Below are 72,089 nucleotides of genomic sequence, written 5' to 3'. Positions count from 1 at the left end.
TTTGACACTTAACTGTATTTTGTACGGTACCTGTCATATCTGCCTCCAGGATCATCTGTAACTCAAAATATTCTACAGTTGACTGACCTGTACCTGTCTCTTGGGACATTTTCATTTCTGTGGAGGTATGAACAGTATGTTGGTTATCACGTAATGATAAATTGTCACTTGTTTCGCTCTTTCTATTTATTACTGCTGATATAGCCAGTGTACCATGAGCCCTGCAATGATTCATTTTGTCACAAACCATCATTTGCTTGACGGCATTTGTGTTTCATTTTCATGTTACACATTATTTTTAAATTGCCAACTATCATGTTGCTCTTTGGGTTTTTCATTTTCATTTCATTTTTTTCTGTTCCTCTTTATCACACAACTAAATGGTCTGGTTCATATCTAAGTTAAACCAGACTCCCTTTTTGTGTGTGCTACAGTTCCCTACCTCACCTTCATTTGTTTGTTTGCTTGGTTTTAAATCGCTAAGCAACTCAGTGTTTTAATTCAAAGCTAATTCATGGTCATCTGTGTTCTCATCATGGTAAAAATGACTAACTAGTCAATTGTCAGTGCGTGCAAGATCGTTCCTGTGAGATTCTGCACTTTCATTTGGCTGTTTTTCTTTGCACTGCACACAATTTCCCTATTTGCTCAGAGAACATTTTAACCTGAACATCCAAATACTGGAATCTCTCCATGTCCCTAAACTCATCCCTCTATGCCCTCGACGGAAATAGTTGAATTCATCCTGATTAGGCCTGTTCTGGTACCTCTCAAGAGATTTTTTTCTGTTTGTGTTTCCCCTGAATTCCCATGACACAGGAGGTGGGCACTGTAACGCTCACCTGACTCCCACGGAGGCGCTGGTCTGGTCTGGGTTGCTGTGGCCTCTTCGAGCGTGATGCGCAGAACTCGGAACACCGACTGAACAGGACCCTCTAATCTTGCTTGTCTGGCCCGTAGGAATATCCTTCTGCAGATGAGAAAGGGGATTAACAGTCTGCAGAATAGTGTGCTTACTCCCCCGTTCCCCCCTTCGTTCTTCTCTAACTTCCTCCGAAATCCCCGGTTGAAGCTCACCTTATGGTTTGAAAGGATGAACTCTCCATCCTGCTTCTGGTGCAGGGGCGCGTGTTTGTCCAGTTACTTCACTGGTTTTCAGAATGGAGCTGGCAAAATCCACTTGACTTTTCCGAGCGGAACGCCGTAAGTATGAAGATTACAAAAGTTCAAGTGTTGAGCCTCCTTTTCTGTTGCCTTCCTAACCTGTGATCTGTCCTTTATTTCAGGTGCAGAATGAAGGCGATGCGTTGAGGGATTGACTTGCCGATGGTAAACTCAGGTGAGTTAGCGATGGGGGCGATCCCTCTTAATGTCTTTATATCCCTCCAATAATGTCTTTTGTCCTTTCCCCATAGGGGCCGGGGTGCGATACCTGCCAATGAAGCGGCGCCGACCCGAAATGAGGAATGATCCACCAACAGAAGACTGGTAAGTGTTATGGCGGAAAATTAGGCTTTCCTCATATGTTCCTCCTGCTCACCTTTTGTCTCTTCTTCTCTCCCATAGGTGCAGAGATGTGGCGACCGGTGCAGACAGTCGCGGTGGAGCCAGAAGAACTCCCGAGGACAGGTGAGTGAAGCGCGGCGCTGCAGCGAGCAACGCAGTGCTTTTAAATGAAAGTCTTTTCTCAGGATCGCTGGCGTGAAGGTTCCGGATGCAGGTAAGAAGTTTGATAAAATCCTTGGTTTTCACCCTTCTCTTCTCTTCTTTCCTTACAGGTTTTCCAGGATCGAGGCGGGCGTGGCTGGAGACCAGATGCAGGAGCAGACACGGTGAGCGTTCAGCTGCTTGGATGCAGAACAACGCGAAGCGTGAGCTACTGTCTGGGCGTGGCTCAAATAGCCCCCAAAGTAGTTCCAGGTAAGTATCCTTCCCTGGCCACGCCCGAGTGGCAAAATAGTCCCAATGAAAAAATAGTCCCTTTCAGGTCTCAGGGAGGCCTGAATCTTGCAGCATGGTCTGCATCAGGTAAGTGCACCAGAACACCTTCCTTTATGAGCCTGGCGCCTATGGCGCCAGGACTGATGTCCAACATGAGCCTGGCGCAAAAGGCGCCAGGACAGAGTCCAAAGAGCCCCTATAAGGGGCAGCTGGGCTTTTACCCGGGGGCATGATGCCTGCTCCTGGGGGTGCTGGGCCTGGCCTGGTGCTCCGGGGGTAGGCATCATGACAGGCAGCATGGGGTGACCATCCTTTGACAATGGTCAACCCGTGGTGGGGACTGACTTTACTGGCGAGGTGTATAGTTCATGCTCTGTCTTTCATGTGGTGAGAATTGATCCCTGTGCTGATTTCCATTTTCAATTAACCTATCCACATACATTGGTCTTTTCTGATGGCCGTAAACCATTGTCTTAGGGTCAAATCTACTCTGGATCCCCAATGTCTCTTATGGACCACTATACATCTGATTCTGGTTATTCTTTGGCCCTGGCATATCATAGCGAAATCCTGCCTTGGAAGCAATACCAAGATACAGAGGACTAATGTATGTATTTCTGTCAATGGGGTCAATGGACTGGATCAGAGGAGTTTGGGACAGTCTTCTCTGTGGTGCCACACCCCTTTGATTGTCTGGTGTGCCATTCTTTGCCTGATTTTGTGCTGTTTCTAGTGGCATCTTTACAGACTTTCCCTCTAGAACTGCCGGGATGGATTCTTTCGCTTTTGGTGTAGATTATCTACTCTTAGCTGTCTCTTCCTTCTCATTAGATCTTACCTCATAGACTTTAGTTGCCTGATCAATTATCCATTCTAGTGGTTTTTCCCTGTCAAATTCATGGAGTAGCTGTGCCACAATATCTTGCTAGAGCCCATAAAAGTATGCAGTCTTGAATTCTATTGAATGAGGGTTAAAGGTCACATCAAAACATGAGAATGTCCTTTTTAAGTTGTGAAAAAAATGGCAATGCAAATCATTTGGCTGGGCTGTCCGGCTATATATATATATATATATATATATATATATATATATATATATATATATATATATATATATATATATATAATCAGCTTTCTTGGCTTGCTGTATCGAATGATATGGAGAAAATTTGCATCTAATCTCTTTCTCAAAATTCTCCCAAGACAAATGTTGTTGCTCATTTAGGCCACGAATAACACTTGCAGATGCCGAATCTAACGTAAGATGAAAATAGCAGCCATTTTGGGCCCTAGGAATATGGAGCATCTGGAAAATCTCGGTCACGATTTCCAGCTGATCTTTGATACAGCTATCTGATCCCTTTTTGAATGGTTTGATCAAAGCCTTGATAGACTTCATTATCTTTAATGTACTGCATGGTGCATTGTGAGATGTGTCATCCCCCCTTGTTCTCCTGTGGGAGAGCTTATGGGTGAGCAGTCATGGGTGTTTCAGCCTCAAACGCTGGACCATTGCCAGGCCTTGTCAAGTGTACAGATGCTGGCAGGTTTCCCTGACTAGAGCTGCGATTAAGGTCAGCTTCAGTGAACTTGGTGCATTGTCACTTTTCTTAGGAATCAAAATCTGAGATTTGTCCCCCATTTCTTTGCACTGACCATGAAGTTGCTTTGTTTCATGATAAAGTGCAAAATTCTCACCCCACACTTTAGTGATTACCCCTTGCAATTCATGAATTTGTGTCTGGTAATGAGCAACTGTTTTGTTTTTTCCCTTCATTTCCATCTAACACCCTAAATATTTAATTTTCCTTTGCACGCAATTCCTTAGCTTTCTCACTACCATCCTTCCTATGTATCTGAACTTCTGAAATTGTCATGTCTCTATCATTTCAGAATCTGTCTAACACAGTTGTCAAATGTACTAATTCTTCCTCAGTTTCTGAAAACTATTTGTCTTTCTGAATCATCTGTGTACTGAGATTGTTATATTTAGTTTGAAGCTGCGTGTCCAGCTCTCTATATTTTAAATCTACGTTGATCTGTATCAACCATTCACGTTCTGCATATAAACTACAATGCAACTCAGCAATGATATTAGAATCTTTTCCTTGCCGCCTAATAAGCTCATGCCAGGAAAGTCACAACTTGGCACACAACTTAATAATGAAGTAAATCTCTTGTGCATTTTGTTTTGTTTGAAATAGTCGAAGAAGACAGGTTTGTACAATCCCTAATTTTGAAAAATCTCTCCAGGTGTTTCTTTGTCTACTTCAGTGGTAATCCTGTCTTGCCAAGTTAACACATTTTCAGATGATCATTTGCAAAAGCAAAAGTTTTCATCTCAAGGTAATAATACAGATCCGAAAACTCAGCTTCTATTTCTGACATTGCAGGACCCAGCGCCAAAAACACAATAAAAAGAAATTCAGCATGTATACTGCACGCTCACTTCCACAGGTCAGGGGTAGAGCACACAACATGACTATGCTATACTATGCAAAATCACGCCAAGTAATTGCTTTACCGCTTCCAAGCCAAGACACCATAAATATGTTGGGGTATTTTGTGAGCCCGTAGCAGGGCTACCTCGTGAAATTCTTATATTGGGATCATGAGTGGCAAGCCCAAAACCAGACATGGTGCACACTATGGCAGATTTTCTCGATCTTAGTGGTATTGCATTGGGGATATTTTAGTGGTGGTATTTCATCAGTGGTAGGGGCTCAGAATAGACTTACCAGGTCACCTGGAAAATGTAACATGGGGAATCATCTCTTTATGACTTGCTCCAGTTCAGAGTGTTTGGTGTACCGTGCTGTTTACCATCAGCAGTAGTACAATACCTCCTTAGCTTTGTACCTGTCTATATGCCATGAGGAGTAACTGGAACACACAATAAAAAAATAAAGCTGATCTAATTCTTTTGAGATGCTTTATAACCAACTAGAGTTTATGAATAATACAAAATAACATGTGCAATGCAATGAGTTAATTATGGTATTTTATGCAATACAGAAATGAAAGTATGCATCACTATTTCAAATGTTCCCTTTTTCATTGATAGCAGACTCCACACTTCAGGCCAAAACATAGTTGTGGGCACACTTCACTGTTACTGCCTCCCGCACAATGAAACCTGTTCTCCCACAATGGATTTCAATTACACTTCTAGCGCAGCCATCCAAGACACTGCTATCGAATGCCCTTGAAAAGTATTGTTAACTTTATCAGAGACTTGAGCTTGGATGGTGAAGAAAAACACATGAAAATAGCTGTCTAGTTTTGTAATTATAAAAAGTTACACACACCTCACTTGTACATATGCTCACCTAAAGAATGCTTGAAAGATTCACACCAGCAGACTCAGCAAGGAATAATTTCATTGTGCTCTCGGTCTCAGCATGGCTGCCTCCCCCTCAGCGCAGCTTCCTTCCTCTGCAGCGGGACAAACCCAGAAACACTCTCACCAGATCCTCAGTCAGCAAAAGCAGCAGGTCAACCGAGAGACATCCCTCTGACTCTCTCTGCACTTCCATTTTTAAGGCCTCTCTCTGTGACATGCCCCTTGATGTATGTTTTCCTACAGAAGGTGTGAGAATAGCCTGCCACTGACTGCCATGTCACATGCAAATCAGACAGCACCTCTTCTGACCAAACCTCTTCCAAAGAACACATGCTTTGCCTGTCACCTTTCCATACAGATTCAGGGTAGCAATCAGATGCCAGAGAGTTACGTTTCTCTAAGCTGGCTTCCTGCAGCAGAACACCAACAATGGAGCTACTTTGAACAACGTGGCTTCTCACATTCCACATCTTAATTGCAGAAGCAGCTTTACTTCTTGCATTTTTCAAGCAACGCCACACAGCTTGTGTTTGCGAACTCATGAATTGGCCAGTTTGTCCCAATGATCTGCACCAATGTTCTGCACCATGGAGCTATGGACTGAGCTGTAAATATTAGCAAGGGATTAGATTTTAGTATGTTGGGGTTAAACATTGTTAATCTTATTTTTCATTGCTCTGTCCATGCTATACCATGCTGTGGCACACTATGCTATGGTATGGCCACCATGCAAAGCTAGGTTCAAAACCCATTTTTCGTATTGTCTTATATGATGAAATTCAGAGTACTGGCTCTTCTGTCCCTTACATGGAACTGAAACTGCCCTTATTGACTTGAAATCCCAAATTGACGAGCTACGAGACAAAGGGAGAACAGTACTTCTGCTACTCCTTGACCTCTCAGCCGCCTTTAATTTGGTGGATCACAAAGTCCTCTGTAGTCACCTGGATTCCGCTGCCCATTTCTCCCTGGAAGCTATCAGATGGATTGAGTCATTTCTGAGTGAAAGAACGATGAGAGTCTTCTCCCCCTCGGCAGCGGCAGATCCCACCCCTATCTTATGCAGTGTCCCCCAGAGCTCCTGCGTCTCCCCAACTCTATATAACATCTTCACCAAGCCCTTGTTTGATGATTTGGACCATCTCGGTATCACCTACACTAATTATGCAGATGATACACAGATCCTCCTCCCACTTTCTGGGGATCATGCGAAAGACACGGAATTGGTGAACAGGGTATATCTTATCATCCAGGCTTGGATGGCCACTCATGGCCTCTGTCTGAACGATGATAAGACAGAGTTGATTATCCTGGGCACTCAAACTTATATCAAAAAATTAGATCAGGAATTCTCCTCATTTAACATAGATGGGAATATAATCCAAGTGTCCAAGGACGTTAAAAACCCTGGGATTCTATCTTGATTCCACCCTATCTCTTGACAAACAGCTAAAATCCCTTGTCTCCTCCACGGCTTACACGTGCAAATTGATAAGAACCGGTAAACCGTTCCTTTCCAACAAGAGCTGCTTAATCCTGGCGAGAGCCTTAATACCCTCTAGGATTGACTACTGCAATGCTCTCTACTCCGGAGCGAATAAAACTATAACGCAAAGACTACAAATATTACAAAATAATGCCCTGAGAGCAGCACTAGGCATAAACAAAAGATCCCACATCTCTGCCGCCAGACGCCATCACAACTGGCTGATCACTGAGAACAAAATAACACTTAAGATGTTATCCCTGACCCATAAAGCCCTCAATAACTCTGCCCCCAAATACCTGATTGACAAATTCCACAGGAGAACATCACTCAGACTGACTAGAGCTGTCAATTCCAATTGCCTGACAATACCGAACTTTAGACTTAAGACGATCGGTGGTAATAGCTTTCAGGTAAAGGCTGCAAAGACCTGGAACTCACTACCACAAGACTTGAGAGTGGACTTACCCTACCCTCGCTTTAGAAAAAATGTCATCCAACTCCTCACCTCGACTAACCTCAGCTGATCTCACATGACCTATGTCACCTTCAACCTGATTGCCCGCATTCGAACCTTGTATTTTTTGTATTATCTGTGTCCCATGTATATTTTGTAAGTATCTGTGTCCCATGACCTCACGGTATTTTCTACTGTACATTCTGCCAGGATGTAACCTGTAACTGGATTGACCTTTCTCGAATTTTGTATACTTTGTAATCACTGTATTTTATATTGTACGCTATGCTTTGATGTAACCTGTAAGCTTTGCATTTTCTTGCCACCGCGCCCTGCTACCCCTGGGTTTGGCGCACATAAAAAGTCAATAAAACAAACAAACAAAACAGGGTGTTCCAGGCTCAATGTGCCACTTGGGTGAAAACGTATAATTGTTTTTTTCTAAGGTGCTTAATACCAAAGAGGTTTCTAAGGGTGGACCAGGGAATCAAATCTGCGACATCTTGCTTTCAAGGCAAGCATGTTGCCACTGAGCTATACTACCCATGGTTTTGTGGGCATGCTAGCTCCCAGAGTGGAATCTGTGAGATATTTTGGTTGGCTTGTGTTTGTGTCAGTGATGGTTTTTAGTTTTTTGTGAAGATAGAATGGGATTCTGAGGGGGATGGCCTTGTATAGGATGCAGAGTCCATTGAAAGCAATTATCTTTGGTATTGGGTATATTATATTGTTTATGAAGAAGATTATCTGGTGTAGTACATTATAATAAGTCCAGAGTTCTCATCTTCTATTGCACTCAATGTTCTGCTTTACGAGGGTCTGAACAACATAAATCATTAGACAAACCCCTTCTGTGTTGCAAATGATGAAAAATCCATGACATCAGATAAAGCTTAAAGGAGCTCACAGTGAAGATTGGTATCTTCAAGAATTTCTTAGTAGTTCCTAGAATTGCAGAGACTAACAACAGTGGTTTTAGGCAGACCAAATAAACAAAATGTCCTAATCACTGTTAGAAATATAGAGACATTAATCTACATATATGTTTTCTTTCTAAATTTGAAATTTGCACCTTTGTTGGAAAAATGTTGGGCAAGCACACACATAATTCAAAACTAGTTGTTCTGTAATAGATAGTTTAACATCTGTGATGTGTTTCAATAACAAGGTGCATTTGGAATTGCTTTATAGCTTTATATTATGTTAGCTTAGGTAAAAACACAACAGGAATACCTTTTCCTTTAAAGAAATGGGATAATAACTGCTGGTTTGCAACCTTGTTTCACGAAGAACATACAGATGTACCCACAATATATTTCAGTATTCTGCAAGGAGATGATAGATAAAAAATACATTATGAATTATAAAGATTAAGATACATTTGTTAATATGCCCACACCTTATTTTATTGTCATTGCCAGTCTAAATTACACAAAGCATTGTTCCTGTTTATCTGTAATGTCAAAAAGTCAACTTAGTGGTACCTTGGTGTAACCTAAAATGTGTGCTTCTGTAGACTCAGCTCCCAAGTCAGAGTAGAAATTAGAAGAGCAAAATATTCCAAATAATAATACCCAAGGATAAAATAAAATGGGAAAACAGTAGGACAGATATGCCAAGACATAAAGGAGCTGCTTTTCTATTACAGGAAAATATCCCTGAGTTTGATGAAAAATTGGTAATGGCCAATATTGACCCATCTTCATTCCTTAAGATAAAATCATGGAAAAGCAAGGAGAATAAGTATGGTGACGAAAGAATGTGACAATTGCATTCATGAAAGACAAGAACTCTGTGCAGCTAGAACCAAGAGTTTTCTCTTTCAAGAATGGTTGTCTACTCCAAAGGAACAGTGAATCAAACTCAAAGTAAGTATAACAAATAGTTAAAACTAAAAGAATGAAACTAGTCAAGAAAGCCCTAGATGTGAGACCCAACAAGAAGATATTAAAATAACTGTGACTGAGAGTCCAAAAAAAGGGGGTATTCCTTCATCTCCAGGCCTTTTTATAGATTGTGCTCTAAGCCGAGGCAGAAAATCTGGAACATTCTCTGTTCCAGTTGTGAATCAACTAAACCTCGAGCTTGATGATTTGCACATATTGTGGTGGCCCAAGCTCAAGTTTATGAAACACTAAATATGGGAAAGATAGATTTAGAATTATCCACTAATTCACACTTTCTCTGTAAGCAAGTTGGCGATGAAAGATGAGAGGTTTTTCACTCATCTAAGTTCAGGGAGAGTGTGACTTATTGGCTCTAGTAGATACAGTTTCTCAGGTCACCTTGATATCTCAAAAGGTTCTCAGCACTTTCAACCAAGGAAGAAGAGAACATCATTGCATTACCTTCAAAACACTCCTTAGAGAACTATACAAACTAGATGGATAGGAAATTCCTGTAGGAGGAGTTACCAACGTAGAAATCAAACTAGGGTGATTTCGACTCACCCATTCAGTGATATCCATGGCTTCTCAGAGCACACCTTTCTTGTTAGAGAATTAATTACTTCAAAGCCTTCTACTTTTGATAGATTGCATGAACCAGGCCCTCTGGACCCAAACTTGCCACCTGATTAAGTTAAAAGAAAGTGCCAATTATGTCATTGTAAATGGTATTGGTCACCGGATTAAAAAGCATCCAGATCCAATGGAAATTAATTTCCAAAACACTCCTGTCCTTCACATCACTATATTATCGGTAAAGAACATGATGATAGTGTAGGGACATTCACTGACCCTTTACACATATATCTTCCACCAAATAATGTGCAGTCTCAACTCTGGATGGAAATACATAATTGTTCTACCCATGGCAGACTACAACGTGGGGCTTGGTCAACCGGTAGATAACCAAGGAACTAAAATATGCAGTCTAGATACTATCTGGGCGTGGCCTAGAGGATAGCTCAGGGGCAACACATTTGTCGTGGAAGCAAGACAATGCAGAGCATCACAGGTTCGGATTCCAGTCCCATGCTTAGAGACTGGGCTCTGGTATGATGTGCGATATAAAAGATACACTACATTTTTTAACCCAAAAGGAAGGGAAACTCACATTCTTCCTCATCCGAATTAATGGAGGTAAGGATCTGATTTTATCAGAAGTTTAGTTAACTCATGAAATCAGTGAGAAACTACTTAGACAGTTACAGAAAGATGATAATATTCCACATTTAATCTACTAGATCAATTGATACCGTTGATACCCTACCAATTTAGAAAAAAATAACTAACTCAAAAGAAAAGCGTGGCTTGTTCAATAGCCTAGGTAATGACTTCTTTCTGGCCCAATTGTGGCCAACTTGTTCTCAGTCTCAAAGTTCTTGTAGATTGTCATCACAATTTTAGTACCAAATACTTCTTGAAAATCAAAAAATGTCCTCTGTAAGGGTTTCCCTCTCCCCCTGATAATGACACAGTTTCTTATTTTTAAATGTTCCAATCCCTCAATGATGACTGGAAAATGCCTGTCTTTCTTTCCCACCTTCGTAGCATTGGGACATCCCAAAATTCTCTTATCGATGTGGTAAAAAGTCTTATCTCACAGTATACAATTTAGCTTAGGGTTCTTACCCAGTTGAATAACACCGATCCCATGATTTATGCACTATGCTGTCTGTTTTGTAGAATATTCTGGGTCCTTGTACTCTATGTCAACACGGGACCACTGTCTCTGCTCCCTTGACATTCTTGGCAGTCACTTCAACTTTAATTGACAGTTTCTGTATCTTTTCCCACCCATATTTATTGAGGGCTGTGCACCTGTCTCATTCTCTTAACTTGGTGTACTTTGTTGGCTATTCCAGTCTTGTTTTACATTGTTCATACCTCTTTTCTCTATGGATCAGATGGGCCGGATTTCCGTTACGTTCTCTTAGCAGTTCATATTATTATTGACAGCTATTGCAGCCTTTCAGTACAATGTTCATATTGTTTGCTCTCTTGAAACCTGTAGTCGCATATCTCATTCACCTTCACAAGTCTGTGGCATCCCTCTCCCCGACGGTGCCTCTCGTGGGGAAAGAAACATGTCAATGTGAGCTTGGGATCTCTGCCTCCTCTTTCCTCTCAGAAATCTGCATTTTTTCTGGGAGCCAGGCTTAGCACTGGCTTTCAGTGGTCACAACACCCGGGAAGATGTCTTTCTGTCCCCTGTCTCTCCTAGACCAGATTCTCTTGCTCAGTTAAGGCACATGCCTTCCAGCCTCCTACTAGTGGGCTTCTCACTCTGTTCATCCGAGCTGGCTCTGTGGCTGCATGTAGCTCCGCCCCTCCAGGACATAGATGCTACAAGGGCACACTACTGCCTATCACTTGCTCTCCTCACACCGCGGGAGTTCCTCTCCATTCACAAAATGCTTGCATCTTATACACATCATTAGAATTAATGCAATGATGTCCGTCTTCCATGATTATGGAACTCAGGTGAGGTTCACCGTTACCTGAACCCAACAAGGTCAAAGAAGGATCTTTGTGATGTACAGTTGTAGCAGGGAATGCAACAGTGTTTCTGACATCCTTATATGCAGAAAGGCTAGTTTTGACTGGGAGCTCCGTGTTGGAATGGGAGTCCTTATCCCCAAGAGGGAAGTCACTCTCAGTGAGGTCCCACTTGCTCTAACCCCAGGGAGGGTCTTGCGTAGCAGGCTCACCTCCCAAGCCTCAAGGGAGGTGGCTCCCCTCTTAGAGAAGGAGCAAGATGTTCACCTGATTCAAATAAAAACATGATTTATTAAACATATTACTGATATTCAGCTAAAATGTTACAGCACTTCATTGTACAACCTCGTACAAAAAATACTAAATACATATATAACAATTTCCCATAGAATATTCTATTTAATATCAGAATTGCTCCTATAAAAAATACAAACATGAAACGTTTGCCTTACATTAGAATTTTGATCAGAACCTTCCTCCATTAGATGGCATTTGTAAAAAACAAGGCCATCACTAAAAAAATACATGGGTACCCCAGGTTCATCAAACAATTCATAGAAGCTTTAATGGTTCTTATGTTCCGTAATTTCCACAGCCTAATTTGTGTTGCTTTGCTAATCTTGTGCAAGCAACGGAAAAGCAGGAAGTGTGGCAAGGACTCTTTTCTGTTGTTACATGGACAAAGTAGTTGCTTATTTCCCTCCCGCCATCTTTCTATCTGCAAACCAATAGGTAATAATCCCAGCGTTAATCCTTGCAAGTTTGAATCTGTGATTTTCCCGAGAAACCCATTCCAAGTAATCTCCTGGAGCAGTATTGGGCGTAAACGGAATATGCATTCTCAGCATTCAGCGGCTGGTCATTTGTGATTCACTTTTTTCTGCTAGCTTGCTCAATAATGATTTTTAATTCTTGTAACAGATCTCTCAACAATATTACCTGAATTATTTCAACAACCAACTAAGCCAACTCCCAGCATACTCTCACAAATGCAACATACACCATGGTACTGTACTGGTATTGGAATTATCTAGTATAACTTTGACATTTTATTCAAATATTACAATCAAAATTAATTACACATTTCGACTGAAATAGACGAGACAAATATACAAATACTGTAAAATATGTCAAAACATTCATGACCTGATCCAATAAAAAAATGTATCTAGACTGTACCATGCCTGACACTTGCTATAGTGCCAATATCACAGTGAGTATTAGGGAGGTGGTTCCCATTGAGACAACCATATTGCCTGAAGGAATATAAGAAAGCACCAAGCAGGAAGACCAGTGATGTCATGAGAATATGTGATACAAAGAAGCATGGATATCACTGATGTTGAAACAAGATGATACGCTGAAGACGATGTATGAATATTGAAGAAGTGGCATTGAAACCAAAGAAAGAACGTAAAAATGAGTGCAAAGAGGAAGGAGTATATGCACATCGAAGATAAATGACAAGAAGCACAATTGATGTACAAATGCTGAACTGCAAGGTAGATAAAAGTTATCTTCGAGGCTTGCTCTAGTAGTAAATAGAACATAGGTGAAGCCACCATTATAGGGAAAATGGATGTCAGTATCATGAAAATAATAAGCAATGAATCATGAAGAGAAAAGCTGAGTATGCAGTAGTAAAATACAGCTCTATGGAAGAGACCAGGAGAGGCTGTCTGGGCTGAAGTCAAAACGGGCACAGTAAGGTCAGCTACCCCTGTAGCAAGAAGACGTGTGTGTAGGAAGCATTCTCTTAGATTAGGTGCAAGAAAGAACACTGTTGATGCCAAGTTGTGAACAATTAAAGACATGAACAAGCTTACAAATGGAAGATTGTTGAGAAAGAACGTGCCTCATGTCCCTTTTTTAGAGAATTGTTAATAAAACAATGATTTGCCATCTTATTGAGTCTGTTCAGTTATTTGGACTCAGAGTTATTCTATGGTAATCCCAACCACCACAGAAGCACGCTTCTGAGGGCTACTGCTCAAGGTAGTCCCCTAAAAAGTGCATGGGTCTCCCAGATTCATCAAACAATCCACAGCAGCTTTAATCATTCTTAAGCTATGCAATTTCTACAGCCTAATTTGTGTTGCCTTGCTATTATCATTGTGCAGTCTACAGAAAACCAGACAGTGTTGGAAGGACTCTGTTCTAATGTTACATGGACAACGTAGTTGCTTATTTGCCTTCTGCCATCTTTCTATCTGCAAACCAATTGGTAATAATCCTAGCCTCAAACTTGCAAGTATGAATATTTGATTCTCCCGAGAAAGCCATTCCAAGTGATTTGCTGGAAAAGTATTGGGTGGGCAAATGGAAGCTACACTCTCACCCTTCAGCTGCTGGCAATACACATTTCACTTTTTTTCTTCCAGATTGCTCAATAATGATTCTTTATTTCTTGTAACAGATCTCTCAACAATAATATCTGTATCCGTAAACCAACCAATGGAGCCAATTCTCTACATACTGTCACATATATAACATAACCATGGTATTATGCTGGTATTGAACATATCGACAAAATCCTTTATCAATAGTTTTGTCAGTGTTTTTTCTTTATTATGCCAAAGTATCACCGAAACAACTTTTGGTTCTATATTACCAACTCAGGGAACGCCCAGGGTTTATTCAAATATCATGTCAGACAGTGAATTCATATATACGTTAAATACAATCAGGCCAAGTACGTATTCATGCCTTAGACCTTTCTTAGTGCCTAATTCCTCTTTTAACTCACCTTTTGCCCCGTAGCTCACCCTAGCAACATTGCCACAATGTAATTCCTTAAGAATAGATAAGAGAGCATTAGGACTTCCAATTCTCTTCATAGTATCCCAAAGCTGTGCCGGTTAACATGGTCAGAACCTGCTGTGAGATCCATAATACCAACATAAATCCTTCTCTTCTGACCCAAAACATATGTTGATATAATAAGTCATCATTTTAAATGGTGTCAAGGATCCTATGGAACCCCAAATGTAAATTGACCATGTTTTACCAACCACTCCACCAGCCTTACATGGATGACTTTATCAAAATGTTTTGAGGATACCGGAAGAAGGGTCATTGGTCTATTGGACTCAGACAAACATGTGTGTCCCTTCTGACACAATGGTATTATGACCCCAGTTTCCCATAAACCTGGATGTTAAATGGCCTTAAACAAACATTAAAAACCTATGTCAAGAGAGGGACCCAAAAATCAGGACCCAAAAATCAGGTTCATGTTTGAAGAGATCAGATGCAGTACCATTGTTCCCTGGGGCATTACCCATCATTGGCTTTTTATAGTCTTATCAACCTCTTCCCATGTAATAACCAGACAACCCTCATGTTTTCCTTCTGTGAGTGTGAAAAACGTGATCCATTGGCCCCACTGTGCATTGCATAGAACATTAGACTTATTCTGCCCCCCTTTAGAATTATACATGGACACTACACAATTTAGAAGCATCCCCATACTTTACAGCCTCCAGAAAATCTGTGTACTTCTGCTCCACCTGCATTTATTTACTGATGTTTAACATCCTCTTATTGGCAGCCCTGGCTACATGTATGACAGCCACATCACCGGGCACTTTCTTAATTCAGGAAACATCTCTTCCCTCTTGACTTTACAATTTATAATCAATCCAATGTGCCTTGTGCTTATGTTCTTTACCAAGCTAGGACCTATCGTCTATCCTTCACATGGGGCCATTGTCTGTGGAATCCAGTAATGCACATTTCAATATGTACTTAATATGGTCGCTCACTTAATATGTTTCCCTTTGTTAGACTCCCCAACCTCATGTTGTATGTATGGCCTTTGATCACATATGTTACGCATTCTGCATTTTTAGCTTAATGACCAGCAGAAGGGCTTCATGATGACTTTCTGTTCTTTGCCGGATTTAAAAACAAATAGCCAATGCCGAATGCTCAATTTGTACTCGGATATAATCAATAATACTATCCACTTTCCCGTTTTCAAATGTACACCTAGCCTGAAAATGTGGCAGGACCCTCCCCTTCACACACGCATAACAGCATTCGATTAATAGCATTAATAACATAATGCCACTATCACACTAGTATTTTCTACACAGACAGCTTGTTTAAATCCCAATTATCGATTCGTCATGTTCGTCAAGCTGCAACTGGTTCCCTTGCCCTACTTTACATTAACATCTCCTGCTATAATAGTGGGGGCACTATTATCTATAATGTCCTTTGAGATTATATTAAAAAAAGTAAACATTTCGTTCAAAACGGCGGCGTTACTATATTTGGACCTTTGGTGGTTTTATTATAAACATTAATAACATCCATTCTTGATTTCTTTCCCAGCTTCATATCAACACAGTGTACAGGTTCATTTATAGCTATTGTTTCGTCCTTAGTATGCTCTTTCGTAAATGGGCTGAGATGGAAACCTCAAGGCTGTTGGCCTTATCTCAATAACTTCCCTAAAACTTCCTAACTTACCCTACTCTAAGCAGTGATTAGTTTCCTATTGGGATAGGGAATATAGCCCTGCAGATGGCCTTCTTGAGTCAGCCTTCTCCATTTACTCTGAAGGTTTTATCTCGCTTTCCTAGTCCTGTCTTCGCCTTTCCTCATCAGCCTCCAGGAGTCAATCCCCACAATACCTGTGTAGATGCACTGTGCTCTGCATGTTGGCTGCCACATGACGTCATTGAGCCGTGGTGGACCAGTGGATTGACTGATTCACAGGGGCAATGTGCAGGCGAGCTCGGGACACCCCGACTCTTGTTTGCCTTGTCTCCCCGATTGCTGTGGGATGTGGAGCGAGTGGCATATGGTGAGTGGAGATTGCCTGTAGTGGCTGTCTTCATCCCTATTGTCGGGACCTTTGGACATATTGTTCTAGTTGTGGAGAAGCAGGCTGAGCTAAGGAGACCAAAGAGTAAGTGGTAAGGAGCAAGGAGCAAGAAGGGTTGAGAATTGTTTTCTTCTATACATCAAGCACCAGCTCTGTACCCCTGCCAGGGCTGCAAGTGTTGCGAGGGCTGTGACTTATTTACAACTTCAGCACTGCTGCCACAGCCACTCTCCCTCTACTGTGGAATTACTGGCATTGTGAGGGGCAGCGTTTTGCTACGCTTAAAAACAGGACAACCCCCCACCACTTGAGCTACTTGCACAGGACATATGCAGACCTGATTGGTTTTGGCACTTGGACATTCTATATCTCTGCCCCTAAAAGTCTGAAGAGCCTGCCCTGACCTTTGGATACTGGAGCCACAATTGCCAGAGACATTCCTCTGCTTGGAATGTGTGGCTTGTGGGGTGGGGGGTGTTGCATTAGGCAGCCCTTCCAGCTAATTGGGTGTGCCCAACCCCTGCGATTTTGCTTCCCCTGATAGGAACCAGGCGTGATCAAAATAACCAGAGGGCTCAGATACTCTTATTTTTCATATTTTCTATGTTATTTTATTATCATTTTTGTTTTGCGTTCAAGACCGCCTTTTGCTCCTTGCTTTTATGGCCTATTTTTTTTGCTCATCTGTAGCTCAAACTATCTGCATTGTTACCAGGTTGCTAACTGATTGCTGATTTTATTGGGCTCCCCTAAAATAAGGTGGCCATATCTATCAAGTTCATCTTCCCGTCATTAGGTTGCATAGATTGACTGCCCTTGATTGCCTCTGATTGGATTGTTTTTTCTCTTCCATTTTCTTAGTTCATTCTTTTAGTTATTTCGTCTTGTATGTCATACTATAGTATATTTCGAGTTAAAGAAACCTATACTGTTTAGAATTACGCTGTTTTAGCAGTACACAATGTAGTATTGGTTGATTGTAATGATCAGCTTTTGCACTCTTGCACTTTAGTGTTTTATTAGAGACAAACACTTTCCCCCTAGAGGCAAGTACCCCAACCAGGTGTGTCCTCAGAATGTCAAAGCGAGCGTACAGTGGTACTTTCCCTGAATCAGATCCCAAAAAGAGGATTGCCCAATTAATGGCCTCTCTTAAAAAGATTAATATATTAATTGACGCAATCGAAGTACTGTTGGATGATTGCAATAATGAATATATGGGCTGCAAGTCTAATGTACGTCTAGGCAATCTAAGTTGCTCTTTGGGCTAGGGACCTAGGGAGTCAAGGTCAATGGTATGTTTTATCAGAATGATCCTAAAACCCTCCCTAGGAACCCCACGGGGGCCAGCAGGTGTCCTTCGCAGTTAAAATGCACACGTGCGCTGTTGCCCCCGAGATTAGTCGGGCAAATGAATCTCGAATAGTGATCGCCTCTGTAAGGATATTTGGCGTGTTACAGTACAGAGTACAGCACTACTGCACAGGTAGCAATTTTTTATGCAGCACCACCACAAGGGTGCGGTGCATTGCTATATGTGTTACCAGATTAACAAGGAAAGACAGGCTATTCAGTCAAAAACGATTTTAACATATAAGATGCAAATCTATTTTTACAGTTAAAAGCACACGTGCACATTCAAAAATGCACACTATTTTTCACCTGAAATGCCTATGGTGCGAGAGACACATTTGAAAATAATAACTAACATTACTTATAACTAACCTGACTAATGAAACTGAGGTTAACATAATCCACTAATAAAAATGTGTCTTCACTGCAGAATTAGGCCTATTCTGAAAGTGAACTTTTAAACGCACATCCATTTTTTTTTTTCTCTGCTGCCCTGTCCACATAATTACAGGAAGCAAAAGAGCTCGAAAGAACAGGAAATCAGTTGGTTACAAAGTATTACTATAAAAATGAGCCATTGTGTAGAGAAGGAGGAGATGGCATGATTGATTCTGATTGGAGCAGCGTCATAGCAAGTATCATGCTAGAGGGAGTGATCAGAGTTTTGCTGGGGGGAGTTTGAGGAGAGAGAAGGGCAGTCAAGATTTGGCAGAGCTGGGAGAAGGACCTTTTTCCTGGTTGGAGCATTCCTATCTGCAAAAGCTGAGAATTCCAGGCAATGACCCCGGTTTGAGAAGGAAAGGCGCTCCTTTTCACTGGGGTTAATCTTCAAGGGAGCCACATTCAGAAAGAGAACAGCTAAAGAAAACTTGACTGAACAGATAAGGTAATTACATAAGTGTAGGAGCTGAGTGTGTACGAGAATGTTCAGTCAGAGTAGGAAAGTAGATTCCGGTGCCTTAATCACACGTTAATGTTGCAAATTGTGTTCTGTTCTCCGCCATTTTTTTTTCAGTGTATCATAGACAATGCTGTTACTGTGCTATTTTATTTATTTCTGTAAAGAGTGAGATCGTGTTTAAATGCAACTTTTATAATACAGAAAAATATTTGAAAGCAGACGGGTGGTGTATTTTATATTTACCAATACAGTGCTGATGATGAGGGGAGATTTTTAAACAATGCAATTGTCATTTTAAGACAGATGTGTGCATGATCATATTCAGTATGGACAGTTGAGAGTGATTGTTTGTAGCATAGCTCGTTGGAGGTACATGAGCCAACGGGAAGAGGGACTCTCTGAACATAGTTCCCTACCGTATATAAGGTAGTGGAAATTACCACAAAATTACCACATATAGCTCTCTGTCGTAAATAAGTCAGTGAGATCGCCCATGGTGGCACACTAACACTAACACTGAAAATGTGGTATTCCTAAAATGTAAGTCTGAGGTCTCTCTAGTGATTACACGAAAAATCTAAGCAAAGATAAGGGATTCTGGACATTGGGGCCACAAATAAAACAAGGGAATTATGCTCACCAAAATACCACCAACCACGCATACCAACCACGCATACCAAATATGCATGTCTGGGTGCTGGAATAATGCATGTCCATTGTATTATTGTTGCACATGGCCAAATCTGAATACAAGGAGTGATTATTGCTAAGTTATTTTTCGGCGGTAATAAAATACCGTCAGACCCACAAATCTCCACAAAAAACCCTACATATTTATGGTGCGTTGCAGGCCGGGAAAGTGATCATAGAGTACCTACTGGGCGTGGCAAGTGTGTCTCACACTGCCATTTGCACATTAAAGGGAACCCATTTTATAATAGCAGTGTGCCACTAAAAACGAATTTCAGAATGTCACAAAGGGAAACCACATTCTCAGATCTAGTGCAATATTTAGAGGCAAAGTTGTTTGCACATGGGAATTGGTCATCAAATAGCACGTTAGAATGGAGTAACCGCATTCAGGGTGAGGTGCAGAAAGAAAAACTAGACAATATTTTTGCAGAAGGCAGCATAATTCAGGTCTGCCTTACAAGATTATTGAATGCAGCCGATAAAAGTGCAGAGAAAGACTGTTTAATACGGCTATGCGGCAAAATATGGTTTATTTTAAACAAGTCCCTGCGAATGCAAGAGAATGATACTCAGCTAATTAACAGGTTAAAGACTGAATTAGAGGGGGCAAGTAAAAATCAGGAAATGTTGAGAGCAGAATTGGATGTATGCCAAAAAGACATGCAATTAAAATGCAGAGACTTTGATACTCAGTTATCCAAAAGCAAGAAACAATTTGAAGATAGTGAGCAATAATTGGCACACTTAAAAGCCTTAGTGGATCACATTAGACGGGATAAAGATGAGGTTGTTTCAGAAATGCAGATTTTACAAAAAGAACATTGTGAAAAAGAAGGTGATCTCCAGAGTGCAGAACAAGAAATGATTAAAATGATTCAAGAAAGAGACAAGAGAAATAAAGAGTTCAATGAATGCCAAATGCAAATGTGCGACATGCAGGAGGTGATTAATAAAATGAATGGTGAAAACAACTATTTGCAAGATGAAGCCAACAGACTCCTTAAAAAGTGTAAGGACTTAGAACAGCAAATGTGCATTCCCAGGTCCCAGGAGAGGCGGCAGGGTACCACATTCAATGGAGTGGAGGTGAATTCTAGCTCTGCCCAAAGAGCTAGTGCTCCAGTGACTGGGCCGGTGACTGAACTTGGTTGCAGCGCCCTTGGGGGATTTGATAATCCCATTGGGGGCAGCCACCAATCTCATACACCTGAAAACAGGATTGAATCACAAAATAGTGCAATTCCATGCATTGCAACAAGTAGCCCCATAAAAATAATGAAATCCATTAAAGCCCTGATCAAACCATTTAAAAAGGGAGGTGAATGCTGCATTGAGGATCACTTAGAAGCGGTGCATGACATTTTTAAAGCACTCCAGATACCTAAGGAACAGTACAGACAATATTTTCATTTAACTTTAGATGCCCCGACGGCCAGCATCATAAGGGGATTAAATGAACAGCAGAATATGACATGGCTGGAGTTTGAAAAAGAAATTAGGCGTCATTTTTCTCCTTTTCAGTCATTGCAGGAGGCAAAGAAAGTCGCGTACACAATTACTGCTGGACCTAATATATCCCCTCGCCAATTTTTACAAGACTTAAAAAGAGCATTTTCTTGCTTTGATGTATCTTTTGACTCAAATTCCAATGAGTTTAAAACTGCATACTTCTATGGGCTACAGAAAGACATCATATCCCAATTGGTCCGTGAATTTGACCGTGACAAGTCCCTTGAATGGATTGTACATCAAAGCACAAAACTATATGAGGTACTCTATTGTCAGGGTAGAGAAAGTGATAAAATGAAAGATACTAGACCTAAATCTAAAGAACCCTCAGCCACAATAATGGAAATCAGGTCAGCCAAAATGTCCCTTGAGTCTGCTCAAAGCCAAGGTAAAAATAATGTGACACCTGAACAAAGGGGTAATCAACAAAGATCGCCATTTCCTGTACCAATGTTCCAATCACATGATCCTAGTAATAGAGAGAGCTACATCAGCCCTAGGTATTTAGGGGACAGACCCCGGGTAGGATACCGGCCTGATATGGCAGGTATGAACAATAACCAGAGACAAAATCAAGATCAAAGAAATGATGGTCCCTACCAGTCATTGGGGACACAGAGCAGATTTGATCCCAGCACCATGATATATGGTAATCAGGATAGGCCCCGATATGTGGATCGATTTACTGATAATGGAAATCAACATAGGGGCCAGTACCCACAATCTGAGAGACAGGACATGAGGCAAAACGTGAACTACAATCCACGCCAGTACAATGATTCCCCACCAGGGGACTATAATCAAAGGATGGGTGCAACCCGCTCCCCTCCACAAATGAATCAAGAGTTCAGAAACCATCCCAACCGACATCAATCACCTGAGAGGTATCAGAATAGATCCAATAAGGGGGAAAACAACCAATATCGACCTAGGCCACAGAAAGAGGATCCTAGAGAGATGGAAAGGTTCCAGTGCCTTGAGGCCCAAGTGGAAATGTTAGCTGAGCAAATAGGAAAGCTCTATACAGCGCAAAAACAACCTTCCAAAGAGGGGGCTGATGGCCATAGCAATGACCGGGGGGCTTCCGAAAAGTACTCATGATAACTGCAATGCCAAAATGACAGATTGCTCTGATATAATTTTGCATAACGACTCTGAGATGCCTAATGGATTAAAAATGAAAGTGCCCGTAAATGAACTTGTGAAAGAAAGTGCAAATACTTCTAAAAAAGAGGTACGATTTAACCTAGAGCTAAATGAAACAGTAAAGATTTGCACAAATGAAAAAGAAACATTAGGAATTCCAAAAGAACAAAGGGACAGATTTAAGAAAAATGATTCATGCATGGGGAATACCAGTGAACAGGGAGTAAGTGGGGATGCTATAGCTCCTTCCCTGGGCAAGCAAAACAATGACCAAACACAGACAGAAAAAGGAAATACTCAAAAGGAGGGTACAAGTCAATCACCTGAAGAATTCTTTGAGCCACATATTTTTGAAGAGGCTGAAAGGGCTGGTATCACACTAAATGATCACAAATGCACAGAATTAAAAAATGACAAATTGCTGAATGATGTTGTTACACATGTTCAGTTGGAGGATTGTAATGTGGTCTCTGATGTTACCCAGATGGATGGGCGAACAGTGGCCACACTCCAAAAAACCTCTGAACATGGAGAAATGAATAAAATCTCTCGCACAGAAATGGGTAAAAAGGAGGGAAACATGTCTTTTCATTTACCAATGTGCTTAGCCAAAAGTGAAAAAGACCTGAGAAAGGTGAGCCCTGAAATCAGTAAGAATTCACATTTCTTATGTGTATTAGAGGAAGTTGAGGACAGATATTATGCACCCATCACAGTAGAAGAAAAATGCCACACCTTTGCTATGATTGACACTGGCGCACAGGCCACAATTATGTCCAAGGAGCTCGTAAAGAGTATCAATGAAGGGAGACCTCCACAGAGTCAGATCACAGTGAAGGAAAATCAAGGCCCAGTGCATAACTTTAATGGGGAGGAGGTGCCCATCATAGGTGTAACTGAGGTTGACATAAAAATAGGAAAGCACAGAATGAAACAAGAGGTATTGATCACATCTATTTGTGAAATTCCATTTCTGATGGGGACAGATTGCCTGAAAAGATTGTCTCCTCTCATAGATGGGGTGAATGGAGTGCTGTGGTCCTTAACCAAAAAACCATTGAGGCCTAAGAAACTAAAATCACAAAACAGCAATATAAATGAATGTCACACCGTTGCCAAAACAAATGATGCTGAGGAGGTATATCTCCAGAATAGCTGCATACCTGGTGTCACTGTTATATTAATGTGTCAAGACAAAATGCAGAGCGACAATGAAAAACTACCTGTACAAATATACTTGGACCCAAGGAAAGATTGGCAGACTGCCATAGAGGAGCACACATTACGTTTTTTTATTTAAAAGAGAAAACGTGCAAACAGAATATTGTTCCTAAAACAGATTCAGAAAAACACATTACCACTCTGGCAGAAATACACATGGAAGATGAGCAACCATGGGTTCATGTTGGTATAAATGACTATTTTAAAACAATAAAAGCCACTTTAGCGCTTGAACATGAAAGGAGTTTCATTAATGAGAAATTGTTGCAAAAAATAATGGAAAGGGAAGAAATCCTGAGATTTAGGGTTAAAAACCAATATGTTTCTGGGCTGGACAGTCCAGACTTTGAAAACCGAATTGCAGGCAGATGCATGCTTAAAATTAGCATTGGGCAGAAAACAATTTACCATAATGTCTGGATAGTGAGTGGAGCACAAAATGAATTTTACATGGGCAATGACGTCATGCACAGAATGTGTATGGTGTTAGATTTCCTTAATCAAAAAATATGGTCACGCCTAGGTGGTCCGGCACCTGAATTTGAAGACAAAAGAAGGGCTTATCATTGTGCACAACTGGTTCCTTATGCAATCGAATTACAAATGAGGAAAGATACTATTATTCCTGCATTTACAAAACAGTTTGCAATAACACTGAAATGCAAAAATGGACAGCAGATGAAAGGCTCTGATGCATTTGTATGCCTGAATGAATCCATAAAACAGCAAGGCCTGTATTATGAATACATTCCATTGGTAGACATTGGTGAAGGATCTGTAAAAATCATGGTAAATAATAAAGGTTGTCAGGATATTCATTTAGAGGAAAACTCCCCATTAGGAATGGCCATACAAAAATCACATTATACGGCAGATTTAAATAACATGGTGATTGGGAATATTCCTGAAAAATATGTAGATGCCAAGGGCGAGTTGCCAGAACACCTGGACTCTCAGCCCAAAGGAATATTTAAAATTCATTCTGTGTATCCTTATGATTCAAATGAGACAGTGTGCTGCCATCAAGAGGATTGCATAATATTTAATTTAAATGAAAATGAAACAGAAAATCAGCCTATTGAAGTGGAAGCTGATATGCCAAAATATTTAAAAGTGGCAGCTTTACAAAAAGACACAGCCACACAGTTAGAGGAAAGCGCCGAGATTCCCTTACCAGAAGATTTTCCAGAATTTTCCAAAATGGTAGAAGAGCAGATCTCCTTAGCGGATGCATGTGAAAGCAATGAAGAGAGGGACAATCTGAGGGAGATATTTATGGAGTTTAAGGACGTATTTGCAAAAGATGCTTATGATTGTGGTTTAACTGATTTACATGTGGCCACACTACCAGAAGGGTGTAGCAGAAATCCAGTGTTTGTACGCCAGTATAGACTACCGCTGGCATGTTTAGAATCATTGGCAGAGATTATTAAAAATTTGGAATCGCGGGGAATCATCAGGCCCATTCATAGCACATCCAATACACCTATTTTAGGTGTGTTAAAGCCAAATGGTCAATGGCGGCTGTGTGCAGACTTGAGAGAGTTAAATAAAAGAGTACCAATATCTAGATGGCCACTGCCATTCATTGATCAGGGCCTATCTCAGGTACATGGTTCAAATGTATTTACCACATTAGATCTCACCTCTGGATATTGGTGCGTGCCATTGGCAGAGGAGATACAACATTTATTTTCTTTTACATTTGACAGGACTCAATATGCCTGGCTTAGAGCTCCGTTCGGGTACATCAATAGTGGGAGTGAATTTGGCATATTTTTGAGAAAGGCCATGCTGGATGCAGCGGAAAGAGGAACAATAGTTTATGTGGACAATGTCCTGATAAAAAATGAAAGCCTGAAAAGCCATTTTGATGAAATAAGACATGTACTTGGCCAATTGCAGAAAGCAGGCGCCAAAGTATCTTTGCAAAAAGCACAATGGTGCAAGAAAAAAGTGAACTTTCTAGGGCATGAAGTGACTGAACATGGGCTAAATCCACAAAAGAAGAAAATAAAGGCCATACAAAGATTAAAAGATCCTAAAAATGTGAAAGGAGTAAAAAGTTTATTAGGGATGACAGGCTATAACAGAAAGTTCATTGAAAATTATGCAGAAATCACTCAACCATTGACTAAACTGCTTAAACTGAATACTCCCTGGAAATGGGAAAAAGGGCAGTCTGATGCAGTGGCTAGATTAAAGGAATGTCTTGTAAAGGCACCATGTTTAGCATACCCCATAAAGGACAGGGATTTCTTTATAGAAATAGGTTTTTCTGAACATTGTATGTCAGCAGTGTTATCACAAAAACACGATTTGAATCACAAAACCATTGCATATGCAAGTAAGGCATTTTCCCAAGTTGAAATGAAATTTAATGAATGTGAAAAGGCCCTATTAACCACTGTGTGGGCGCTACAACATTTCCGCCCCATTGTTCAGGGAGAAAAGGTAATTATTGAAACAAATCATCAACCTTTGCAATTTTTAGAGAGTAAAAGAATTAGATCAGGTAATCTAGCGCAATCCAGAATCACTTCATGGACGCTGGCATTACAAGGTTTTCCCGTAGAAGTGAGATATGGACAAAATAAAAAGAACCCAATTGCTCAAGGGTTAGCTGACTTACATGACTGTGCAGCTGAACAAATACCAAATGAAATGGAAGTAGAAACTAGTTTACAGGAATTTGAACAATCACCACACAAAGCTTTTGATGAAAAAACATGCAAGGATTTGCCAACTGTATATGTGGATGGTTGTGCTTTTCACATTGAAAATGACAGTAATAAGCAGTTAGTGGCAGGAATAGGAAATGTCTGGTTGAAATGTGAAGGTGTCCCCAGTATAGGGATGAGGATTGGAGATAGGAGCAGTCAGGTGGCGGAATTGGCAGCCATTTATAAAGCAATTGCTACTGCAGTTGATAAAAAGTTCAGTGAAATTGTCCTGGTGACTGATTCTGACTATGCACGGAATAGCTTTGTGGAGTATTTGCCTGGTTGGAAAGCAAGAGGCATGGTTACATATAACAAAAAGCCACTTAAGCATGGAAAAATGATACAAGCCATAGACAAATTGGTGTCAGAGAATGAGTTAACAATATACTGGAGAAAAATTCGTGGGCATTTAAAAACACCAGGAGAGGATAAGGAGGGAAATGATAAGGCAGACCACCTGGCTAAGATTGGGGCTGTGATGGGAGAATTGCTACCTATTGATTATTTAATGGGTGAAATACAAATTGATGCAGTCACACGTTCTAAAGCACCAAAGGAGGTAGATCAACCGGTGGTGCAGTGGAGTCATGACACGCCACACCAAGATTTGATTGAGGCACAAAAGAATGATCAAATTTTGGGAATCTATTATAATCATTTGATAGACCCCGAACAAAATCCTTTAACAGAAAATGATTGTATGGGAAAAGAAGAGTTGAGGGTGCTATTAAAGAACAAAACACGAATTAGATTACAGGATGGACTCATGATTAGAGAGTCCATAACAGGACAAATACAGTGGGTAGTACCCCTTTCATTCAGAGGACTAATGCTACACCATGCACATGATGCCATAACTCCAGGACATAGAGGTTCACCAAAAACATTAGAAATACTAAAAGATTATGCTTACTGGCCACATATGTCCCAAGATGTGGAATTATATACTAGAGGATGTCTAGTATGCGCCCAATTTAAACCTGCTTCACCAATGCATAGAGCACCATTGATGAAAAGAGGCCTAACTCTCCCATGGTCAGATTTGCAAATAGACTATGTAGGTCCTTTAAAAAGGTCGAGCAGAGGACACCGTTATATTTTGAGTGTGGTATGTTTGATGTCGAAGTGGATTGAATGCATTCCTGCACCAGATTGTAGTGAGCAAACAGCAGCCACATTGCTGGTGAACCATGTGTTCTCAAGGTTTGGGTTGCCACAAAGAATTGAGTCAGACAGAGGAAGTCATTTCACAAGTACTCTAATGAGTAAGGTATGGCAAATACTAGGTGTGAAAAGGAAACTACATATCGCATATCGGGCGGCGTCTTCAGGTACAGTTGAAAGAAGCAATAGGTCTGTTGTGGATATTTTAAAGAAATGTGTGGCAGAAGCAGGTTTCAGCTGGGATTTACGTTTACCGTTGGTTTTGATGGCAATCAGGTCGACTCCTGCCAAAGCAACAGGTGTTAGCCCCCATGAGGTCTTAACAGGTAGGAAAATGGTGTTACCACAACACCTACTATACAGAACACATGAGCAAACCCTTGTGAGTGCATCCACAGTTCATGAATATATTGATGAACTGAGGAGGCATTTGCAACATGCATTTGCTTTTGTGCAGAGAAATCTGGAAAGAGCTGCTGACAGTGCAAAATCGTATTATGATAAAAAGACATCAGTAAAGGAATACAGTGTAGGGGATCAGGTATACAAGTTTCATTTTGGAAAAAGTAAACAGAAAAATTCTAAATTTCTAGCAGCCTGGCAGGGGCCATTTCGAATTATAGATAAGGTCTCTCCTGTAGTTTATAAAATTTTGAAAAATGAAGGTGAAACAGCAATAGAGCAGTTTGTCCATGTAAATCAAATCAAACCATGCCATCCCAGACATGAGACCAGGCAGCTTGAGCATGTAGAAACAGATAAAGTCCCTTGAACACAAAAAGAGAAAATAAATGGGTACAATCAGGAGGCAGTGACAAAGGAGTTAAAAAGTTGATTGTTATGATGGCACATCAACACTGTAGTATATGTAAAAATGTATAATATGAAATAAATAAATAAATAAATAAATGCACATATAACGGAAGCTCATGGTTGGTGTGCAGAGAGAATATGTGTTAAATATTGAATACTGTTTTATATCTGCTTGTTTTTTTTTAACTTGTGTTTAATTTAAAAAAAAAAAAAAATAATAATAATAGAATAAAAAAGGAAATATTTTTACCAAGCATGTTTTATTTTTGGCAAAAGGGTGAAGTTAATATTGTGCTATGTACTTAATTTGTTTATTTTCTATTTTGATTTAGAAAATTAACATTATTTGGTCGGAGGTTCCGGGATCAGAGCCCACGGGAGACGATGGAGTCCTGGAGCCCATGTGGACGGATTCCGAGAAAGCCCCAAAGAGGGGTGAAGACCAAGGCTGCAAAGCGATCAGCATTGAAGATGATACCGATAATATGGTTAATGATGATGATATTTGGAGGGATCTTCAAGAATTCAGAAGCACAGGTTGTCATTGAACCTGGACCAGCATCTGGTATTGCGGTGGAAGAGGCACCAGGATTCATCATGAGTGATAGAAGGATGATTTTCCAAAATATATACATACCATTAAATCCTGAGATTTTGATTGAAAAACACTTGAACAATACCGGAATTAAGATTGAACAGACTAAAGAGTGGCTGGAAATAAGAGAAGAGGACACTAAGCAGTCAATAAGAGATATATTAATGCAATTGGAAAAAACATTTGTGAATTCAGCAGACATTAAGAAGAAGAGAGGAAAGAGAGGTGCGGTGATGCTCGCGATATCAATGGTAATGTCTATAGTTGGAGCAATAATAGGTACCACAATATCAACAGCCAATTCTATTTCGGTAGGAACACTGAGTACTAAAGCACAACAACTGAGTATTGACCTAGAAATAATACAAAAAACATTAGATGGAATTAGAGGGGGACTGGATGAACAAGTAAGATTCATAAATGAAACTGCAATCATTCTAAATGAACAAGCGGATGTAATGCAACGGGCGACTAAAATAATACTTAAGCATGACAGAACTTTAAATGAAATATTGAACATAATGAGTCCTGTTGATAGACTATTAACGAATTATATGAGAGAAGTTCAAACTGCAGTTTCACAATTGATTCAAGGACATATTCCATTGTATTTTGTTTCGCAGGATATCATTCGTCAAATGATAGAAAGATTGACCAGGAGGGAAATTGACATAATCCAGGTAACAATTGCATTCGAAATGGGAAATGCAATGCCGTTATATGTGGACTTGGAAAGACTAGAGATCGGATTTTTGCTATGCATCCCATATGTAGCCCCTGAACTTATTTATCAAACGAAGTGGGTACACAATGTGGGATTTTGGCAAGAGGACAAATTCATTAAGATTAAGACTCCAGAAGTGGTGGCATTTCAGTCATGGGAACCTGAAGTTTATTTAATACCAAACCTGGAAACATGTGTAACATTTATAGAACAAAATTATATGTGTCCAGGTAAACCGTTTGTTCCTGATGCCACAGATGCTATTTGTGGTTTGAAATCTGACCCAAGTATATCAGAGGGATGTGAAGTGATTATTACTAATATGGGGAGTGAAGAAATGGCACAGGCTAAGATGGTCAGAGGTAAATGGTTGGTCAGCACCTGCTTAAAGAACATGACGGTGGTACATTTAAACCATGGAACATACGTGGTTAAACAGGTGAAATATAATGTTTTTTATTTACAGGTTCCAAAGGATGCAATTGTGTCAATTGGGGGATTAACATTGTTTCATGTAACAAATGATGTTTGGGAAAGCCAAGTGGAAAATATCGATTTTTTTCAAAGGGATACTTTTCCAATAGATCCGGATGTGGAATATTTATTGAATCACAAAGAAAGACATGTTATAAAAATGAATTTGAGAAAAAACAATATTACAATTAGTAATCTGGGCATAATAGAAGTGGAAGGATTTAATTGGGGAACATGGGGGGAACGCTCAATAGTGGGTTTGGCTATCCTGGTGCTAATCATGGGTGGATGGTTGATTGTGCTATCAGTAAAAATGAAAATGTTACTGATTTTACTAGCTACGTCAGGAAGAGAAAGATATCCCAATACACATCCATTTTAAAAGAAAAAGAAAGAACAAGTTGTTTTTAGGAATTGGCTTGGATCGTACCCAGATTCTAAAAACAAAAGGAGGGTATGTAAGGATATTTGGCGTGTTACAGTACAGAGTACAGCACTACTGCACAGGTAGCAATTTTTTATGCAGCACCACCACAAGGGTGCGGTGCATTGCTATATGTGTTACCAGATTAACAAGGAAAGACAGGCTATTCAGTCAAAAACGATTTTAACATATAAGATGCAAATCTATTTTTACAGTTAAAAGCACACGTGCACATTCAAAAATGCACACTATTTTTCACCTGAAATGCCTATGGTGCGAGAGACACATTTGAAAATAATACCTAACATTACTTATAACTAACCTGACTAATGAAACTGAGGTTAACATAATCCACTAATAAAAATGTGTCTCCACTGCAGAATTAGGCCTATTCTGAAAGTGAACTTTTAAACGCACATCCATTTTTTTTTTCTCTGCTGCCCTGTCCACATAATTACAGGAAGCAAAAGAGCTCGAAAGAACAGGAAATCAGTTGGTTACAAAGTATTACTATAAAAATGAGCCATTGTGTAGAGAAGGAGGAGATGGCATGATTGATTCTGATTGGAGCAGCGTCATAGCAAGTATCATGCTAGAGGGAGTGATCAGAGTTTTGCTGGGGGGAGTTTGAGGAGAGAGAAGGGCAGTCAAGATTTGGCAGAGCTGGGAGAAGGACCTTTTTCCTGGTTGGAGCATTCCTATCTGCAAAAGCTGAGAATTCCAGGCAATGACCCCGGTTTGAGAAGGAAAGGCGCTCCTTTTCACTGGGGTTAATCTTCAAGGGAGCCACATTCAGAAAGAGAACAGCTAAAGAAAACTTGACTGAACAGATAAGGTAATTACATAAGTGTGGGAGCTGAGTGTGTACGAGAATGTTCAGTCAGAGTAGGAAAGTAGATTCCGGTGCCTTAATCACATGTTAATGTTGCAAATTGTGTTCTGTTCTCTGCCATTTTAATTTCAGTGTATCATAGACAATGCTGTTACTGTGCTATTTTATTTATTTCTGTAAAGAGTGAGATCGTGTTTAAATGCAACTTTTATAATACAGAAAAATATTTGAAAGCAGACGGGTGGTGTATTTTATATTTACCAATACAGTGCTGATGATGAGGGGAGATTTTTAAACAATGCAATATTCATTTTAAGACAGATGTGTGCATGAATATATTCAGTATGGACAGTTGAGAGTGATTGTTTGTAGCATAGCTCGTTGGAGGTACATGAGCCAACGGGAAGAGGGACTCTCTGAACATAGTTCCCTACCGTATATAAGGTAGTGGAAATTACCACAAAATTACCACATGTAGCACTCTGTCGTAAATAAGTCAGTGAGATCGCCCATGGTGGCACACTAACACTAACACTGAAAATGTGGTATTCCTAAAATGTAGGTCTGAGGTCTCTCTAGTGATTACACGAAAAATATAAGCAAAGATAAGGGATTCTGGACATTGGGGCCACAAATAAAACAAGGGAATTATGCTCACCAAAATACCACCAACCACGCATACCAACCACGCATACCAAATATGCATGTCTGGGTGCTGAAATAATGCATGTCCATTGTATTATTGTTGCACATGGCCAAATCTGAATACAAGGAGTGATTATTGCTAAGTTATTTTTCGGCGGTAATAAAATACCGTCAGACCCCAAATCTCCACAAAATACCCTACACCTCCTAGGGAGATAGAATAGCTGCTTACTGGGGGGCAAGTTGGATACGATTAGGCCCATAATGCTGTCACTAATGATATTAGGTTAACACATTGATACAGACCCGTTGCTGAGGAGGGCATTTTTGATACAAGTGAACAAGCTGGGATCACAAGGGAAGGGACATCAGTCCCTAGCATTGCACACAAGGAGGGCTCCTGGGGTATCCCCACACTATCTCAGAACTTGCCATCTATTGACCAAACCAGCACACATTTAGCCTCCAATGTGCAAATTGAGCAATACTTGCCAAAGAGTAGTACATTAGGCAAGGAAGTTAGTGATCTGGAAAGTGGGAGCTTACATGCTAATCGACTGGTTAACCCTGAACACTTGCCTCCACTAATTAGCAAGAAAGATAGGAGGACTAACCATGATTACTCCTTTAACAATTTGCAGGGGTCATTGGGAATTTTTATCAGAAAACATCCGCCTCCTTTAACAATACCTAATGCTAGGCGAGACTGCAGCAACACCAGAAGTAGCCCTCAATGTCTGAATACACTGAATGAGAGGGGGCGGGAGGATCTAGGGAAGAGTTCAAGTTTCATCTATTCCCGCAGAAGCTGGTGCGAATTGAGGGTCTTTAGTGACTAGCAGGGGCAAGGAAGGTGATTCACTGTTTTTGAGCATTGCACCAAAGCTAGCCAGTGGTCAATTTGAAGGGAAAGACTCACTCATGAATGAGTGCATTAACTTGTTTCGAGCTAAAAAATGGTGCTTAAAATAGGGTTCCATGAGGGATCTACAAATTGATGTAAAAGTAAAAATTCTTTCTGGACTTGCATGGCTATAAGGAGGTCATGCCTCATTGGCTGTGTTGTTTTCTAATAAAGACTGGGGCCACTCATCTGATAGAGTAGAACATCTTGTCTTTACCTCCTACAAACAGATGGCGTTTTGTCTTTAGTGTCTTGCAGAGGTGTGTATTTACACTATTTCAGTGGGTTATTTCGGTCTACCCACTATGCAATGCACATCTATTAGACCTAATTTACTGTATCTGCAGTAATATCTATGCATGCAGAGCAGTTTATAACTGGTTATTGATTTACTAGAAAATGCTTGGTAAATCCTTTCACCCCAACTGCACTACTTAACTGTTTATTAATATAATCTTCATCCGTAAACTCATCCTGTTTTAATCCTGTTTTAATTCTCTCAGCTGCCTTCTGTTTCAATTTGCCATGCTCAGACAGGTGACGAGTTTGTTTTTGGTTACCTTATTTGCAGACAATCCTTCCAAATATTGATAAATATTGATAAATAAATAAATAAATGCATACATTATCAATAAAGTCATATAGAGCATGCTGGAGTCCTCGTTTATGCGTGGAAGTTTTCAGCTTGGGATGGGGGGAATTTGCAATATGTCAGAGAGAATCATTGTGTTTTGGCTCTGGGTGGATGTGCGAGACCCTTGCCTAACAAAACGGGAAGAGGCAGAAGCACTAGAGTGTGGGTTTGAGTGTGTATGGAAACATTGCCACCGATGTTGGCAGAAAAGCCACAATAACTCATTAATCGTGCTCTTTATGATCTGGGTGTGATGCTCGTTTAAGAGTGAATGCACAAAGGTCAGTGTGAAGGCCTTCAGAATAGGAGGCAGGATGCTTTGTGGTCCACACCATTGACATGTACTTTCTTATACTATCATTGATACTTAATGAGACCAGGTTTTTGAACACTATGCATATAATGTTGCCATGATGGTAAACACTAACAAGGACCTGCTCATCTTCCAGGAGAAGTCAGGCAAGTGGGCATCAATATTCTTCTCAATGGAAACAATGGTTCCAGAGCAAGGGAACTGGGTACCAAGAGGAGCAACAATAGCAAGGCGACCCCAGGAGGAATGGGTGTTTCTTGGATATCCATGTCAGGTAGAGAGGTTTGTGGCAATGTGGGACTAGTTGCCTTGGCCAATGCTGATCATGAAATAGGAACTGTGATGCTGGCAATGAGTGCTAACACAAGGGGGACAACAGTCAGTTTGGGTAGTCAGAATGACGATGAGAGTATGGGGTACTAAATGATTGGTAAAGGAGTGAGAGTTCAGCAGCACATGCGGGCATGGCAAGCAGTGTTCACAATTGAAATTAAATCTTCCCCGGCATGCGAGCATTGTTATTTGCTCCTTGCTACACGTGCATGTCTAGGAGCATGTACAATGGATACCTATGGGATGGGGTCTGCCTGCTTTATGCTGGTCAATAAAGGCAGTGGACCCTGATGAACAAAAATGGTGCCATTTAACTTGTTGCATTTTTCTTTCTTTACACATGAGGTCTGCATCAATATCTTGAATCACACAATAGTAATTTATTTCCCTCACCTTGCCATCAATGTTTATCTTTATATTATAGACTATATTGGAATGGTTCTAGCAATGGAGTTTCATCTGTACATGTACATTTTCATCCTGCAGAAGGCACCCATTCCTCCATGGCAATTCAGTTATAGCAACACAGGCTTTTCAGCCTGGTCATTAAAATGCAGCTGCGCTTGGGCCCTTAACTTGGGCGGCGGGACGTTACCTACAAGGCGTGCCTGCCACCTCGTGGCATATCGCCTCAATATCAAAAATCGCACCGTAGCAGTATGCCCTGCAACTGTGCAGCATTATTTTCCAGCCTCAAATTGAGCATAGAAACAGATTACAAAATCAAATAAAAACATATCATGCCTGTAGATTTTCAGAAACAGGCAATTACATCTGTTTCTACCATACTGATGGATATCTCACAAGGAGACCACTTCCCAGAATGACTGCTTACAGTTACTGTAATGACTGCATTCTGTAATTCCCAGAAAACATCTGCAAATCTCATAATGAATTACCATGTATCTAAAGGGCTATATTGAAAAATATGACATATTGTTAAATCCATGTTCGTTCAATGTTAAGATGCTAACACTTTAAACATCAGCAAACCTAGGATGGGGGGAATGCATTTGCCCACAAGGGCCCTACTGCTGGAAGTACTAAGGTGACCTACCAACACAGGTAAATTACACAACTTTCTGATTCAATACGAGTTCAAGAACCTATGAATTTTCATTGAGGCGAGAGAGACCTTTACGAACAACTCTTCAGTTAGATTCCCTGCATACCAGCTTGAACCAGGGAATAGCATATAGCATTATGAATAGTTCTCAGGAAATCCAAAATGAATAATATGGACACACTCGGGTTTACGGCTTTTTCATTAATATGATACTAAATATGCTCACGATTATTATAGATCAATTGTTTTCACTGCAGTCTGAATAGTCTAAATCATATTTCCCAAAGGTGCACGTTTTTCTCCTCCCATGATCTCCTCATTCCAAACTAACCACATTATAGTTTTGCAGTGATAGGTACACAGATGATTCAATATCCTTCAGATGCCATTTCACCTCTAATGGGCACACATGGAATATGCAGCTTATCCTCCTCTACTCCTTTCTCATTCCTTTGCTTAAAGAGGCAAGGGGATCCTTGGGTATTTTACTGCAGCCTGGATTCATTCCCATGCATGCACATATGTGCGGATGCTTGTCACAGATATGCTTCTGAGAATTGAAAAGCCAAACACATTTGCATTAGATGCAACGCATGCATACATCGAGCCACAGAACCGCCAGGCCATAATGTGCAAGACTATTAGAAATGTACTGACCAATTGTGCTACACCCTCTTTAAATTCTAAAACAAATGTTTCAAAGCCATAATGACTCAATACGTAGACCAGTCAGTTAAAGGAGAGTTCCGGGACTTTTTTTTTATTGTCCCTACGGTTCGGCCATGTGTTTTTAAGCATAACTCGGTAGATCGTAGAAAACTTTCCTATGGACCTTACCCGACTTTTCGTCCATTAACGCACTCGAAATCAGCCGCCATTTTCTGATAATCCTATCACTTGCCGCATCGCCCTGGCTCACCTGCTTTTGCGGCACTAAATCAAATCCCCCGCCCCTGAAACAGACTTTATCAAAACATTCATATTCCCCGCCTCTATCCGTGACGTGACTGTGCTGCGTAGGCAAACGCGCCCAGGCGTCTTCTACGCGACTCCACACAGAACCCGGAAATCAGCACAGATCAGCTCACACAACACAGCGTGCCACAATTCGCAATATGAAACTGTACTTTTAAATCAAACGGCAAGATTATAAATTTGGTAAAGTATATTTATTTGACATCAAATGTTTAGAGAATATTCTGCGATTTTCATTTTTATTTGCTCTCGATCCAAAATAGTTCGTCTTGAGGCAAGGGATGTTCGTGTGCAGTAAACAGGGTGTTGGTTTACGATAAAATAAGCTCTTCGGTCGCACTGATAATCGCATGGCTGTTCCAACAACGAGGCACTAGGCCACCACAACGGTCTGTATGTTGCATCTAGCCGTTAGTACCGCGTAAGGGCATACTTGTACTTGGCGATCGTCCCATAAAATGGTCAGGGTGGTAACGTTGTTCACGCGGAGAAGCAACTGGCGGCTGTAGAAGCCGTCCGCCGGTGTCTGGTACTCGTGACACAGACAGTAGTGAATGATGTACCTAAAAACATAAAAAATGAAATTAGTCTCACCATCAGATCTTTATTAAAATTATTCATTTTATATATTCGGTCGGGAAATTATTTCATAACTAGGACAGTGCAACTGGGTTTTAAACGTCAAGGGGGGGCTGTAGGATACTGAGACAGTCCCTCAGTGCAGGGGTTGACAGGGAGTGCAGGTGGAGAGTGGAAGGGCCCAGGACCGAGATCGCAGACAGTGGACCAGTTGTAGCAGGGGAGAGGGAGAGAGAAAGCAGAAGCAAAGGTTTTGAGGTGCTTCCGTAAAAGTAGACGGTTCTCCCCAAGATAGTGCGCGGTACAAAACAATATGCCACATAGAACGAACAAGTACAACTTAACCCGTCTTTAAAGCTACTGTGTAGTAATTAAATTGCGGTATAAACTCATCTAAAGAGTTACTTACATTATATTTGCATTTTCCATTGTGTCTGTGCGTAGGGCAGCCCCGAAATACCACTCCTTCTATGCCGACGTTATTTCTTCTAATGAACGAACATTAAATGGCTTTCGTTTCTGAAATTCTATTCATTATCGTTTCTTACGTGGTCCCGGCCTGTCAAGGTCAAAATACAATAGAACCTTATACTGAGTCGTGGGCCATTCTGGCACCCGAGAAAAAATCAAAGCAGCTGACCTTTACTTTGAACGAGCACACATTCCTAGTTAGATACATTCAGTGTAAGGCATTCTCACAGGACTTGAAATTTACACTCCATCTTTGCATTTTGTCTGCGTGCTTTGCAGCCCCACAGAACCATAAATACGGAGACATTCTATATTTTTTGAAAAATGATTTATATTACTGTTTGGTTTAATTTAATGCGCAAATGAACAAGGTTGGATAGATACACATATTCAATGGGCCTGCGACATGAGGAGACTCGAGAGAACAGACAATCAAATTACAATCATTTAAACCGTGATGTGTATTTCTCAATGAGTTCTTCTTTAGGTGGACATGGAACAGAGGCAATGTTGGGTGGCAATGCAGTTGTCCCCTGCACAGGTTCGTTCACAACTCCATTTATGTGCCTATCTAGGACGTCAACAATAAGTTTCTCAATAAACTCATATTGCATATCCTCAAACACTGGTTTGATCACCCATTGTTTACTTCTTTTAGTGAAGGCCTTATTGTAGCGAAGCGTCCCTAAAGTTCCGGTCGTCCTACTTTGTTGACGGCCAACATTATGGTTATGTGCCAAGACCGCTAAAAGAGTCCGATTTATCATGCCCTCCATGCCAAAATGCAATCGTTTTGGCCTGTACTTGAGGCACATATTGTGGAACACCTCCAAATCTCCTGTGTGGCAGAATTCCGTGAGTCCCCTCAAAGCTTTTGTTATAGTTTTATCAAATACAATCTTTTCAATGGCTTTGTGAGTGGGTGATGAAGGAATCAACCACTTCTTCTTCCGTGCCTCCTCTGTGGACAAATGGCCATGTTCACAATTGTGAAAATGTTGGTTCGTGTTCCATCGGTGAACGTTCGTACAGTGTGGCATTACTGACCGCCATTTTTCCAGTAGAATTTCCAACGACCCTCCACATGTTTTTGAGCTCCACCAAAGATGGTTGCTGATTGACTTGGACCACTGTGAAATACCTTGCAATTCTTTTTTTTTACCTGCAGCCGACAATTTTTTATTGATTGATTTTGCAAGATGCCAAACGTCAAATTGGTGATTTATATTTTTGTACTGTTCTCTCATTGTCTTGGCAATTGAAACGTGTCTGTCCGTGGCTATCAGGTCGATCACCATTCCCCGCGATTGTAGTTCTTGCAATGATGCTACAAAGCCAACTTTCTCCATGGCCACTGAGGATGTACTTTGTGACACCTGCACGACCACCGAACTCACAATTTTCTTACTTTCCATGTCCTGAAAGTGGTAGGTGCAGTACTTGGCTGAAAATCCTGGGCTGTCGCACTGTCCATCACCGGCTAGCCTGAACCGTTTGCCCGCGAATGTACTATCAATAGACATTTTTTCCATTCTCCAAGCTTCGCTAATGGCTGGAAATAGATAATCGGTTTGGTATTTGTAGAACTGAGTTTTCGCAATGAAATGGATTCCCACAAACTGAAAGAAAGACTCTAATTTTTTAAAACTTGAACCACTAAAAAGTGCAGCCGCTGCACAAAGTAGATTGCCTGCTGGCAGTTGTCCCAGCATAGGTTGTGCAGACCATGTGAAAGGATGATATTTTGTACAGGTGGCATGTATTTTAAGGTTAGTGCCTCGAATTGCACGAGTCACATTAATCAATGGCTCCCCACATACTTCCCCACCAACCGAATGCCCACATTTCATCCGAATAATAAGATCAATCAAACAACTATCGAATACAATGAATTTGGCCTCTTTCCTTATACTGTCACTCTGCATCCCAGCTGGTTCGGCCTGTAACGTTGAGGACATGTCACTCACATGAAAGGTAGAATCTCTGATATCGTCTTCCGCTATGTTCAGTGATATTGATGGTGTTTCATTGTCGTCCACTTCATTCTCTTCCATTGCAACATCTGTTCCTTCTCCGGCGATGGGTGAATAAAACAATTTCTTCAACTTTCTCGCGGTCTTAGTTTTTGCGGGTGTGGATTCTGTGAATTGATCTCCGACTGCATCCGAACTACCAGGAGGACATTCACTATCAATGGCTGGTGGTGGTATAGCTCCGTTGTCAATCACTTCATATTCTTCCCATTGGCACGATGCATCTCCAGTCTCAAGTCCCTGCCAAAAGGTTTGACAAGCAACATCTCTCGTTCGCTTCACTGTCTGTGTAGATCTAGTTCGTACACCCACTCGCAACTAGAGGACAGATTGGAAAAGGGATGTTCAGTTTAAACACAACTTACAGTATTGAACTATTAACAGTGAAAAACAACATAATATAGTGACCAGGACACTAACCTTCTTTTGCTTTCTTTTCTTTGAAACTTTCTTGCCTCGAACTTCAACATCAGGACGCTGTTGCTCCGACTCGTGTGTGCATGTCTCCACTTCCTCTTGCGCTGCAACGACTATGTTTTCCTGATAAGCACATCCATCACGCACTGACGCTCCATGGACTCCCTGAAACATAGAACTTTCATTAGTATGTATAATAATATCGAAAACACAAAATGTACTTGGGGACCAATACCCACGTACATCTCAATAGCAAAACACGAATGAGCGCTTTGTGTAGAACATTCAAACGACAATTATTCACGCATTGTTGATCTAGTTAGATGGAACTGTCAAGATCCATACCTCGGGCTCCTCATAGACTTCCATTGATGATATTATTGAAGATGATGCTTCAGTGACTCCCTGAAACACAGTAATTGCATTAGTATGGTTTTCTATTTTGATAAAAAGAACAGAAAGTTTGTGCAGGCGTGAACGGCTCATCTAAATAGACCTGCACAAATGATCAGTTGTCTAAAATAAATAATGGATATCTAAATATGATTCGATTTGCTCGATCGTTGGAAGTGTCACCACCCAGAGATCTGCATCAACTACTAGGGGTGATGTTCTTGTAGAAGAAGGTCCGTCATCTCCCTGAAACATAGTACTTGCGTTAATAAAGAAGGAAGTATAGCGGATGTAATCACGTCATATGATTTCGCTTCATCGAACTGTCAGTATCCATACCTCGAAATGCATAAGAACATCAAGCGACGCTGTAACTGCGGTGCACACTTCTGCAAGCTGTTGCGCCGACCCGTAACTGCACGCTCCCCCTTCTTCTTGGACTAATGCTCCATCGACTCTCTGAAACATAGGACTTTCATTAGTAATGAACACAACATTGAAAAAAGAAGACACATAGGAGGGCGACGACAGAAGGACATATCAATGGCTAAAAACGAAAGAAACATTGTGTGTAACAATCACGCTACAAGAATGCAAGATCTGATGATCTCCATCGATGGAACTGTCCTGAAACGTACCTCGAGCATCTGAGTGACATCAACGGTAGTCGTCAATACGTTGGACTCCTCAGCATCTCCCTGAAAGACAGTACTTGCATTATTTTGGATAACAATAATTATAACTGAAAACAAAGACTAGAGGACGAGTACAAGGGTGTACCATTAGGTAAAATAATTACACGATAAATTAAAACTATTGATTTACATGCCTAAAACAAGTCAGTGGCAGAATAGCCAAGTAAGATTACCCGATAGGCGCTTGAAGTGGCTGATGACTGCAATAACGACACGGATGGAGAATCTTCCGCCTTCATATTGAGTGGATACATAAATGGGGAAATTATTGTTAGCTAATGCTACACACTACCGCAAGGCCGAGAGATAAATACGTAAACTTGACTCACCAGTGGAGGGATGTGGACGAATAGAGTGGGAATAGCGGTTGAGAGCAATTTTCGCCTCGCTCGCGGTGTGTTCTTCTTTATTAGCAATGATGTGGAGTACATGTCTGAGCTAAAGTGCCTGCTGCAGATGCGGTATCCATCACCCCTCTTGTCCGCAAAGACTTCTAGGACTCTACTTTCAAGCTCAGACGGTGGATATCCGCAATATCGGACCCATTCTCTTATCTGATCTATTGTCTTAGGGAAAACATGCATTATAGTACCTTCAGATTTATTATGGGTCTTCGAAGGGCAACCGCCAATGGAACAGGCAGGCATTGTGGAAAGTTCTGAAAAGTAAAGATCATGTTAAAAAATTAAATGACACATAAAAGGTCCAATGCAAGGTTCGTTTTGGTTCTTGTAACTATACACGTTATTCACATGCAGATAAGTATTTGAATAACTTTAAAAAAATAGAAAAATAATTTGACTAAACTCAGAACATGTGACTAGTTCCTTGCATGTACTGTCTTGAACGAAAAGAAAACATGGATGCAATTTGATGACTACTAGCAAATCGATATAAATTAAAAAATTGGACGCAAAATGATTAGGGTACATGGCCTTACCTTGACGAACAAACAGTTAGATGCAGGGATCAGAGTAGTTTCTTGTCGTAGAATAGGGAGCAGTTCACAGGTTGCAAACTGACGAGTTTGCTCGAAGTGGTCACGGAAGTTCACAGAGACGAAGAGCAGATAACCAGCACCTTCACGGGTTGACTAGCAAAGCGCAAAGAAGTTCTCATTCGAAATATGAAGTGGGTTATAAAGAATTCAAAACAGGGGTGTGTTTGTGAATGAATGACGTGTATATGTCGTGGCATTATGCGGTTTGCAGGGGGCCGTCCAGCGTGAGGGGGGATGCTTGGCAGGAGACACGGGGTCTGGAGGTAGACATGGGAACAACAACCCATGCTCTATAGACCACTTTGAAGTGTACATGGTCTTTGGCACCTCTTGGCCTTTATCGCTCCCTGACAGCTCCACTTGCCAGCGCAAGTACCCCGGTGCGAACTGCCTTTGATAGGGCGGGGGGTGGATTGGGGCGGTGGTCATGCAGACAAGACACAGGAAGACTCGTGAATGGAGACACACTTATGTGGATTGCAGGGGGCCGTCCAGCGTGAGGGGGGAAGCTTGGCAGGAGACACGGGGTCTGGAGGTAGACATGGGAACAACAACCCATGCTCTATAGACCACTTTGAAGTGTACATGGTCTTTGGCACCTCTTGGCCTTTATCGCTCCCTGACAGCTCCACTTGCCAGCGCAAGTACCCCGGTGCGAACTGCCTTTGATAGGGCGGGGGGTGGATTGGGGCGGTGGTCGTGCAGACAAGACTCGTTTGCCGCAGGGCCTCACCAAGGAGAGGCCATCTAACTGCATGTAAGAGGCAGGCTGAAGGATCTAGTACATGGAAGGCAGGGGGGTGAGTTTATAAATACCTCAGCCTCCCAGGAGAATATATGGGTGCAGTTCACTTTGGAGACCCTGGATGCCTAGGCAGTTAGTCAGCAGCAGGCTGGCCTGTGGTGGCAAGGCGGCACGGGCCAGAGGGGGTCATCTCTGTACCCGGTGCCCAAAAGGATGATTTATTATGATCAACCATATTGATTATTTACCTATAACCATGTTTTGTGTCAATAAAATCCAACGGCCTTCCTTTTATTGCCAACGCTTGAACAAAGTGGTGTGGTAAGTATTTTTGGGGGAGGAGGCAAGGCCGGGAGGCTTGATGCCAACCCGCAAAATAACATATGTATGTGTGCTGCATATGGGTTCAACGGTTATGTGGATTGAAGGTGGGCGGCCAGCGTGAGGGAGGATGCTGGCCGGAGACATGTGGTGTGACAAGACAAGGCACAGGAAGACTATTCAATGGAGACACACTAGATTCATTTAAAAATTCAAAACAACCATTGTTAAAATATATGTTGGGTTTTATTTTAGATCTTAATTTCAATTGAACATAAATAATAAACATTACACATTGTAAAGTTGCGGTTGCAGCACATCCATGGAAAATCCGCGGTATTGTCCACTGTCGCTGGGGAAATGTTGTCTAATGGCAAGTACCGCACAGGCAGGTATTACTCTCCGAACGCGGTGTCCGAGCCTCCCGTGAAGCCACCAAGTGAAGCAACGATAGGCCACCAGCCTGTACCACCTGTGAAAATGAAAGATGCAAACTGTATTAAAATGACAAAACTTTCTTATCACTGTCGATTCAGGTAAAAAATGTCATTCTGCTTTGAAAAAAATTCTATCTAGAAAATGCACAACATGGAACCAATTTACATGCATTCGAATGATGAGACGACCATGAAATAGTAGTGGCATCACTGACATCACAACCAGAGTATACTTACTCGTTACTCGGATTACGCGGACGAACAGTGCCGCAAAGTTCGTGCATAAGCACCATCATCATCCTCAACACTGTCCGTGAGAGGCAGGCTTCCCTGAACTCTGGCAGCTCGGTGATGCATTGCGGACTTGGCTCGCCTTCCGAAATGTAGGCCAAGCACCCGGAATTTTCACGGCAGCAGCAGTTCTCCTCCTCAGTTGGCATTAGCTCGCACCGATTGCACGTGCACCAGGTGGAGACGCCGTCCATGCGACATGGTCCAGGCTCTTCATCCGTTGACTGGTCCTCCCAACTGCCGTCCGAATCCCCATCGTTTTCGCGTGCTTGCCTTTCCAGTAGTTCTTCCTCGGTGTACTCGGGCTCGTACATATACGGCATTATTGTAGCCATTGTGTGGTAAAGAAAGTAAAATAATTTATAGCGGTGGTACTGGTATCTGTTCACACGGGCTACAATCAACGACGGTAGCTGACCAGAGCACAGAAACGAGTCACAGAATACTCAAAGTAACACACAGAGAGTAATGGAATCGAAAATCTGCTGCTGTGTGTTGTGAAACGGTGTGTTTATACTTATAGAGGAAAGAGGCGTCCTGCCATTTCCATGGCGACACTTCATTAGCTGAGGCGCAGCGATTGTTGACACGAAACGTGCTTTGGCGTTGGGAAATGGGCGGTACGCGTCTGCTGATGTCAGGCTCAGGGGCGGGGGATTTGATTTAGTGCCGCAAAAGCAGGTGAGCCAGGGCGATGGGGGGAAATGATAGGATTATCAGAAAATGGCGGCTGATTTCGAGTGCGTTAATGGACGAAAAGTCGGGTAAGGTCCATAGGAAAGTTTTCTACGATCTACCGAGTAATGCTTAAAAACACATGGCCGAACCGTAGGGACAATAAAAAAAAAGTCCCGGAACTCTCCTTTAACACATGTTTAGTGTATTCGCTTTACTGGACAGCCAACATGTGTTTCGACCTCAAAAACAAGGTCTTCCTCAGGGCCTTTATCCTATATAACAATCTGACCTCAAATATCACACTGTGGTTTACTTCCTGCTTCAAAGCTCAAGTACTTTCTTAAAATGAATGCAAGAGCGTTCACTCCTCCTTCAAAAGGTACATCTAATATGGGGTGTTCTAACAACGTTCTCAGGGTTCAATCCCAAATCCACTGTTCATTATTTCTGAGCTGTTTAGGCCCAGAAGCCTTTTCAGTATGTATAGTGCAGCTTTCTGCATGGTTCCTAGGCTAGAAACTATACCAACTAAAAATGTGTTAACCGTCTGGTCTCTGTGATGTGTCGTTGTGTCTGTGAAGCATTTGTTTTAGATTTGTAATGGTGTGTGACACAATTGGTCAGTCCATTTCTAATAGTCGCTTTTTGGAACCTGGGCCTTTGGTCACCCTACACTGACCTATGCCAGCCTACCCACACTATAGGAATGAGGCAGAGATATAGATTGGAAAAGATAGGTCGATGGTAGCCCATTGTATGTAGTCCTAATGTGCAAAACTCTAAGGGGTAGAAGTGAGTACTTCGAATTGAGAGGTCAGTGTGGTTGATAAGGCGATGTCCAGCTCCTCTGGCTGGGGAGTGTTCCCAACTGATTCTGTATGATGCAAATTATATTGGTACCTTTGGTAGTGGCTGGGCACCTTAGTGGATCCTGGATGAGGTTAGTCCTCCCTCACAAAACCCCATAACTCGCACCCCAGACACTGTATCATCGGGGACAGGCCTTCCGTACACAAAGTTGTTTTCGGGTTCCCCAGTAACACCTGCTTTTGAAATTCGTGAAGTTCTCGGTGACATACTATATGAAGAAACCATAATTTCTTTGGCTAGCAGTGGCTTAGTATTTCATTTTGTAAAACAGAAACATTGTATGGAATGGGTGTTTAGTCTAATTACAAAACATAAGACCAATGGTATAAACAACGTGTGAGTTGCCAACACAATTTCATTCTGATATAGATGTAGCAATTTCTACGAATCTAGTGCAAATCACATTCTATGACCTTGAGCAAAAATACACATACACATGAAAAGCCTCCCTTTAAAACATGATATAAAGGAGTTTCTCAAAAGTTAACCTTAATTGTAATAACTAAGAATCCAGAGCTGAGGGTGAACACATCAGTGCCTTTGTATCTTTTTATGGGTGCATTAAAATTCTCAGCCTTTTCCTCTCCAAAATAGGCTGCGCCTCTTTTGTGCAACACTGAAGCTAAAATGCTAACTTTCACAGAAACTGTTCATGGAAAAATATCTAAATTTGATAGTGACCACTTGTGTTAGGACAGTGGCAAAAGTGGAAGTTTGCAGTGATCTTTTGGTTTGCAACGAAATGTTGGTGTGCTTGTGTAAATGCTCATAATAACAATACACCCAATTCTAATGCCAGACCTACATTTTTGCTTCATCAAACGATTTTTAGTTTACACTTTCTTTTCCCATATTCAGTTTGTACACTTGTTTCCCCTCCATCATTGTTTTTAACAAGTATCCCCCTTCTGGGTTTGACAAATACACACCTTGATCCACCACACAGGCTACACGTTTCCTTCAGTGGTGTGATTGTGGTCAGTGCACACACTTGGGGCTGCTCGGGTAATGGGGAGGTAGAGCCATTTTATGAGAGAACCATCCTGCAGGCATTCATGTGAAACCAGCAGGATCGAAGGGACACCTTCTTGATTATATTGTACACACCATTTCACAATTGTAATAATAGGCTGTAAAAAGGCTGCCTCCGGGCCGAGTGTTGACATGTAACATTGCCTATTACTAAGCACGCCTGTGTGTGCGCTCACCAGTTTCTGAAAATCTTTTCAGTTGAAGTGCTTGAAATTGACTATACTGTGTTTTTAATTAGTCACTTTACTTTTTTCAGCACGTCACAATCTCAATAATAATATTTGAAATCTAAGCAATTTGTACAACCCACGAAAAATGTTCATCTGAGTTTACTGCAGCTGTCAAATGAACATAGATCTTTACACAACATAAAGCAAAGGTATGATGAACAAAATAATCTTTACAATTGAACATTAAAATGTATTTCCAGGTGGTGCTTTCGTGTACAAAGATCCCACTCTGTAAAGATTCTTTGGCTCAAAGTGGAGTAAAGGGTTGTGACGCACCACTTGAAAATATAAATATTGTATATGGCTTGTGGGTGCCATGCTCATAGGCCACACCAGAAGATTCCGGGGTGCGGAGGACATGACTTAAGGATTACTCCTGACAACGGAGCCACTGCACATTGCCCAGGCAATACACAAAGACTACATTGGAAGGTACTGGGGTCACTACGGATGGCCACAGACCAGGCCCAGTGGGTTTTCCAGGTGGCTCAGGGTTGGCCGACAATTGATCTATAATAATGATGACTTGCCCAAAGCACATGCAGTGGCCAAAGTGGGCACTATGACCACGCCCGCTAGATACATCAGGAGGTTAGGGCCATGGCCTGTGCAGGAGCCTGTTTGGCATGACTTGAGGACATGCATAAAGAATGCTGTAGATATTATAGTTTATGTCATTAAAACAAAAGGAAAGAAAATGAAAATACTTTGGTTAATGGGAGGTTTTGGTTAAGTTTATCTTTTTTTTAAAAAAAAAAACGTAAAATCAAAGAAAATGTACTAGCTGGAGCACAACACAACCTCATAAATACACTGGTTATGGTTCCGAAAGCAACCCTAATTTGCCCATTGTCATCTAAAAACAACCTTATCTGAGCCACCACCAAACTTAACCAAAATGTTCCTTGAAGCAATGTTTTTTTTTTTTTTTAACTAAGATCTTTTGATAATGTGTTTAGTTTTGGTTAAGATGACTACCTGTAGAAAGAGCACTTTTTGAGATATTTATAACTCTGGTATGTTCAACAAAATTGCAGAAGTCTTACTAAAAGAAACATATATTCAATTGTTTTTTTTTCCAAATCTTTTGTGCACTTGCATTCAGGGGGATCACAGCTACTACTACGTGTTTTCAAAAACATTAACTAGCTCAGGGACTGCAGAGCGCTGTACACGGTGTGAGTAGCCTGAGTTTGGGCTGCTTTTAACAGGAGTGCAGTACTGTGAGTTGCTCTGTGTGCACCAGTCTGTGAGTCCATTGGGATTAGTCCTTGGTCAGGTGTTGTTGAAAAATCAACGCTTTGAGAGATTTGGGAAATTGGAGAATTATTGGGGCATTCCAAGCCAATACCGGGATTGTGTTCCAGAAGGTGGGTGCGTGACAAGGGAAAGATTATTTGAGTGTCCTCTCTTTGCAGACAAATTGTCATTTGAGCCGGATGGTTGATTTGCAGCACACAGAGCTTCTGTCACCAGATTTGTGGAGCTTAGCCAGCAAGTTCTCTGGTGTGCTACTCGTGGCTGCTTTAGTGATGATACATGCAGCCTTGAACAGTATCCTGGCCTGGAGAGGAAGCCAAGGTAGTTTGCAAAGGATTGGGTTAAATCGGTCAAATCTCTGTGCACTATTGATTAGACATGCTGTAGCATGGTGGACTGCTATTAGGGAAGTCAAGTGAACAACTGGCAGCCCAATCAGGAGGCATTCCCCCCCATTGTTGTGCAAGACCACAAGGGCCTGCACTACAGTCTTGAAGTCCTGCAGCGGGATGAAAGGTTTTGATTTTGCAAAAGGTGGAGATTTGGAGCTGGGCCATTTGGGCCTTCCTAGCTATTTGTTTTTCGAAGGACGGGCTGTTGTCAATGATGAAGGATTTAGCTGAATCCCAGAGCAGCGGATCAAATCCTTCTAGGTGCCTATCATTGAACCACTGTTGAACAAGTTGTTGTTTCGCAGGTAGACCAATGAGAATTATATACTACAAGGAATTGTTCATGGCAAGCACCAAATGAAAATGGCCAGAACTATGAACTTCAGGTATTCATATCTGCATTAATCTGGAGTTTGTACTACAGGAGATGGCTCATGACAAGCGCCAAAGGAAAATGGACAGAACTATGAACTCAAGGTATTCAGCGCCAAAGGAAAATGGACAGAACTATGAACTCAAGGTATTCATGTCTGCATAAATCACCACTTTGCACTACAGAAGACATTTCTTTCCAAGAACCAAATACAAATGGCCAGAACAATGAACTCTTGGTACTTCGGTATGTCTGGATTTATTTTCAAGAAACTGGTGTTCATCCAAACCTCGTGATTGATGCATTCTTTAAGTCATTAGGGGTAGCTATTCTACCCGAGAATGGCTTACCATAATTTGGGTGTCATCTTCTTAGTTCCTGAATAGAAATCCATCCTGCAAAGAATTAAATACTTTATAAATATATTTATAAGAAATTACTCACCCATCTGGACTAACTGTACTCTCCCTGTCAAAAAAGGAGGCTAACCAGGCAAGGACTTTACCCCTGAAAATATGCAAGCCTTGCCTGGCTAGGAGAGCTCCATGATGAACAGTATCAAATGCTGTGGATAGCTCCAGTAAGACCAGTGTGCTAGCCCGGTGAACATCCACTTCCTCTATTTCCATGTCAAGCTCAGCTGTTACGACCACCTCAGTGCCACGCCCCAGCCTAAATCCAGAAACACATTTTTCATTTTGCTCTGCAAAGTTACTGAGGGCCTTATTACTAGTTTGGTGCTAATTTAGTGATAAATTCACCGAATTACCCCCAAATTCATGACTCGTCACCATCACTCAGTCCATAGGGTTTACCATAGGATGTCGACTGGGGGACCTCATGGGGATTTGGAAGAAAGGCTGCAATCCTGTAATTTAACCCTGGTAATTCCATCAATATATCATGTGAAAGGGGAGGATTTACCTCCACCATGATGCTGGAGGAAGACGCTCCACTTCAATGTAAAACTTGGAATCTGGCAGTGCCATAAAAACTGCAGTAACTCCGTCACTGACAAAAAAGTGGCATGCAGCCAAACTTGTAATGAGGCCCTACGTTTAGCTACCACTCACACCACTTGGTTTGGTAAAAAGTACAGTCTTGAAATTGGCTGGAAGTTACCAGGTTCGTTTGGATCCAAAAAGAGCTTTTTAAAAGTGCTCTTACCGCAACCATCGTCTGCTGACTTGGTAATACAACTTCTACTAGTGAGTGATTTACCAATTTGCTACTTCCCTGAAGAACAGTTAAAATATTATTTTTATAACTTTTGGTGGCCTATCATCCAGTGATGAAGCCAGAGCATTTGTCTGTAAGAAGTATCTGGACAAGTTCCTCTTCCAAAATGGTATCACAGCTATACAAATGCCACTCACAAAAAATGATTACTGAGCTAAGAGAGGCGGTCACTGCGCCAAAGATATTTGTTTGAATCATGCAATGTGTACGCTGCTAAATTACCCACCATAGAATGAGCACAGATTATCTCTGGTGCTGAACCGGAAGAGTTTACTAATTTCCTGCAATCTTCTGTATGTTGGCTCCACGATAGGTACCCTGTAGGTGAGGGTACACAGCATCTCAGAGGATTTAATATCCAAGTTCTGAACTATCCAATGAAAACGTAGTTCCGGGAGGTGCAGGATTCTTAGATAAATGTGCTATTGTTTTATGGGATGGAACATGATCCTCAAGTGGATAGAGGAATATTGAAAAAACTAGAATAAAGTGTCCAGAAACCATTTGACATGCTAATGATGATGAGTTGCATGTTCATTTGGACTAATACATGTGTCACCCAAATCAAGTGCTACACAGAGAAGGACTGTCATTCCATCAGAGATTATAAGAAAACATGTTTATTTCTGATCACGAATAGTCATGTTACATTTGTAATAAGTGTTGAATGGTTTATGCATATGATTGATGGTTGCCTCGATGTAGATAAGCAATTGTATGTTTCCATGTTTCTCTGTGAAGTAGCAACAATTATTTTGGCACTTTATGTTGCTCAATTCATTTGATGTGGATACATCTATAAGATTGAGTATTGTAGCTTGTTAATGACCTGCAGTATTTTTGGTCCCTCGCTTGTTAATGACCTGCAGTATTTTTGGTCCCTCGTCAATCCTGGCACCACCTTAGTGTGGTGTCAAATTACTTTGCACTGTTGCAAAGTGACTTTGCACTGTCAACCAACACCCTGATTCACAGAGTGCTGCAAAGTGTATTTTGACCATTTTCACCGCTCTGTGAATCAGGGAGTTTGTTGGCAGAGCAAAATCACTTTGCACCAGTGCAAAGACACTTTGCACCGTGCTAAAAACTCCATGAATCAGGCCCCTGGTCTCTGTGAATATATCACACAAGCAGGAATCTTTCATTCCTAAAACGTGTAATAGCAGGTGGTATTATAACTAACTCTAATGGCACTCAATGTATCAACCTCAGAAAGATTTCATAAAGGTGCAATCCCATTGACAAACACTCTGTGAATCAGGGCCTAAGGGTTTAGTCAGCATTGCTTTAATTGAATTCTTTCTGCAAGGTTCTTAACTCTCCAAGCTATCTTAGCAGCTATGGGAAAACACACCAGTTATCAGTTTGCCAAATGGAACAGTGGAGCTTACTGAAATACATTCAAGAAATAGTTACATACGGAACCATTTTCATCCTCTGCCATTTCAAGAAAAACTATTGATATTCGTAAGGTTTACTTTTAAGATCTTTTAAACCTGAACTTTGAGTTAGACGAGGATCACTGTTAGCTTAACCTATATTTATCAATGTTCTTCCATTGGGAGGGTTTGATTAGATTGACCAGATACTGCTGATCAGATAGCGTTCCTTGAAATGTTATGTCATGTCACGTCATGTCACTGGGGTTTACACAGCGAAAATGCTGACTTTGTCATGGACTGTTGGTGCGTCGGTCCCCTAAAGCAAACTGTTTAAATATGGTGCCACTTTACTAATTTGCTTTTTAATGATTGCTGCATATCTTCCAATTACTTACTTGTATTGGATATACGCGTTGGGATGTATAGCTTGTAGATTTGGCTGAGTAGCAATAGAGTACTGCATAAACTTGAGTACAGATCATGTACATAATTGCTAGAAACTGAAGTTGGTCACGTGAAAAAGGTAGGAGACGAAAACCAGTGCTATCATTATGGGGACTAAGGATGGGGGCCTACCTTTTACAGAATAATATTATAATAGACCCATTCAACTGACAATGATTCAATTCCCTTTTATGTAACAACAATAGGACAGATACAGTGTGGATACAGTGTGGATGCAGTGTGGATCACTCTGCCATTCCTTTTAATATTGTAATGAGACCAGCGTTGTTCCATCTGAAAAATGTTACTGATTTATCAAAAAGTGTTCTCTAGTAAGATTTGTACCCAAGGTCGCTGCCAGACATCAAAACTAGCTCTATAAGTTTGTGATGTGCACTTATTTCTGTTATTCAACTGCTAAGCCTTAGCCCGCCGTGCACTGGTCTTGGCTATGAATGCAGACAGATTGCCATTAGAAGCAGGATGGTCTGGAAGCAACTACAGAAAAACTCGAATTTCATGAAGAACGCAGGGTGGTGGGAACCACAGATCAGTCGGACCTTAATGGCTGTCGGGTAACAGAGCAGGGTTACTCACACACTTGGGATTTCACAGCAGGCACGTGAAGAGCATCAGAGTAGACAACAAATACAACTCGGCAGCAGATCTAGGGTTGAGGCGGGCATGGCATTTTAAACATTCAGCATTTAAAACCTGAGCATATAATATTGCACGGGAATTGTCAGTGTTGGCCGCATGTTGAGGTGCAGTTGTATCAAATGACATGGCACTTCACAACGATCAAGTTTAATTTAAAAACATGTAATAAATGTAATTGTTTAATGCATTAAAATGCATGACTGCATCACAGGATTATGTGTCTTGTCGCATAGTCCTTCCACATGATTTACTCATTCTTTGGTTATAATCATATACGACATAAAAAAAAGAAAGACACATGATGATCAGGGTTCTGTGACTCACACAGACCAATCAGCTTCTTTGAGAGTCAGTCCGTATCTACATGTAAAGGACTGCTCAGGAATCTCTTTTGCAAAACACAAATCATTCAATGCACTGCTCATTGGCAGATGGGGGACTCTGAGAAGAGAAGATGGGCAAATAGACGTGTATTCGTAGGAGGTATGGGCAGTGGGTGCAGTCATTATCCTTAAAGGCCTTGCAGGGGGCCTCTGTCATGGGTGAGGCAGTTCTATAGCTACGGGGATGCTTATGATCAGGACTCGTGTCGGCTAGAGTTGAATGCAATCAATACTAGGGCCTATGGAGAGTTATGGAATTGTGTAGATGGTGGCAGCCCCTCTCCTGAGAACAACATGGTTCATATTAACTGTTCTATGGATGTCTACCACGCAGGGCCACATTTTAGCTCGCCCAACCCTCACTGAAGAGAAATATCAATTTTCAAATCTTTCTGGTCCTACCAAAAGTGTCAGCATCATCAATGAGGTTAATACATGCCTCTCCAAGCACAGTGTCAAGCTCTCCATGTCTGTAGACCATTCAGGTGGCTTGGGGTGTGACCCCAAGTTTTACAAAATCAACAGGAGTTTCACAAGCCCCTACTAGTGTTAGGGATATGTTACGCCTATGCCCGTGACACATGCCAACGGGGTAGTGACGGCAAGTGGACACTTCAGTCATCTGAGCTTCTTCTATTAACTTTGGAAACCCTACGCCGCTTGCCCAGTTAGCATGCCATGTGAACAGGTCTTTAGTGTTGCTGGGACCTTTGAGCTATACTACAGCGCATGCCTCAATTTCACACGTGTGAGAGAGCTTACTTTAATAAAGAACTCCTTTTCTAAAGGATGTTAGCATTCCATGATTTGATTAAGCGACCAACACAATGCACAACAATCCAAATGACTATGCTGTTACACAATCACCCACCTACAATATCTCCTAAAGAGTGAAAGAGAAATCAATGAGAAGAGGCATTGATTACCTTATGTGAGACAGGGGCAGTGAAGTTGGAATGCAAGGTGTGTGCACATGACTATATTATCACCTTTCATAAATTAACCGTCACCTAAGCATTATGTTCAGTTTATTTAATTCCTGAGATTATGCATTCACAAATACAGTTATCCAAATGAACAAATAACACACTGATGTAGATTCTGCAAAATGTGGAGACTTGTGAATGTGCAGCATTTCTATCTTCCAAGTTTGAAGGAAAAGTGCACTTCGATAATTGTGTGTAGCTCAAGTCACCGACTGCTGCTTTTTCCAAGACATCTGAACATAAATCAAATATAAGTTTGGCATCAGAAAAATCGCAAGTGGCACAAAATTACAAAAGTCAGAGACACAGCATTGCACAAATAAGATGAAGAGCAATTACATCGTGTCAACATACAGAAGAAAGGGAAGTGTCAAGAGGCTGAAATATATTCTCACATCTCACATATTCTCACAGATATCAGGAATGGTAGTTCCTAGCAGAATGAGTTACTGCGATGCGAATAATCAATAATAATAACATCAGAGCAAGGTAACGGTCATCAGAATTATGCAAAGTACAAATAAATATTCTACACAAATGTGTGAACATCATCCACGCCTAAACACCAGTAATGAATACAACTGGCAGGCAATCCAAAGACTATCGAGATACAATTCATTCCATTTAAAGATGGCGCCCATTAAATCAGACAGTGAAGTCACCTTTTTCAGTCCGGCATCCACAAGCCCAAAAAAGAACCTGATATCCATAGCAACGATCACAACGTGGCACGCAAACGTGCCGTATGAGGAAATCGCTTCAATGAAGCTAAAAGCCAAGACAAGGTAAGAACAGCAACTTTTATATGAACGCAGAATGCAACTGTGAATATAAAAACTGAGGCATCAATGCACATAATTTATTACAGACCAGGGAAGGACAGAATGGGTCCCCAAATCGTACAAAAGTAATCAAGAATACTGCGATTGAAATACTCGATTGAAATACTCGGCACGGCTGATACTGCATAGTAGAAGGATGCAAACAGGCAAAATGGACATTTTGTGAATCAAAGGTACGATCTCTTGAATTGAACTCAAATGTCTATGTGACACAACATTGAAATTTTAGGGAACAGTGTACCAACAGGGATCTATCATTTGTAGGAACAAGTGCAGCATGTTCCATTGACTAAAAAAACAAGGAGCCTAATAAAATAATGTTTGTTGCTCCCTATACAAGATACAGCGACCTTCCAGCAGATTTCAAATCATTCCTTGAGTTGAGGTGAGGGATTAAACTGCAACTATTTGAAATGCATATGAACTCAACAGAAATTGGGGCTTAGAACTGGGACACAGCGTTATATGTTAACGACTGATCCCAGTTCTAGCCAACATGCCACAATATTGTTAACAAGAGCAGCCTTGATTTATTTGCAGATTCGACTAATTATTTGACTTATGATATGCTAAGACACAGGATCATCAGACAACCATTCAATTTACAGGTCAACAGGTTAGAGCTTTCCATAGTCTACTTCAAGTTAAAATGATTCCAAAATTGAAGAATTAATTATAGTAACACAAGTTTATTTATGTTTTAACGTTCAGAAAACTGTGAACAAATATTTTGTCCATGCCTGATGAAGGGCGAATAAGCCTGAAATGTGTTGTGGAAGAGATTTAAGGGACATTCCTGGAAAACGGCTCACTGTTATCTCTGTATCTAATCTCACAAAAATGTACTCTTTTAACTACAAAACATTTGATTGTAAAGAACTATATCATTTTGTAAACAGGAAAGTAATGTACTCATGACTTAATGTTGCAATCACTAAGAGGTATTAGAGTTGATGAACCAAATATTTGGTTATGTTTTATGCCAATGTTTATTTGGAAAATCTAATTTGAATGTAAGTTATTTTTTTTTATATTTCAATTTTAAAGCGCTCACGCAGCCCTCGGGCATCTAGGCGCTGTTACAGGAATTGTTTGTGTTTTAGTTGCGTAATGTTTTTTTTTTGGTCTTAGTTGTGTATTTATAACACGCTGAAACACCCAGAGATTTCTAAGCGCGGACCCGGGGATCGAACCTGTGTTGCTTCATGTCGTCTTGCTTCCAAGTCGCACATGTTGCCACTGAGCTATCCTCCCGGGACTATATTTTACTTTATGTGGATTAAAATTGAGAAAGTTGAAAACACAGAAGGATCTGTTAAGCATTGTTTTGATGCTCGAAAGTGTGCACAGAGTCCTAGTCACATTTGTTTGAGGTGACTTCCCTTTACTGTTTATAGATATTGAATGATTATAATATAATTAAGAGTGTGCCCCTCTACAACACTTGTTCAAAGACATTTATGTAAACACTGCCAGTGCTTTGCATTGGAGATTTATTTCTTATGGCAGCAGATGTGCTATAACATCTGTGCAGGAATTATTTGATTCAGGTAATGTAAATTGTCAAATAGCCTGGTGTAAAATCATACTGAATTAAACATTTGAATCAATTTAAAACCTTCATCCGACATGAAGTCATCAGGTTACATTAAATAAGATTAAAATACATAAAAATTACACAATCAGTTATCGCAGTATAGAAGATCAGTAGCACAGATAAAAGATATCAAACAAAGATGATATTACTGCCCGAAGTGGATTACTAGAGCAGCGGGAGATGTATACTCGCAGCCTGTTGTCCAGTTGAAGTGCTACAATTTTCCTCCTCAGGGTCCATGCGCTATGCAAAACACATGCTACAGCACTCAGGAATGGGGAGGGGGGTAATTCATTGGACCAGGAATTCCATGGCGTTGGGCCATGAATTGATCCCTGCCTCCAGCAGGATGGGCCTCAGGTATACATACCTTAGCCGCTGGAATGGCTTACCAAATAATATAAAATGTCAGATTGACTGCTTGAGGGCACCACACAGGGGGTCTCTGGCAGAACCAAGGCAGTTACATTTGGCAGTAAAAGCGCTGATAGGCAGTATACCTAATCTTACTCTCAAATAAAGTTATCTTGCAGTGGCAGGCATAATCTGGACCAGATAGGGTTTGCAACCATATGTGTGTCTCTTGACTAAATAAGCAGTCCCCAACTTGAACTTTGAGGCCTTGACAATGAGCATAACCCTAGCTCTCTGTTTTATTAGTGGCTTTATTTTGTTCCAGCTCAGATTACAGAACCTGCCTGGCTCATTCCAAAACTCTCCCATATTCAAGTACAGTAAAAGGTTTTTTATGTGGGTGAGCCATTTCAATCTACTTGCACCTTCCAATTACATAATATGTACCAGTGCCTCCTTACACGGTTCAAGTGCTGGTCTCATCCAGAATCTGAGAAACAAGCCGTTAGATAATGGATAGGTTCAAAGGGAGCGTGCCACATTTCATATGCACCAACACCGATGGAGCACTTGCCAGTAGATGCAATAATTTATTTAAAAAAAGTTATTTTCACTTAATAGGAGGGTCTTTACATTCTCGTAACCCCATAGCTCTGAACCGTAGAGGGTGGCTGAGACCTCCTGCCTCTGATATACCTCTAATGCTAGTGGAATTGCGCCACTCCCGTGATGACTAAAGAAGGCCATGATTGATCCACTATATTTGTTCAGTGTGGCTGTCGCCCTGGCTTGCGGGTGGGCCCATCCGGGGCTTGCCTGAATTCTCACCCCCAAATAGTAAAAACTTTCGACCTGTTCTATTACCTGGTTGTCAATCATCTCGCCTTTTGGTTAAATAACCATCGACTTCTTCTTAGCCATATTAATACTAAGGCCCAGCTCCCTAGACTTCCTCATAAAGATTGCTAGAGATTCCTTAAGGTGCTGCAGTGACGTGGCTATTCACACTGCGTCATCCGCATAGAATAATGCTGGGAACTTAGTTGCAGCCAGCTTCGGGCAGTCCTGGCCCGCCCTCACTAGCTCATATATCATTCCTTGTATATGTAGATTGAACAGGAGGGGGACCAGGGCACAGCCCTGCCGGACTCCCAGAGCCATTTCAAAGTATGTAGCTTGCTCACGGCCTAGGTTGTACCATATAAAGGACATCATTTTGGAATATAAGGCTGATATGATACCTATCAGGTGGTCTGGTCTGGTACTTTCAGTTCACGCAGGACAGGATGCTGAATGACAGGAACCAAACCATGAATGATTTTCCAAGCCTATGCTTTTGTGATGTCAATGAATGTCAATGAATGTGATGTCAAGACATCAATCTTTAGGGAGCCACATAGTGAAAAGCAGGTTTCAGCTGTGTAGGGTATTCTTTCAAAATAACCTACTGAGAACTCCTGAATGTAAGGCATCAAAACGTTTCAATTAGATGATGACTGCCCAGTGGGGGGCCATGTCTTCCAGTATCTGTCCACCATCCAATTAAAGGTCCTAAGCGGTGGAAGATCTTTTCCCACACGGGTCAGTGCCATTACTTAGAGTGTCAGTCTGCAAGACAGTTCATTATCACCATTAGCACCCATGCTTTGAAGGTGCAGGTGTTAAATCCTTTTAACAACTAAAGAAATTGAAGAGTCTTTTCATTGCCCCTTTACTGTAATCCATTTTAATTGTTGGAAACAAGGATTTAAACAGCACAAAAAACATACCAGCAAAGATGATCTGTGTCGCTCAGTATGCAGGAAAACGTTCTTTAATTATTTTTTATATTTTAAAGATTCTTTTCAAAGGGTTCTTACCGGATGGGCATTGGGGAAAGGGTGTGAAAGGCTAGGGCACACAGTTGTCAGCATGTTCCAAATATGTGTATTGTATCAGGTAATAGTCCTGTGTTCAGTGCAGAATGTTTGGCTGAGTGCTTCAACCATGTTATGATATCTTAAATAACTAAACCTGTACAGGACGTCTAGTAGTCCCTGTGACATGAAATAATTTGAAAATGATGTAGTTGGCTGCCTCATACTTCTGGTTAGATATGGCTTCATCAATACAAAGATCAACGGAATTGCTGTCACACATTATGACATCGGAATCATGCAACAAACAAATATTTAACAATATCCATTAACCATTCCTCATTGCCTTATTACCTCAACCTCCTCACTCATCTCCTTCTCACCTGAATGTCTTGCTTACCTGCCAAAGATCTTTGTGGTAGTGACCTCCGACTGCAACAATTCATTAAAAAAAGACTCTGCTCCTTGTATTAACCTTCTCATCATTCAGACAATGGGCCTCTTTACGACTATGGTGGTAGCCGTGCCTGTAATTGCTGGCACGGCTGCCTCCAGAGTCCATTTTTTTCTGACACCTGGCAATTGGCAATTACCGGAGCATTCCGGCTTCACTGGACCCGGTAATTGTCCATTGCCGGGTGCCGGTATTTATTACTCCCCATTCCCATTTGAGCCCTATAGGGCTCAAATGGGAATGGGGAGGCCGGTAGCGCCGGCACCATCAATAACGGTGCCAGCGCTATCGGGTAGGTCTGCTTGCAGGTGCCGTTCCGCACGGCAGGTCGGACCTGCCGGGCTGACAAGCACCCATGGGCAGACCTTGTAGTTTGCCGGTCTGGTAACTACAGTACCGGCAAGCTTACCGGTACTGTAGTTACCAGACCGGCAACTTATAATGAGACCCAATGTGTCAATTTCATTCTCACCACTTTACGAAAACTCTAACCTTCATCCTCAAGCTCAGCAAGCTTGACTACTGCTCATGTCTGCTCCATCGACTTTCTCTCTACATCTACTCCTTACTCTAAAAAGTCCTTTACTGTGCTTCACACATTGCAACCTATGAAGTTCCTCCCTTTATCCACCTATGGACACCACGATGGTTGGATCTTCAAACACAAGCGCTACCATTGAAAGCTCCTTCTCCTAATCTAAAAGCTGCCAATTGGCTTGCTCCTTGGTGCCTAGCTGATTGCATATCTGCTCGCCATCTTGTCCATCCATTCCTCCTTTGCACATATTCTCACTGCCCTCATGCCACCCCCAAGCCTCCTTCTGATCTTTATCCCTATTCCCTCCACAGGAACCCACTGACCATCACAATCAAAGCCAGCCCAACTCAGGAACTCTACAAAGCTCCCCTTAAACTTCACCCCCTGACAAAAGAGGGCACTCACATGCCCTCAGTCATCCCCTCTACCTGACCCCACCTCTTCATCCAGTGCCACTTAATAATGCAATGTTGTATATTTGTGCAGTATTTCTCTTTAGTTTTTAGCACTTGCCCCCATCTACGTTAATGTTCCCTTTGTAACCTGTTATTTTGTTTTTGTTCTTAGTCCATGTCCCACTTTGTTCACACCCTCACAAACTGGCTTATCACATGTTCTCATATTTGTGCTATTATGTATGCACCCTTTCATCGAATGTATCTGCCATCTGCAGATGTGTTATCGTAAATCATTCCTGATGGTACTTGAGACCCCTATTCCTCAAATAAATAGAAAAATACAAAATGCATTCCACAAATGACTTCAATGCAAACATTGCTGTTTAACAAAAACCAACAAGTGCAAACTTGCATGACCGTTGCCTGCAAACGTTGATGATCAGACAACACTCAGCATCACCAGCTCTTGTGAGTTGTGTGCGTGCAATCAAGCTCCAGTCATACAAACTGGGGCCGAGGAAAATTGATTCTGATTGAATGGTTAGATTATAAAGGGAAACCTTTACTTCCTCCGTCACCCTCAATATGTTTTGCTCTAACAACCAGCAGAGCCACTCTGATGCTGCTCGTACCACACTTACAGACTGAAGGTTGTTTCTCAAGTTTTACGGCTCTATGAATTGGCAAAGGGTGGTGCAGAATCGGGTCAGAGGCAGATGCTGTGCACTCTCTTGGCACATCCTGCCACACCATATAGTGCTCGCTTATTACTGTGGAACTGAGGTCTTCTTATTTGGGTTACCCCTTTTGATTTATGTTCAGCCAAAGTTGCATATTGCAATGCATTCCTCCTCCCTGACTCTCTTTCCCCCTGAAAGCTGAAGCCGACCCAAACCCATGACCATTTTGGGACTGTCATGGGTCACACAGACACGTGACATACCTTAATATTCGCAGAGAAAGCCTGAGTCTGGTCAGATAATGGTACGGTGTGGCCAGTTCCCTCCAAGCTATCTCTGAGGGCCATCTCTGGCTCCACTGCCTGTTGCTCTGGAGTCTCTGGTGGCACCACTCCTACAGGATGTATGTTTTTACTTCTTCTGTATTCACGTTTTCACATACACTCCTTCATGCCTCCACTTCTTCTGTCTTCCAATTCTGATATTTGCTTTGTCATTATAGGGGGTGACCACCTGTACCCCCTTCTTTTCCTAACCCATATTCTAGGATGGCAGCAGCATGTTGGGTAATACAATACCTCTTGCTGACGATGCTGGATATGATGGCATTATTGGGGCAATTGAGGTTGCAAATAACATATGAAGGCAGCAGCATGTGGGGTTATACACCACCATTCGGTGACTATGCCTAGTAGGATGGCATTATTAGGGCATTTAAGGTAGCACTTGGCATATGACAGCCAAAATCTATCGTTGATGTGTTTTTTTTTCTTTCTATCCTGTGCCTTACTGTTGCCAGCTAATCTTCCTGTATCATTGAAAGAGCCCGGGATCTTTTCCAGACCTAGCAACATCCCTGCGAGTGTCTTGCCCTCCTCGATCAGAATCCTGTTTTCTCCTCTCTGACCCGCAGCTCTCCTTGCGCCAAAACATTGAAACTCACCCCTCATTGAATTCAGATCCTCACCTCCTCTCCATCTTTTCCGTACAGATCTCCACACCTGTTTTCTACACCCTGACTCTTGATTTTCCTGTTGCCTTGACCTCCGTTCCTTTCATTAATGTAATGCATTTGCCTTCTCTCTCTGTCATTTTGCATGCCTTGTGCATTGTACTCTTTTTCCTTGTGCCCAGCACTTTGGTGAAAGCGCTTTATAAATCAAATAAATAGAAATGCAAATCATTTGGCCTGTCGTTATTTAGAATAAACAAATAGTAAATCGAATCAGGACATTGTGATCTAAACATTTAAAAAAGAAGATTAAAGTGTTCAGAAGTAGTCTGCCACAAGAGTATGCAAGGAAAATAGTACTAACAACACCACTACTTCTACTATTCCAGATCATAATAATAGGCAATGTCCTGATCAGACCGACATGAATGTGTATCTGAGTGCAGAAATAAAGGGTTAAATGGGGATGAATAATTTCCTCTCTTAGTGATAAGCATAGGCTCTAAGGGGAAAATTCTGCTACACAATGCATACATCTGTGTGGGTTACACACTGAAGCGGACGGACCAAAGCGGCAATCTACCTGCCTCTGCAGTGCAGTGGGAGAGGGGCCTCCTCTAAATTAGCAACTTCACACCTCAGTGCACAGCATGACCTCTTGTTAGTCTGTGCATTTTTACAAGAAAGAAAAAAAGAAAGTTGTCTGCCACAGACCGAGGTGTTATATTAGTTAATTGTCTTCGTCCATGCAGTACCGTGCGCCGCATTCCTGTAAACACGTTATTCTGTTCGAGTGAGAAAGGGGGGGGGGCGTAATGAGAGCACGGGGAGAAAAGCTACGCACCAAGCTGGGGAGAAAGGAGTGAGGGAGACTTCAGACACAGAGGATGAAGGGCAGACAAACTGGAGTGCCAGGCAAAGCCACATAGTGACGACAGAGAGTAAAGAACAACACTGGGATATTGCTGCAAGGGAGCTAGCAGAGCCTCTAGGAGAGGCCGAATGGAGCTCGTGAGGACGTGAGTGATTATAAAGGTGCGGACCAGAATCACACTCGCACACTCACAGAAATACGCCACCAAGCAGTGGTGGAAATGGAAAAAATCTGGTGGGGGATCCCACAAGGCCCAGGATGGGGGCGGAGTTTTGGGGGTGGGCAGTGTCTGAGGAAGCGGGGTTTAGAGGGGCGGAGCTGGCAGGTGACATCCGATCAAAGGAAATGTACAAAATAATAGTTTAAAACAGCGCAATTTCTTTCATGCTACTTTTTTTTCAAGCTATATATCAATTCCACTTTAGACCACTTCTATGGTGCTGGTGCACCCAAAATATGATATCACTACCACTCCCCACACACCCCACCGCCACCCCCGCACCCTCCCACGCACAATACAAACCCCAAAACACATGTGCCTGCTAGGGTGTCCAATTGTCCCGGATTTCGTGGGATTGTCCTGCAATTAGGGACTCTGTCCTGCAGTTTGCAGAGTGGCTGTGCGGGACGTAGTTTCGTAGGGACAACCTGCCTCCAGCACAGCCACTCTGCAAACTGAAGTGGCCATGTACACAGCATGGCGCAGCCGCCTGCTGCTTTGTTTCTCTGGGCGGCTCCGAGGCCCCGGCTCCTTTAGAGCCTGCAGGTCCAGCTGTAACACTCTGACATCTGCCTTCATTCAAATGCTAACGCTTTGTTCCTGGGGTCGTGAAAGTCATGTTTGTAGTTAAAAACGTGACCATTACCTCCCAAGGACAACCATTTGCATTTCAATTAACCCAGGAATTAAGAGCCATTAAACATATTTACATTAAAAAGGGGCGGGTCAAATGTGAATGACGTGATGTCATCACTGCCTTGTGGGCAAGTGTCCCGCAAAAGACTATCAAAGAGTTGGCCGCCCTAGTGCCTGCTGTTTAAGGAAACGTTCAGTGCAGTGCACTAAAAGTGCAAGTTTGAACTTCATCCTACACTATTTTGAAATGAAACCGTTCTGGAGCGGTTTCATTTAAAATAAAAGCATAGGAACCCTGAATTTTGCATTCAAAGCAATGCCCTGTGCGAGCACTGAGCACAAAGAGTAATCTACTCTGTGTGCACTGTCCTCGCACAGGGCAGAGTAGATCTGCCGGGCCCACGAAGGTGGGGGATGTGCTGCTCGGAGCAGACTGCTCCGATCAGCACAGCCACCACCTTCGCAGGCCTGGCTGTGGTGCCTGCATGAAGAACTCCTACTGAAAGTGCAGGACAGCCTTCCTTAAGAAGGTCTGTTCTGGTGTCCTGCTGTTGTGGATACGTAGGGGGGCGGAGGCAGAAGAGCGCTAATGGTGGCAATGAGCTGCTCCGCCCCCCTACGCCATGCCATTGCGGGATTGTTTTTTTTTTTTTTTTTCTCTCCTCGAAACCCAGCTGGAGAGCATGGGTTTTGTGTTTGGGCGGCTGACTCTGGCCGGATCCCGAAAGCCGGCCCAATGACCAGCACTGCCACCAAGCGCCATATTACAAAACACTTTGCACTGGGGCAAGCACAATCTTTCACAATGTCCGCATTATAGCAATGTCTGCATTAGTGCTGATAGGGAAGGGCATTAGCACTCAGCGATGTCTTACCTGGTGCTAATGCCGTGCAACATCGCACCATTGTAAATCTTCTAAAAAGGAAGAAGTGCATTCGGATGGGCAAATTATCACAAGGCAAACATGCAGACAGTATTCACAATGTACAAGTAGTGCTTACATAAGGATAAAGAAAGTTTTCCAGTGCAAAACTTCTGAATTGCAAGCAACAAATCATCATCTGCATTCTCTAAAAAATAAAATAAAAATGAAACATATCGGCTGATTTACAAGGAAATTACCTGAAGTAGATCTGACCTACTCCTGACTTTCTCTTCTCTATCCAGGAGTATATCAGAGTTACACAAAGCAAACACTCAGAATCTCATTTTGCTACTAGTTGTAATTTGATGGTGGGCACCTGGTGTATTTGCATAGCAAGGTACCCGCCACCAATTTCTTGTCATTTGCATTGTAAGGTAAAATATAAAGGGCAAAAGGCAGTGTACAAGCATGTACGCCACCTTTAGCCCTTCACATTTACAATCTCCTGTGCAAATGAAGTAAACGCTACCCAAAACACTTGCATGCCAGGCAGCGTTTACTTTTAATTGTGAGTGCTGCTTGCCATGCTCGCAGCACTCACAATTGCAAATAAACATTGTTTAATATGCCAGAATGTCAGACAGCATTTACAATAATTTCCGATGGAAACTGACTAAATAGTGAAAATTCCCTATAGTTTGAATCAAGGCGTTCAGACAGTAGTAAATGTGTTCTGCCTACCTTTAGCACCTCCATTTACGCAACTTCAACAATGAGCTCCTTAGTGAACTGCGTGCTTTCTCATCGGTGTATTTGTATTTTAGTAGGATTTATATAGCGCTTCATATAGCGCTTTTTTTGCCAAAGCGCTTCCCAAAGAACAATCAACAGTACAATAAAATCAGGATAAACAATCGTGTTTGAAATCAGCCAGTTGCAATCAGACAGGTGACTGAAGTAGGTGTCATTTTAAGGAGGAGCGAAACAGAGAATAGGAAGTTATAGAACGGAGGGATAGCGGAAGGAGGCTCCAGTGGAGAGGGACCAGCAGTTGAAAAGATCGAAATCGAGATTGTGCACAAGGGGCACGGGGAACAGTAAGTAAGAGGAGTCCAGCAGAGCGGAGAGGCCGAGAAGGAGAATAAAGAGAAGAGAAGCAAGATAATCACGAGCAAGGCCAGGAGATTTGAACACTAAACAGAGGAAATTGAATTTAAGGTGGGAATGAAAGGTGAGCCATCCAAGAGAGTCAAGAGAAGAGGAGATAGAATCACGATGGGAAAGTAAGCAAAGTGAGCGAATGGAGGAATGATAGATTGATTTAAGAGGGGCTAGGCAAGAGCAAGGAAGACCAAAAAAGTAGAACAGAGCAGTAGAAAAGTCGAGAAAAATTTGAGAGGAATCCAGGAGCTTAGTGGCATGAAAAGTGAGAGAGGGGTGAATTTTGCGAATATTAAAGAGGTGAAAACGACAGGCACGAGAGGTGAGTGAGATATGATGGCTGAAGGAGAAATTAGAGTCAAGGTAAAGACCGAGATTGCGGGTGGTAAGAGATATCACCAGGGTTGAGGGGCTAAAGAGAATAGAAGAAGGAGTAGAGGGAGGTGGAAGAGTATTAGCAGGAAAGAAAATAACTTCTGTCCTTCTGGAATTTAAGGCCTGGACACTTGTCAGGCATCCATGAATCATATTCTTCCCCCGGTTACTGTCTGCAATATCAATATCATGGATGCACCCATTTATTTTACCTGGAGTCAATGAAAGTAAATGCACAAACTGGTCCAGCAGCTTCTGGCCTTTGTACAATTGCTATTCTGTCATGTCTGGAGACATCTGATCTCCCTCCAAATACCCATACGAACACTGTGTGTAACATGTCTGGAAGACATCTGCCACCGCCTCCTGAGCCTCATCATCAGTCTGGAGAGACAACTCTGAGCCATTCCAACTCTGATGAGCGTTCAGCTGGTTGACATGAAAGACGCTGTGCATCTGCATCCGGTGCTTTGTATAAATGAAGTAGATATGTTCACTGCTCTTCTCTATCAGCCCACAAGGCCCATACCAACTATCTAAATGTGCGCTGAGTTTGACAGGTTACATAAGCCGTGCCATGTGCTCTGTAGTGTACTCTGTCACTGAAGCTTTAAACACTGCTAGCTGGTATAACCAAAACCAATTAAGCAGAATCACCACTGTTTCTTCATTGAGATTCCTAACTATAATGCTCATGTCTATATATACTGTTGGCAATTGAAAAAATATGATTCCACAAATGTCTTTAAAATTGAATGGGCCTTATATGACTTTGCCGGTATCCTGTTGGTAATTCCACCAGGATACCTGCAAATGGTAATACCATTTCTGGCACTCAGTCCGGCGGTATTACTGCTGGGTCATGAGTGCGGGGTTGATGGAGTAAATCCCCATTCATAGAGTCCCATAGTGCTCCGTGGGGGATTTGCTGGTATTACCGGCACCAGTAACACTTGTGTCGATAATACTGGCTATTTTCTGCCAGTAGGGTGCAGGAATTACCTCTAGCCCTAAGCTGGAGCTAATTCCTCCACCCACCAGCAAACTTTTACTTGGCAGGTGCGGAAACGTGCCGCTATACAGTAACACTGGCACGTTAATTCCGCACACTGGCCGAGTTGTAATGAGGACCTGTCCTTTAAAAATGTCTAAACAAATCGAAATTCACACACATTAATTTGCTGTAAGACATAGAGCATAAAAAGGATGTATGTATGCAGCGTATGTGTGTCTTTCGTGTATTTCATAGATGTTCTTTTAATAGCAGTTGCCCTGTATTTTAGTGTAACTGATAATATCCTACTCTCTAACAAATGGTTTGACTTTCATTGAGAGGGATTTAGGACTATGTATATATTTCTCGTGTCTAATAGGAAAAGAATGTTGGATGTGTCTTTTAAAACTATGAAAACAGCACTTAGGCTATAAACATAGTCTATAAATAAAAGACACTAGTTAAACTGTTGAAGAAAATACAGCCTATGCAATTTTCATTGTTATATGTTTTCATCCCCGATTCCTACTGGGGGGATTTTCTCTTACGTTTGATCACATTCCTTAATGAGCCAGCCATTTCAGGATATGATCATGGGCGTGGCGGGAATACAATGGACATCTCTTCAATATGCCTTGCCTGTGAGGGTTATCTCTAGGACATGGTCTGTGAGTATCAAAAGGGCCATTGAAGGTTTTGGCAAATGGCTGGAAGAAGATGTTGTTCTCTCATGAACAAGCCACAGCATCGGGGCATCGGGGCAATCCGCCCAGTATGGCATTATCTCCCCCTGTGCAGGCCGGACGAGTGTCTTTACCTTGAAGCATGGTGGGTAGAGAAATTGTCTCGGAGACTCTCTTCCTAATTAAGGAATACCTATGACTTAATGGTATTGGTTATGAGAAAACCTCTGACCTCCAAGCATATATAATTACAGTACAGTGTAGTCCTTAAGCTTTCCAAAGTGGGGGATAAAACCCAGTGCAACCCACCTTAGCATTCTTGCACTGCCATTACCAGCCAGCATGGAATTATTGTTTGCCGGCTTTGGAAAGAGTTTATTTTTCCTGGAAACTGCTAATCCTGAAAAGTACAGTTTCCTTTTGACCACTGGATTGGTTGCCATAGTTGAAAAAGCCAATTCCCAATCCCAACACTGGGATTATTCTGGAATTATATGGATAGCTCTGGGCAGCCTGCATCGCTATGGAAACTTTCCTCCAAGATTCTTGGTATAAGTGTTTTATCTTTTCTGCTTAGGACACAGGTATTATTTTCTTAAATCTACAACACCTAAATAGATGGATTGCTTACTTGGTCCTTCTCAAATTCTGCTCCAAGTCTTTCCTGGTAAAATTTAAATTGGATGTATTTCAAAATAGGCACGTCATTGAAATTCCAGACAATGTGAAGTATAACGCATGCGATTAGGTACCCCCTCTGCCATACCTCTTCCATAGTTCATGCAGTTCTTTGGAACCAGATGTGCCAGAAAATAAGAGACTTCACATCTAATATTTTTCGGTAAGGAGTGTGTCTTTAGCCAGCAATCCAAATTGTGTTTCAAGATTGAAAGCGGTTGAGTCCTCATTTCAAATCTATAGCTGAAATGGTGTATGCAATGCTTTCTTTTCTGTTACACACCCCTGAGGCCTGCAGGAGTCCTTTGCAATAATGAGGTAAGGCATGCAGCTTGGAAAGAGAGGAAATGCTTTTACGTGGGGGTTTCAGATCGGCCAAACCTGGTCCAGTATTTCCCCTTGATTATTAACCTTCCCATACACATGATGTTGTTCTTTAGAGCAATAGGTCAATGACGGGTCTCCCTTTATGCTGGGGAAACATCCTGAACTTAAGTGTTGATGCCATATTGATCTTAAATATGTGTATTGCCCTCCTCAGGCAGAATTGTTGCTTTCTCCACCCTTCTGTATGCATTGGAATTTCTGCCATGATTTGGGTACACTGCTGGGGATCACATCGGTCAGTCTGGGGTTTATTTTTACTTCAAACTAATTCAGATTTTAGGCTGATCCTTTGTGGTGTACTGTGCTGCACCCTAAGATATTTGGGGGGATTCACGTTTTGCTTTTTTTATCCTTTAACCTAAACATAAGGACACTTGTTCCACTGTCGAAATCGGATCCTTTTTCTTGTTCTGGGTTTTTGAGAGTCAAGAGGAAGTCATCTGTGTAGAGAATCATGTTTGTGCTGGTCAGCATGGACATTATTTGTTGCATGATTTCACTGCATCAGAACAAGAAAGAACATGGTTCTGGCACCATCGGGGGAATAAAGCAGTGACTTTGAGCAGATGCGTCCGATGCCTCTATGTCTCGAGAATAGATCCAATGACTGCAGGTTGCTCTGTATGACAATGTACTGTATAAGAGACTGGCTTTGCCAAATATCAAAGTTACAGGGATGAACTGCAATCCCTTTAAAAAATATTATGAGAGCTACCAGGATGCTTTGCTCTATGACATCAGAGATCCCAATATGTGAGCCGGTGACCCTCCAACGTCTTTCTGTCACTGGCTCAGCCTCACAGATCTGTGGGCTCTTCTTCCCTTATACTCTGTCAACCACTGAGGCTATGGAGCAGGTCTGCTGCATTGGTGATCTCGCCTGTTTGAGCTTTCATATTATGTTGTAGATTTAATATGTCCCTGTGTATCCTCGTATTGTTTCCATAGCTATACTAGTGTCAGGAGTTGTGGGTCTGATTGTGGTATCTGACTCATGTGTGCATTATTCCATTCTCTTGGTAAAGAGTTTACTTCTGCGAACATAGCTTTATTTTATTTTTTATCAGGTATGTGAGCCCTACACTGAAATTGTGATATTTATTATTAACAGAAAACATCCTGGAAAGTTTCTCCTAGTAGCAGCCGTGAGTCACTGCATTGATAGATTATGGTCTATGTGTCAAACACATAGAAACCTATAAAAACGTACTCCCTTCGTAAAGAGATTTGCAATGTTTTAAGCAGCTGAGTGTTCCAGGCCATTGATCAATCGGTTGAATCCCAAAATGATCAATTGCTCGCTCTTCAGTGGGCGTGAACTGAGAAGGGGTGTGTATATGTCTGCGAATTTCTCTCATTATAAACATCTTCATGTTATGAGCCTGTCCACTATTTTCCATAGGACACGTCTGGCGCTGATTCCAGCCTACAGATGGTATGGACCCAGTGTGGCTTCTATCTCTTTGGCAACACTAAATTTGCAATCCTATCCCTGTCACTACTCCATGTTGATGCTCATGAATCTGAATCTTTCATAAATAGCTCCCCGGGAGACTGACGGTGATGGACTTGGCCTCCTTGTTGGCAATGATATCGTCATGGTCCTGGTAAAGTAGACAATACATTTGCCTCCTTGGATGACACAATCTTCAATTTTGTGTGTGCGTAGAAGTGGAGATGCAAGACGCTCGTGGAAACAAGCCGCCCTCCTTTTCATGAGCAACGTTAGCCCTATCAATGTGGTGTCGCTGCATGATGATGAAGTGGGGGAGCTCTTGCTGTGGCTGGTGGGAATGGGGGCAGAAATGGATCAATTCAGAGTGGATTTCATCACAATTGTTTTACACCTGTCATCCTGACCTCAAGGCAGAGGCGATGGGCAATTCCATGCAGGACCGAACGTTTCTCATAGCTTGCGCCATCCTTTGGTGCTGAAGATTTCAAGCATTTGTTTAATGTGCAGCCTCTCTGGGAACCGCTGGTATTGATTGGCCTATTTTAGCCAGTGAAGCATAATTTGCCGCCCCTCTGTGATTGAATGTGGCTCCTCCTCTTCTCTGTTCATTCAGGGCTTTCTGTTGTGTCCAGAGTTAGTCACTCATGACGTGGTTGTCTCTGGAAGTCTTCATCTGTCTGCTTACATTTTTTGATCTTTTAGGTGTCCCTTGCATTTTGCATGATCTGGTTGGCTTGTCTCCAGAATTCTGGTCCACGGGGTTATGGTGACAGTTTTCATTCCTCTGACAATCTTGGTTTCTTTGGCACCTTAGGAAGGGATTGCATCCCATGGTGACATCTGTCATGGAATTTGTTCAATTTCACGGGGTCTCTTTTTCTGCATCTGCCTCCACTCTTGTGTGCTGAGTGCTTTATGTCTTCTTTAATCCCTAATCTCTCCTTGACAGCACATGCTGAATTTGGCGTGGTGCGCTTTCTTCAATCCTCCAGATAAAGGACAGTTTTTTGTAACCCTCTTGGAGCTGAATAACAGTTAATCACATGTTGTTCCCTCTACAAGCAAGGTTTTCGCCCAATCTTTGATGTCGGTTCTGGTATTTTATGTGGAAGACTGGTGTGGACCTTTTTAGCGGTCTTGCTCATTTCTATCTGGGTGCTATGACATTCAAGGCTTGTTTTGCAGGAGAGCCTTTTTTTATTATTTGCATGCCACAAATTATTCTAGATCTTTAACAGTTATGCACATTTATTGAAAGCCAATCGGTATCACCAAATAACATCGCAGACCATTATTGTGAATTTGTTTACATCGAATATTTTTTAACACTTTTCTGCGAAAATATAGATGGGGTTTGGTTGGGGTATTCATGAAGGTGGGCAGATTTGATGGTGCTGTGGGGGGTCTCCCTCCACATTTATTTTGGCTGAAATGTGTTAAATGAAAATCGATGAAAACACATTTGCAGTAATGCTTGCGACGTTTTCACATAGGTCCATCCAGTCGAGAACCCCGTGTTGCCGATGAGCTTTAGACATGCATAATGATGGCCCCTGTGCTATGCTTCAGATCTGCAGTGTTCCCTCGCTGTGTTTCGGAAATTACGATTCAAATGAAAACTTCAACAACTAGCAATATTCACTTATGTCTTTAATATCATATTTTATTAATCAGAATTACCATCACTAGGGTGACTGCAATTCTTCCAGAACTTTGAAGAGCTCCCTGACCGACAATAAATATCATTGTTATGATTAGCATGTGTTGTATACTATATACAGCGTGTCTTACCGCTTAGCTAGAGGGCATTAGCACACTTGCAATTTATATTCAATCTGGCACAACTCATATTTAACTGAATTGGATTAGCATTAAACACTTTTGGAGATGGGCTACTGTAGGGGCAATTATTTTTGTCTTGATTTGAGCTGCTTTTCCCAGCGATTAACACAGTTTGGAATATAGTTATCAAAGGCAGGGGGACTTTGTCTGAAGAAGGGAAGGGCAGTTCCATGAGCTCCATTTTGAAAGGTGACTTGTGATTTCTACCCATTGTCGGAGACAGACGTTGAAGGTTTGCAGAACATCAAAGGGAAAATATGCACAATCAGACCATGTAAAGCATACCACGGGTCTGCAATCTGCAACTCTTCAGATGTTTCAGATTTTAATTCCCATGATCCCTCACAACTGACTAGTTCCTTTAAGGGTAATGGACATTGTAATCCAAAAGGTCTGATGAGCCAAAGGTTGCAGATTCCTGGAATGAAGGGATGAAAACCAAAATGCATTTTTCAGATAAAAAATATCCAGGCAAGCGTATGGTCTGCTTCATGAGAGCAGCCTTGTACCACCTGTGATAGGTTACAATTAGACGGACATGCAACAATAATAGCTAGTGGCTGTCAACTAATTTCCGTCAATGCTTAAAAAGGTCAACTAAGGGGGATAGACATATTGACAGCTGCTTTACGAGGGCGTTAGGGATCTTTCCCAACCTTTATCATATGCTCTTAGAAGGGACTTTCTTAACATGCCAGCTGCAGCAGCCCATGCATGGCCGCCATCAGTGGTGTGCAACACTCCCTCCTTAAGGGTCTGTCTACATGCATTGCCCTATTTATGTGACCCTGTTACACATTCATAATTGTTGACAAGGTCAGAAATGTAGCCTAGGGAGAGCTACAAATGCAGTGAAAATGACCACTAGGGCCTACATGTTGGTGATACCCATCATAGAAAGGAAGGTAGGACAAGAGCTGTCGTTTTCAGGTTATGCCTCTGTCTCTCTTCCAGATTCTATCCAGGACAGAATGCATGCCATTGTTGCCC

This window comes from Ambystoma mexicanum, chromosome 4p (assembly GCF_040938575.1).
Source record: "Ambystoma mexicanum isolate Mex_15411 chromosome 4p, UKY_AmexF1_1, whole genome shotgun sequence".
Lineage (NCBI taxonomy): Eukaryota > Metazoa > Chordata > Amphibia > Caudata > Ambystomatidae > Ambystoma > Ambystoma mexicanum.
This window is presented reverse-complemented; position numbering follows the sequence as displayed.